A 72,089-nucleotide genomic window follows, 5' to 3' on the forward strand; every position below is an offset into this window, starting at 1 on the left:
GAGAGAGAAAGTAATAAAAGTATATGCAAAAACAAAATTTATATAGAAAATTTAAATTTGTACAAATATTGTTGCAAATTGGAGGGAATTTTGGTAAAAAAATTAATATTAATGGTTGTTGGAAAAAACAAATGGGGTGAACATTTTGGGACTAAAATTTGCCCGTAAGGGACCATCAAAAGGGAACGGAGGGAGTATAATTTATTAATATGTAATTATCATAATCTTTTCCCTACAAATTAAAACAACTTTAGCAATAAAAACGCACATAAACGATAAAACTTATAATTATTATTTTATGTACTACAAATAGAAACAACAAAAGAAAAATATTAAAATTGAAACTCATTAGAAAAAAAACAAATAAAAAACAGTCGTATGATTTTAGAAACATTGGCAATCAATCTCATAATCGTAGTTGAGTTCTTACATTACCAAATAATATTCGCGATCCAAAAATTTTAGAAAACAAGGGTGCTAAAAATAACAAATTGGCAATCAATCCATAATCATGGTTGAGTTCTTACATATAGGAATAGTGAAAACTGAAGAGAAATTGAGATATTGAAAAACAATGGAAGGAGATTAAATTATTTATAGGCAAAACCAAACTTGAAAAATAAATTTTGAAGGCTGAAAAGTTGTTTATGTAGCAATTGGTGGTATTTGAAGAAGGAGAACAAAAAGTATATGGAAAATGAAAATTTTATGAGCGGCCAACCACACAAAAAACGCGCTAAAAAAAATTTGGAAATATTAATTCCATAGTTGCATTAAGCACTTAAGCAGAAATTAGATCATGGCAAATGAACGCAACATTCATATACATCATAGTCTAGGACTACACACAAAATCCTAGAAAATCATTTGAAAAAACCAATTAAGAAACTAAACACTGTCATTACCGTAAAGCTAGCTCATTTTCCCCAACTCAATCAAACAAGTTGATACCAGCTTTAAATTAACACTATAATAAACAAAATTAACCATCAATTTTACAAATTTTAAGAGAAAAAAAAAAAAAAAAAAACAAAAACAAAAAAAAACCCCTTGAATTCTACCAACAAACAGTAATTAAAAGCAACACCAAATTATAAAATCACAAGAATCTCTTATCTTTCACTAGAAGAACAAAAGTTATAAATTAATATCAATAGTAGCTGTAAATGTGAGAGAACTTCTTAATAAAGTAAATCATCGTCACATGCATTAAGTTGGATAAAAAGGAAAAATAAACAATCACTCAAAATAAATAACCTAGAATAAAAATTAGTTCAATCTCCCATTAAAGCAATTGAAAGGGAAATTAAAAGTTTATGTCATACCCAGAGAAGTAGTGCTTGAAATCGGCAAAATCGAGCATGAGAGAGATGGAAATCGGTTGATAAACTTGTAGCAAATTAATAACGAGGTACAACCGACGAAATTAGCAACCAAGGCGAAGACAGAGAAGCACCAAATAAACTTCACCAAGACATTACTTGTTTGAGTAATGAATAATAAAGTGGGGGAGACTTGCTAGAACTTAGAAATGTAAATTGTGGAATGCACCTTTTATAGACTGAGTGAAAGAATTACGGAGTACAACGTTTATAAATACTTTTTTTAAAATAAAATTCGGGTGTATAATAATAATCGTGCATTTAAAAATCTATATCTATACTTAGTATTTAAAAACACAAACCATCATCCTCATGATGCCACATGTAAATTATATTTTTCCACCAGTGCCACATGTCATCTCATTTAATCTTTCTCATATTAAAAAAAAATACACTAGCTTTAATTCAATACATGAATGAATGTTTGATTCACTTTCCCCCAACTTAATATTTTCTACAATTACATTCAATTTTCACCCCTTATTCTTCTTTATAACTATTAATTTTCCAATAAAAAATATACGAGTATTATAAAATTAAAAATTATATTACATACCTATAAACAATCCGTGCATTATTGCACGGGCCAGAAGGCTAGTTGCTTTAAAATACTTTCTCCGTTCCTTATTGGTAATCCCTTATTGTCAATTATTAGTCCTAAAATGATGATCTCATTTGCTTTTTTCAAGTACCATTAATATTATTTATTATCAAAATTTCTTCCAATTTACAACAATATTTGTGCAAATTTAATTTTGTCATGTAAATTTTGTTTTTCCATGTATATTTATTGCTTGTTTTTTCTACTTTTTTTCGTACTCAATGTAAATTTATATTTCCAATGTACTTATAATACTGCTTATTAATGTTTATTAATTCCCTTGAAAATTGTTCATAAGGGACTGTTATTGAGGGATAGAGGGAGTAATTTAAAAGTTACTCTTTTCGTGTTTTCATAAGTGTACACTAATCAAATGCGCTCGTATTTTTAATATTTTATAACCAAAATTGGCCTCAACACCTTGAACTATGGTTTGGGTGCAACAAACACTCTGAACTTTGACTAACAGTTGAAACATCACCAACTATTAATTTGGGTGTAATGCGTGACATTAGTGCATGGTTTTTTTTTTTTTGGCACTATATAAACTGAGATAATTTAAATAAATAAAGTGTGATTGATGGCACACATTGCGCTCAAATCTATAGTTAGTGGTGTTCTGGCTACTAGTTAAAGTTCAAGATATTGGTTGCACCCAAACTATAGTTTAGGGTGTTGATTCCAAATTTTCCATTTTTTTATATCATATATTTCTCCTTTTATAGTCACACCCAAACTCATTACTACTTTTTTTTTATTATTTATTTTCTCTTAAATTTCTTACTTTTTAATAAATTATTAATTAATTCTGTTACCTTTTTATTATTATAATTTTTTAATACACCCACTACTCCATTTACCTCTTATTTTATTTAAGTCAATTAAATTGTATAAATGTGTCAATTAATAAAGTGTAACCCTTTTTAAAATACAAAGGGAGTTTATTAAATTCTTTTCCATATCACTTAATTTTTCTCACTCTAGGGGAGGGGGGGGGGGGGGCGCTTGGGTTGAGAATATTAAATCAAGGGGTAATAAAAGTCAAACCAAGTAAAATTAAAGTAAACATAGGAGAAGGAGAACTAGTGCCGATGTGATTGTAAGAAGATTTATATAGTGATGGTGTAGTGATGGGTGAAAAAAGGGAATTATTACCTTTATTTTGGGTGTAATAGGTTACATTAGGGGGGTGGAGTGGATAACCTATTATCCTCATTTTGAAGGTAATTATTCCTCCACTTCTCTCTTCTCCTTATGACACTACAACCTTAACTCACTCATAAACACCTTGTCTCCTTACAATAATACCGCTAATCAACTACTCTGTATAATTTACCTACTTTAACTTTTATTACTCCTTTAAGGGCCTATTCTCTTACGTTGAAATTTAGCTCAGTTCAGTCCACTTCAGTTCATCTCGGCTCAGTTCAGTTCAGCTTAGCTCAGTTCACTTCAGTTCAGCTCCTAATTTCCTTCTCTTATAAAATATTCATTTCAGTTCAACTCAGTTCAATTCAGTTCAGTTCATTTCAGTTCAGCTGAGTTCAGTTAATGAGAACATGCCTAATTTATTACCCACATTTTAAGAGAGGTTATCGGAAGCAAGAAGTGAATTTGTTAGAATAGATAGAGTTATTTCTTGCACGTTCCCAAGAACGCTCAGAGCTTCCGCTACATGCATTGATCATTCTCTCTTTTCAGTAGTAGGGAGGGGCTCAATACTCCTACGTTACATTTCTATTCTGACCAACCAAAGGGCTGGATTTGTCTCTGTTATCAAAGAGATTTTTTGCTTGTTTGATTAAATTTCAAAAAAGAAAGTTGAAACTCCGAGTTTGCTTGCTTTCACCTTCTTAATTGCATTATTCCTTCACATTCCACGTTCTTGTCTTTTAGTTTCTTCTTTAAAAGCCTTAAAGTCCTTAAAGTCTTTATCCTTTATTTTCTTTATTCCCTTCAATATGTCTTTTTGTATGGGAATTGTGCTGAACGCCTCTAACTATCAAACCCAAGAGCACCTAATTAATTGGCAGTTACGAATTCAGAAAAAATATTTAACGGGGTCAAAATATATTTGATTAATTTTAATGGGGTCAAAGTAGGTAATTTTTATGGAAAAAAACTCAATTTTAGAGTCATTACCTCATTGGACATTTTGTTGGCGACTATCCACCAAACCTTATCCTCATTCGAGGGTTGGTAAACACTCAATGGGTCACTAGAGGGGAAATTAAAAGCACTTAACTGATCATAACCAAGAGCGCTATGCTTGTTACACGTTATAAAAATGACCAATTTTACTCCAGCAAAATAGGAATACACTACTCCCTCCATCCCTAAATTACATTCCTACTTCTCTCTATTATGTGAGGAATAAATGCTAGAAGTACATATGAATGTAATTTAAGGACGGATGGAGTATTAACTTTTACACAAGTATTATGTAGGCTATGTAGGGATTGAACCTACACCATGTACATACACTATAATACTATATATAGTACATTGTTCTACCATTGAGCTGATAGTGTTGAAGTAAGACATACGTTTTTCATTTCTATCATAACAAATGGCCATACAATCACATATTTAAGGCAATTGACCTAGTATTCTCATAGGGAGAAGGGGAGAGATACCGTTCCTTGACTGTGTTCCCATCAAGGCATCAATATGCTTGGTAGTAGTTTTAATAGTCATTTCCTTACCTCTTCTACTAGCACAAAGATATTAACAATATAATAATAGCTCAATACACTTTACATGCAAAATATTATATTAATGAGTAATTCTAACATGTTTAATTTAATTATTTTAAACATGAATTGCTTTTGTTCTTATTTACAAAAATTACCCTTCAAGTGCTTAATGTCAGCCCTAAAAAGGTCATTCTAGATACATGCTATCAAATTATGCAAGACAAATCATAATGTTGAAGCTTAAGTTTTGATGATGATGAACACAAAGAGCAAACTTCAACTAATAAGATTTCTCTAAATGTTGTAAATAGAACATGCGAAGTAGACTTTGGAAGTGGAAGTGTAACCTGCCTATGAAGACTCAAGGAGACTTCAAGGAAAGTTAAACAAATAGAAGAAGAGTTTCTCAGTGGAACTAACTGAGTTCCCTAACAGGAACATTAAGACAGCAAGTTCAGAAGCATAACTTGGCCTGCGTTGAAGACAACAAGCAAGTTCCACCTGCGAAGTTCCAGTAAGGTACTTGAGAAGTGAAGACAGCAGGAACTTAATCCTGGACTGCGTGAAGCCCAAGTATCCTAACCTACAGCTTTTGACGAAACAATATAAGTTATTTTAAGTTTATAATTTTAAGGATTGTTGTAAATATGTTAGGTTAGTTTATGCATGGAATTTATTAGAAGCTTGGCAAGCTTATAAAAGGAAAGTATATAAAAGATAAAGTTTCAGTTTATGAAAAGATTTTCTAAAAGATTTTATTTTATAAAATCCGGTTTTTAAAACATATTATTCTTTTCATAAATCTATCTTTAATAAGTTTTTCAAATTTTTTTTTTCACAAAAGATTTACAAAAAAACATGTTTTATGAAATTGGAGGTTTTGATAAAGTCTATCTTTTGAAAAACCTACTTAATTAATAAACGAGATCATCTTGTATATAAGGAAGAATTCATGATGAACACAAGTGGTGAGTTGATGTATGAAGAATCTGAAGAGAACTCAATGGTGTAAATTTGTCGAGCTTAACTTTATCATATTAGTTTCGGATTCCATGTGTAGCTTTCCTATCACATATTAAAAGTCAAGTGTTTGTATTGTTTTGGTTTGGGTGAGTGAACTGTTTATTGTATACAATATTGTAGGCTTCTATAGTGAAGTTGAGTGAGCAAGTACTTAGGGAGTACGAGAGAATCTAAGTACGGGATTTAGGAAATATTGTACGAGAGAATCTATACTTAGTATTTAAAAACACAAACCATCATCCTCATGATGCCACATGTAAATTATATTTTTCCACCAGTGCCACATGTCATCTCATTTAATCTTTCTCATATTAAAAAAAAATACACTAGCTTTAATTCAATACATGAATGAATGTTTGATTCACTTTCCCCCAACTTAATATTTTCTACAATTACATTCAATTTTCACCCCTTATTCTTCTTTATAACTATTAATTTTCCAATAAAAAATATACGAGTATTATAAAATTAAAAATTATATTACATACCTATAAACAATCCGTGCATTATTGCACGGGCCAGAAGGCTAGTTGCTTTAAAATACTTTCTCCGTTCCTTATTGGTAATCCCTTATTGTCAATTATTAGTCCTAAAATGATGATCTCATTTGCTTTTTTCAAGTACCATTAATATTATTTATTATCAAAATTTCTTCCAATTTACAACAATATTTGTGCAAATTTAATTTTGTCATGTAAATTTTGTTTTTCCATGTATATTTATTGCTTGTTTTTTCTACTTTTTTTCGTACTCAATGTAAATTTATATTTCCAATGTACTTATAATACTGCTTATTAATGTTTATTAATTCCCTTGAAAATTGTTCATAAGGGACTGTTATTGAGGGATAGAGGGAGTAATTTAAAAGTTACTCTTTTCGTGTTTTCATAAGTGTACACTAATCAAATGCGCTCGTATTTTTAATATTTTATAACCAAAATTGGCCTCAACACCTTGAACTATGGTTTGGGTGCAACAAACACTCTGAACTTTGACTAACAGTTGAAACATCACCAACTATTAATTTGGGTGTAATGCGTGACATTAGTGCATGGTTTTTTTTTTTTTGGCACTATATAAACTGAGATAATTTAAATAAATAAAGTGTGATTGATGGCACACATTGCGCTCAAATCTATAGTTAGTGGTGTTCTGGCTACTAGTTAAAGTTCAAGATATTGGTTGCACCCAAACTATAGTTTAGGGTGTTGATTCCAAATTTTCCATTTTTTTATATCATATATTTCTCCTTTTATAGTCACACCCAAACTCATTACTACTTTTTTTTTATTATTTATTTTCTCTTAAATTTCTTACTTTTTAATAAATTATTAATTAATTCTGTTACCTTTTTATTATTATAATTTTTTAATACACCCACTACTCCATTTACCTCTTATTTTATTTAAGTCAATTAAATTGTATAAATGTGTCAATTAATAAAGTGTAACCCTTTTTAAAATACAAAGGGAGTTTATTAAATTCTTTTCCATATCACTTAATTTTTCTCACTCTAGGGGAGGGGGGGGGGGGCGCTTGGGTTGAGAATATTAAATCAAGGGGTAATAAAAGTCAAACCAAGTAAAATTAAAGTAAACATAGGAGAAGGAGAACTAGTGCCGATGTGATTGTAAGAAGATTTATATAGTGATGGTGTAGTGATGGGTGAAAAAAGGGAATTATTACCTTTATTTTGGGTGTAATAGGTTACATTAGGGGGGTGGAGTGGATAACCTATTATCCTCATTTTGAAGGTAATTATTCCTCCACTTCTCTCTTCTCCTTATGACACTACAACCTTAACTCACTCATAAACACCTTGTCTCCTTACAATAATACCGCTAATCAACTACTCTGTATAATTTACCTACTTTAACTTTTATTACTCCTTTAAGGGCCTATTCTCTTACGTTGAAATTTAGCTCAGTTCAGTCCACTTCAGTTCATCTCGGCTCAGTTCAGTTCAGCTTAGCTCAGTTCACTTCAGTTCAGCTCCTAATTTCCTTCTCTTATAAAATATTCATTTCAGTTCAACTCAGTTCAATTCAGTTCAGTTCATTTCAGTTCAGCTGAGTTCAGTTAATGAGAACATGCCTAATTTATTACCCACATTTTAAGAGAGGTTATCGGAAGCAAGAAGTGAATTTGTTAGAATAGATAGAGTTATTTCTTGCACGTTCCCAAGAACGCTCAGAGCTTCCGCTACATGCATTGATCATTCTCTCTTTTCAGTAGTAGGGAGGGGCTCAATACTCCTACGTTACATTTCTATTCTGACCAACCAAAGGGCTGGATTTGTCTCTGTTATCAAAGAGATTTTTTGCTTGTTTGATTAAATTTCAAAAAAGAAAGTTGAAACTCCGAGTTTGCTTGCTTTCACCTTCTTAATTGCATTATTCCTTCACATTCCACGTTCTTGTCTTTTAGTTTCTTCTTTAAAAGCCTTAAAGTCCTTAAAGTCTTTATCCTTTATTTTCTTTATTCCCTTCAATATGTCTTTTTGTATGGGAATTGTGCTGAACGCCTCTAACTATCAAACCCAAGAGCACCTAATTAATTGGCAGTTACGAATTCAGAAAAAATATTTAACGGGGTCAAAATATATTTGATTAATTTTAATGGGGTCAAAGTAGGTAATTTTTATGGAAAAAAACTCAATTTTAGAGTCATTACCTCATTGGACATTTTGTTGGCGACTATCCACCAAACCTTATCCTCATTCGAGGGTTGGTAAACACTCAATGGGTCACTAGAGGGGAAATTAAAAGCACTTAACTGATCATAACCAAGAGCGCTATGCTTGTTACACGTTATAAAAATGACCAATTTTACTCCAGCAAAATAGGAATACACTACTCCCTCCATCCCTAAATTACATTCCTACTTCTCTCTATTATGTGAGGAATAAATGCTAGAAGTACATATGAATGTAATTTAAGGACGGATGGAGTATTAACTTTTACACAAGTATTATGTAGGCTATGTAGGGATTGAACCTACACCATGTACATACACTATAATACTATATATAGTACATTGTTCTACCATTGAGCTGATAGTGTTGAAGTAAGACATACGTTTTTCATTTCTATCATAACAAATGGCCATACAATCACATATTTAAGGCAATTGACCTAGTATTCTCATAGGGAGAAGGGGAGAGATACCGTTCCTTGACTGTGTTCCCATCAAGGCATCAATATGCTTGGTAGTAGTTTTAATAGTCATTTCCTTACCTCTTCTACTAGCACAAAGATATTAACAATATAATAATAGCTCAATACACTTTACATGCAAAATATTATATTAATGAGTAATTCTAACATGTTTAATTTAATTATTTTAAACATGAATTGCTTTTGTTCTTATTTACAAAAATTACCCTTCAAGTGCTTAATGTCAGCCCTAAAAAGGTCATTCTAGATACATGCTATCAAATTATGCAAGACAAATCATAATGTTGAAGCTTAAGTTTTGATGATGATGAACACAAAGAGCAAACTTCAACTAATAAGATTTCTCTAAATGTTGTAAATAGAACATGCGAAGTAGACTTTGGAAGTGGAAGTGTAACCTGCCTATGAAGACTCAAGGAGACTTCAAGGAAAGTTAAACAAATAGAAGAAGAGTTTCTCAGTGGAACTAACTGAGTTCCCTAACAGGAACATTAAGACAGCAAGTTCAGAAGCATAACTTGGCCTGCGTTGAAGACAACAAGCAAGTTCCACCTGCGAAGTTCCAGTAAGGTACTTGAGAAGTGAAGACAGCAGGAACTTAATCCTGGACTGCGTGAAGCCCAAGTATCCTAACCTACAGCTTTTGACGAAACAATATAAGTTATTTTAAGTTTATAATTTTAAGGATTGTTGTAAATATGTTAGGTTAGTTTATGCATGGAATTTATTAGAAGCTTGGCAAGCTTATAAAAGGAAAGTATATAAAAGATAAAGTTTCAGTTTATGAAAAGATTTTCTAAAAGATTTTATTTTATAAAATCCGGTTTTTAAAACATATTATTCTTTTCATAAATCTATCTTTAATAAGTTTTTCAAATTTTTTTTTTCACAAAAGATTTACAAAAAAACATGTTTTATGAAATTGGAGGTTTTGATAAAGTCTATCTTTTGAAAAACCTACTTAATTAATAAACGAGATCATCTTGTATATAAGGAAGAATTCATGATGAACACAAGTGGTGAGTTGATGTATGAAGAATCTGAAGAGAACTCAATGGTGTAAATTTGTCGAGCTTAACTTTATCATATTAGTTTCGGATTCCATGTGTAGCTTTCCTATCACATATTAAAAGTCAAGTGTTTGTATTGTTTTGGTTTGGGTGAGTGAACTGTTTATTGTATACAATATTGTAGGCTTCTATAGTGAAGTTGAGTGAGCAAGTACTTAGGGAGTACGAGAGAATCTAAGTACGGGATTTAGGTTAGGTAGAATAGGGTTCTATTTTGTAGCAAATTCATTTTGGAACTTGTGAGTTTAGGTCTGATTATAATAGGTTGTAACTGGAGAGTTTGCCCTATTATAGTGAAGTATTTTGGTGTGTAAAATCTGTTAGAAGGATCGTGGTTTTACTTCTAGTTGGGCCCATCTAGAAGGTTTCTTCGTAAATTGTATGTTGTGCAAGTTCCTTTTACATTTTTAATTTGTTTTATATTCCGCAAAAAGTAGCTGATAGGAACTCATTAAAAATTCGCCCCCTCTTGTAGTATTCTTCTCAACTAACAATACAAGTTTGGAATTAGATGCATCACTTTCTATAAATAGTTTTTTAAATTTCAGATGCAACACTACATGACCTTATTTATTTGTTTTTCTCGCTCTATCTCTCTTCACTGTACTCCAAAAATAATTGTGTAAAAGTTTATAATTACAAAAATGATGTATATATAATTTTTACATCCGATGGGTGACTTAGGATCACTTTTACAATTTTTAGAGTCACTTTATAATTTTTAGGGTAACTTTTATTCATATTAGAGTAACTTTTATTCATATTAGAGTAACTTTTATTCATTATAGAATGACTTTATAACGTATCTATTTATTTTAAAAGTTTGTGATATAACGCTACTCCGTAGTAAAATATTCTTGGACGGGTTCTGTGTTCGGTTCATCTATAAAATACACTACTACTGTAAAAAGTTTGATGGTTCTCTGTTCGTCAGTTCTTTCTTGGCTTGCTTACTTCGATTCTATCTCGTCCTCGGTCGATTCCGTCAATTACAAGCATTAATCTAGGTATGATCACACAAAATAACACTTTCCCTTTAAATTACTTTAATAGTTGAGCTAATTTCAATTTCTAGGGTTTCTATTTCGATTAATTGCTTTTTTGATATCATACTAGATAACGACAAGCTGATTTGTATCATTATGAAATCTCTCGGCTTTTCTTATTGTCAACTGTTTAGTTTACTTGGGACTTTTAGTTTGTTAAAAGATATGAATTCTTGTAATATCATAATCTGATGTTGCTAGTACAATTCAAGGGGTTTGTCAAAATTTGTCAAATTGATTGTTATTTTTGTTTATAATGTTGTTTATTCAAGGGTTTTGTCAAATTGAGTGGTTGTTTTCTATCTAATTTTATGGTACATTATACTTCATATTTCACAAAGTGGATAAACATAGAAATTGTGGAAATTGCAGCAAGGCGAGGCATCGTTGGGGTGGTCTAAGAGGGGCATGGCCCCTGTGGTGCTTCACCCTACTCGCTGGTCTAAAGTCTAGTCGTCGTTTTCCAATGTTGGCCCTATATGTTTATTAGACCGGCCTCCCTCACTCAAAAATGGCCTGATAGAATTTTTGTTTTTCCTTTTTATTTCAAATCATGTTATAATCTCTGTTTAGTGGGAGTATAATTCAGTCTAATCAAAAAGAAAAGAAACTTATACTGGTTACTAGGTTAGATGTTGTCTCAGTTATTCGAGTAGTATTATCCAGATTACTAGCATCAATAAAGATTGAGAAAATCTGGACAATTTGAAAGTATTGTAACTCAAAATGCAGTACTTTATAAGAAGTGAGTGTGAAGTGAAGGCCTCTTGCTAAGATGTAGCGACTGAAATGTAAGAATTTCTTATAGTTTGGCTTTTAGCGAACTGGTTGTCGATTCATTGAACTTGTTTAGAGCTGATTAGAAATATATACGTATCTAGAATTTTAATCAGGGTGGTTTTGAGCATATGTCAGCCGAGGTTTACTCAATTAGTTACAGGGAGTTATTACATGTTAAAGTTATAACGGTTACTTTGTTAGTATAGAGGTTATTCTATCAATGTTGTAGGAATTACTTTGTTATTTAAGGGTTAGCAGTCATTGACAACATGATATTCGATAGTTCAGATTATTATACATGTAAATTCAATTGCTTTACACTACTATTATTCTCTTATTTATTTTAAAAACTAACTAAATTAGGACATCCAATACTGTTTTTTATATACAGCTACCGGAAGAAAAAAGAATGTTACCCTAGGTATATGGCTGGTGAAAAATTTGCCGACTATTTAGCGTAATCAAGTCATTTCTCAATGGCATGTGCTCAGACATCTGAAGGTAATTTTAAAATTATAACATCTATTATTATTTGAGAAATTGAGATTTGAGATGGAGCTCTAGAAGAGATATACTTTTTCTGTCCTTTTATAATCTGAGAGATTTTACATACACCAATGCGTGTCTAATGTAGCTATTGTTCTTTATCTTTCAGAAATCTATCCACAAAATCGTATCAGTAAGCTTCCAAAAAGTATAATACATAGGATCATGGAATGCTTGCCCTTGGAAGGTGCTGCAAGGATGAGTATACTGTCCGCCGAGTGGAGAGAATATTGGCGAACAATACCTGCTCTTGTGTTTGATGATCCAAGATTATTATGTCGGTCATTACATAGTGATGACATATGTAACACTCTCCTGCAACACAATGGTCCCATTGTCAAATTCGTTCTTATAATACCGTATATTCATTTGATGAGTGCTGCACCTTTGATACTATTCATTTCGACGAATGACCTAAAGGAATTCACTGTGATAAAAAAGATGGGTGATCTTCTTGAATTGCCTTCTTACATTTTCTCTTGTGCCAATCTGACTAAGTTGACGCTTGGTAGATGCAAGTTTAACCTTCCTCGTTCTTTCAGTGGTTTTCAGCATTTAGTCAGCATAGATTTTGAGAACGTTGTATATCTCGACCTTGGAAGCTTTGTTGCCAAATGCCCGCTTCTTGAAATGTTAAGTTTAAGAGACATCGAATTAGGTCCAAATACATCTTTTAAGCTAGATTTTAATATGTCTAAGCTCAAGTACTTGACTATCTCTGGCATGTTATTCGATTCCATTAGTCTTGATGGATGTCAAAGTATCTTGTCGATCTCTGTCAGTTTACAAAAAATTCTAATTGATGGTGATCCTAACAATGGAACAAAAGAACTACTCGAATTTCTAAAGCGTTACAGTAGAGTGGAAAGCCTTTGTTTCAACAATTATTTTATTAAGGTCAGTCTTATTAACTATTCCGTCCACAATCTTTTTTTAAGGTTTTCTAGTCTGAATATTTATTAATTTACTTCAATCTCATTCTTGAATACACTGTGGATCAAAGTTTCTGTTTAAAGGTGGTGCATTAAGAAAGGTTCCTGCCTCCTTTATTCATGTGAAAGATCTGCGGCTTACAAGTATTGATTCCTACGTCGAACTTTGCTTTGCTCTTGGTATAATTCAAAGTTGTCCTAATGTTGAAAGGCTTAGGCTTCATCTTTCGGTATGTTTCGAGTACCATGCATGACTAGGGTAGTATATATGGTTCTTATGTTGTCATATCATACAAGTATATGATTATTAGCTAGTCACATTGTTAACGGAAGTATGAAAATAACGATAATTGAAATAATTGGAGGCCCATAGAGTACATTTAAGCTCGTGTTTAATAATTGTGACTATGATTAAAAATTGAGATATTTTACGTTCAAATTACAAATATGATCCATTTTATGTCATCTTGAAAATTACAGTAATTAACCTTTGCATTTTACACTTGATTTCAGGTAACAGATGATGAGATGACAATAGATGCTACACTAAGCTTCTGTCCTTATTTATACATTTCCTACAAATTTCTCCAACTCCGTACCATTTATGTCAGACTTTACACTAGATCAATTGCACAACTCAGGGTAATTTGGCATCTAGTTGCCTGGGCTCCTATGTTGGAGGTGATCAACCTTGAGGTTTATGGAATATTCACTGCATATGACAAGTTGATGTGGTCAAGAAAATTGAGGCAGCTCAAAGAGGTGTCTTCTTACATTGTAATTATAACCTCTGTGGCAAGGAAAGATGACGATAATGAAGATGACAGCTCTGGTTATTCAGATTCTGATGAAGGTACTGGTTCGGATTCAGACTTTTCGGATTTTTGATTTCAAAGGACGAGGAAGGGCATCAATGATTTTTTATATTGCTTAAATAATTAGAGTTCAGCATGCAAATAGTGATAGTCTTTTGCCATTTTTACCTTTTGGTGATTGTATTTTACTGTATTTTATTTTTCACTTTTGATGATTGTTTTTTTTTTTTTTTTTAATCAATTTAAGTCACCCAAATTTCCAAAACCAATCTAACCCACCATTAACACATGTCAAAATATACCTTTGAGAATTTTTATACGAAGACAATCTGATCCAACCCTTTTACCATCAAAATTATTATGATTTTTTTTTTTTTTTTTTACAAAATAAACCTCTTTATAAAACACTGTTTTTTTTTTTTGTCAAAACCACCTTAAAATTTTTTTCCCCTGTAAAAAACCTCTTTTATTATTATTAAATTTATTTATTTATTTTGGTGAAAATCACATCTTATATATGTTTTGCGCTTTTTTTTTTTATTCCCTAACCAACCACCACCTTTATTTTATTTCACGATCTTCAAAAGACATTTTGAAATATTATATATGGCATTGTTTACATACGTGTTAAAATTACAAATACTACCTCCGTTTCATTTTAGTTGACACGTATTCCTTTTTAAGAAGTGTTTTTTATTTGACACATTTTTTTTTGTGGTAAGTTTTTTACCTTGCATTTACAAGCTACCCCACTTGTTTTATCATTCTATCTCACTCTCTCTCCTCTCCTTAATATATGTGCCTAAATCAAACGCGTTAACTAAATAGAAACGGAGAAAGTACTTGATAATAATAAAGTAGTCCATCCACCCCTATTTATAGTTCCCATTTGGATTGTGCACGTTTGCAATGTAACATTTTGACCGTAAATATCGTTAGTTGCTTATTAGTACAAAATATAACAATTGAATCTTAATAATTTATTCATCGATACGAATCAAATAAGACCCAACATGACTATGTTATATGTTATATATTAAGAATAATTTAGAAAATTTTCTCACATTATGAATAGTGTTAATTAAAAATGAGAACTATAAAAAGGAGCGATTTCCATAGATAATGTTGGAAGAGATTAAAATTTCCTAAATACCCTACAATTTATTAAAATTCCAGATGTACCGTCCACGTCATCAACTGCACATATTAATTTATTTTTTTGCCCGGTTTTAAAGGAAACCGCTAATTTAATTAGCGATTTCTTATAATATAAAACCGCTAATTCAATTAGCGATTTCTTATAATATAAAACCGCTAATTCAATTAGCGGCTTAATATTATACAAAACCGCTAATTCAATTAAGGGTTTGCAGTAAACAAGTAAACCAAAAAAAAAAGAGCGAATCAATACTAATCATGAAATTTAACAAAGTCACACAAACCTAAACTAATATCAATTTTGAATCCAATTAGCATTTACAACATCAATTATACATTTATTTAATAAAAAAAAATCAAATTAGGGCAAACTAACCTCTTTAATTGCGGAAACTAATTTGATTTACAAAGAGGTTAAATATATATACACTAGGTTAAAATCCCGTGCAATGCGCGTTTGTTAAATATTTTTGACAATAATATTACAAAATATAAAGTATATAAAATATATTCAGAAATATTTCATTTGAGTATATATATGGAATATGATTGTCAAACTGAAAATAAAATATCATAAGGTATAAATACTTGAAGATTTTGAAAGAAAAAGAGGCGGAAAACTTTTTTACAAGGTAATGACAAGTGTCATGGAAGGATTTGTTTTTAGTATAGGTTAATAGATATATAAAGCAAGCATTTGTATGATTTATTCAGACTTCTTTTCAAACTTCATCTAAAAATGATTTCTCCTTCAAAGATGATACCTAAGAATATCAAAAGCAGAAACGATCGAATCAGCAATTTGTCCGAGGTACTTATTGATAAGATACTCCAACTGTTGCCACTTAAAGAAGCAGCCAAGATGAGTGTTCTGTCCAAACAATGGAGGACTAATTGGTGCTGTTTGACGAGACTTGTTTTCGACAAGGATTTCTGCAATCGGCTGGAGAACGTCGATGGAGAAGTAAATGGGGAAACATACATCAGCATCGTCGACAATATCTTCCTCCACCACCAAGGACCTATTCATGAGTTCTACCTCGATGCCACCGACATTGAAGGAGATGAATACTATGGTAGTATAAAACCTCTAAATCTTAAACCTTGGCTAAGTTTTCTTTCAAGAAATTGTGTCAAAAATATTACCCTTACAATTAGTAGTGATACGGAGTTACCTACTTATGTACCTTTGCCCTCTCATATTTATTCCTGCATCGAGTTGGAGGAATTGAAACTGGACGGTGCATATTTTATTTTGAAAGGTCCACCCACTGAATTTCAAGGCTTTAAACATATTCGCAAACTTGTGTTCAATAACAGGAAAATTTGTTGAAAATCATCTTATAAAAACCAAATTTTGTTGAAAACATCTTATAAATTTTTTTTTGTCAAAACACACCTGTTTTAAAAAAATTTTTGTCAAGGCACACCTGTTTTAATTATTTTTTTTGTTAAGTCCTACCATTTCCCCGGGTTCCGACTAATTACTTACATTTCCGACGTTGACTAACATGTGCATCTCACGTGACCCATTTAACTCTACTTTTCTTTTATTTCCCCCCCCCTTTCCCTCCATTCATTTCCCTCTTCGTCACTCCTCTTCATCATAATTTGGTTTTTATAGCCTTTTATAAAATTACACGGAAATGTAAGTGACAAAGGGGGAATGAATGAAGGAAAAAGGGGGGGAAAATAATAGAAAAGTGTGGGTTAAGTAAGTCACGTGAGGTGCATATGCTAATTGTTAGTGGACCAACTCAACCAAAAGCTTAAGCTGATGGTTGAGGCTCAGGAATATGTTTTATACTCTATCACTAATCAACGCTGAAAATGTCAATCAATAGTCGAAATTCGGAAAGTGGTGGGATTCAACAAAAAATTTTAAAACAGGTGTGCTTTGACAAAAAAAATTTTATAAGATGGTTTTCAACAAAATTTGGTTTTTATAAGATAGTTTTCAACAAATTTTCCTCAATAATATTACATTTGAGGGTGATATACTTAGCAGTTTGATTGCGAATTGCCCCAAACTTACTATACTAAAACTGGGGGATTTGGACGATGACCAGATTAATCTTGTTATAGATGCACCAAAACTTGAAAGCATGACTTTAACCACTTCTTCTATTGGACTGTTAAAGTTCAAAAATGTTCCCAACCTTCCTAAATTTGCACTATATTGGTTCAATGCATCAACTACTACTGATCGTGAAACTGCTGAAATAGCTGATGCGATGAAATATCTTTCAGCTTCTTGTGAGCTCCAATCGCTTCACCTATGGGTCGATTCGTCAGAGGTAAATTTTATGGCTTTAGGACTTCTACTATTGATTAGAATCTATTATGTTTTTAAAATGTTATTAATACAATTTGATGCCTTTTTTTTTCTTCTTATTTTTTATGCAAGATGTTTTTTGCAATTGAAAAAATGAAATCGTTTACGTGGGCACTTACCCACCTGTATAAACTGTCTCTCGGAGCACTACATAAATTGGAACACTTTGCTATATTTTCTTCCACTTTTGGTTTTCTTCGGAGATGCCCATCAATTAAGAAGGTCGCTATCAATGTAAGTATATATATAATTATATATGTAGTACTCCCTCCGTCCCTAAATTACATTCCTGTTTGGAAATTTACACGGGAATTAAGGAGGAAAGAATAAGACAAATAACAATAATTAGATAATGCAATGGAAAGTACAAAACATTAAATTTTTGAATAAAACAAAGATAGATTAGTGATTACTCATGACATGTCATCAATCCTTTGCAAAAAAAAAGGACCAATCACATGCTCCTAATTGAAAATTTTTAACCAATCATATTCATTGTAATTTGGCACAAGGATTCTGAAAAATTAAAGGTTGAAAAAGTACATTAGCCAACCAAACATTAAAAGTGGAATGTAAATACATTAATTATACATTAAAAGTACAACTGAAAAAGAGAGTGTATTTGGGATATTTAGAAAAAAAAAAAACTTACTAAAAATAGAAAGGTAGAATGTAATTTTGAAATACCCAAAATAGAAAGGAGGAATGTAATTTAGGGACGGAGGGAGTATGATTTATCCAATAATATTCGGTCAACTTCAAGTTTTAACCATTTTCACATTTTGAAAAGGAAACTTTGTTTTCCTCTTAAGATATCGACAAGACCTTGGGAGAGAGCGCAAAATAGCCTTGTGGGGAAGAGAGAAAGAGAGGTGGTACCAATGCTTGAAACTCGGACCTAGACTTAAGAGGTTTCATTCTCTTACCACTAGTCCACAAGGGAAGCTGGTAAATATTTAATTTGTTTCCCTCTTAAGTATAAATACATTTGCGCGTGATTTTGTTATCTTAAGAGCATTTATAGACTACGAGTTATTGAGTACGAAATAAGTAAATATATTTAATAAATATATGTAGCCCTAAGATCTACACATTATTTGATATATAACATTACCATAATTTAGAGCTAAAAATTGAAAAAATTAATCTCAACTTTTACGTATTCCTGTAAATAATTTCAACTTTAAATTACTTTTTTAATAATTTGAATTTTAGAACATATTCACTTTTATATATTGGTTATTCATTGTAAAATCTTCATTACGTGAACAATAAATAGGATATAAGAGTTACTCCTTCTATTGATAATTATTACAGTAAAACAAAATAAAATGAAAATATCGATAAGGCCTTGGGAGAGAGAGAATTATTACAGAGTAATTTATTTTGTTATTTTGGGGTTGGGAAGGAAAGTTACATAGAGAAAGAGGGTTGTCTGTTTGCATAACTAAAGGGGGTGAGAATAAATGAAAATGTGAACTACTGTCTTTAATTTTGATGTACGTTTCAATGTGTAGGTTGGTCGTCGACCTCCAGGACACAGAATTGTGGAAGTTGAGCACAATATTGATTATGACAATAACTATAAATTGGTTAATCTGGTTAAGGTGAATATTAAGGGCGTTACAGGTTCAAATGCTGAGCTCAAATTCATCGAATATGTGCTCTCTGCTTCAATTGTTCTTCAAAAATTGACTATCAAAAAAGTCGGATTCATCGGTTCCAGAAAAACTCGTCGTGTTGCAAAAAGAGTTGAATGCATTTCCTAGAGCTTCTCCGAAAGCACAAATTGTTGTTTCTTAAGAAACGCTGGTTCTTAAAAACTTGATCATCATGACTTCATATTGTTATTTTTGTGTGAGACAGTAACCTTGCTTTGATAGTTTGATACTATTCCTAATTTTATTATTATTAAATAGCTTCATTTAAAAAAAAAAATAAATAAATAAACCTTAACAATTGACATTAATTTGGATATGTTGGGTATAATGCATAGCATAGCAATCTAACTTGACAATTAGTTAGCCATGAATGAGATGCTTTAATTTAGAATGTCAAAGTGATGAAAACAAAAATATTCATATACTAGCGTAGTGTTGAGTCAAGAACTGTCGAGTCGGTGTTGGGTTTGGGCTGGGTATGTAACTTTAGATTAGTTAATACTAGATTAAACACGGTTTTTACAAAATCTTGTAACGAATTATAATGTTTATTCAAAATCTACCAAAATATAATCCTCGTACTTTTAAATGAAATTGAAAAAGCTTGAATTTTAATTTATATCCAGAATTGAGTTCCGAATATAAAAGTAAAAAATATAAAATAATATTTTATAAAATAAAAAATTTGGAAAATATATGAATATTTTTTTAGGAAGTGAATATTACAATTATATGATTTAGTGAATATTTTTTTTAGGAAGTAAATCACAATTATTTAAAAAATGAATTTTTTTTAAAGGAATTGAATAAAAAAAAAACAGTTTTGGAGGGAAAAAATAGCACCAAGAAGTGACGCGTGTCATTCTTTGTGTCTGTTTTAGTATTATGTTGTTGATTCAGTTCAGATAAATTCGTATTGGGGTTTTTAACAGGTTTAACTAGGTTAGTGCAGGTCAGATGTTTTTGGTTCCGATTGATTCCAATTCGTTTGATTTCGGCTTGATTAATCAGTTATGTTCTCCTTATTTTCACTTATTTCAGGTATAATAAGTTCAGTTAAGTTTAGATCAGGTTTAATCAGTTCTGATAAGGGTTACCCAAATACAAATTACAACTAAAATAAGTTTTAATAAGTTCTGATAAGTTCAGATAAGTTCAGGTAAGTTAAGATAATTTCAGATAAGTTAAGATAAGTTCAGATAAGTGAAAATCAGGTGAATAGAACGCACCCTAACTTTAGTTCGTTTTGATTATGGTAAGGTTGATTCAATATTGGGTTAATTTAAATTCAGATTCTTTCCGGGTTTGCCTGAATTTGGGTCGGGTTTTCCAAAATTCATACAATGTCATTTTAAAACTATACTTCATATTAATTATTGATTATTATCTTATTATATTGGGTGGTCATTCTTTTGTCATTTTTATATTGTGTCACTTACGGAGTATTAGTTTTCTTATTAAATCAGTTTGATCTTGTGTCATACTTATACTTAAATCAAATTAAACTCAAATAATCGATGCTTTATCATAAATTCATACCTACATAAGTGAGACGATAAGTGGTGTCAGATTGATAGATGATGGTAGCATATTGATTGTTACATTGACCTTGAGTATAGTAAAAACAACAAATTGATTAAATAAAATGAAGAACAGTGTGTCTTGTGTGCGGCCGGCCACACCATGTGGCTGATATATGAAGTAGTTTGTATATATTACCCTACTGCATTACAAATTAAATGTGGCTGATGCAAAAAAATAAAAATAAATAGATAAATAAATTTGGTTATGCTCTTGATTCACCCTTTCAAAAGAAAGTTTTTAACCATTAACAAAACAAATCATTCCATGAATCGAATTAATTATATGTAATTAAGTAAAAATAGGAAGGTCGTCATACTTGTCAATTATGTTTGGTTTTGAAATCATCTAAGATTAAAATTAGATCAGCTTTAAATCAAGTCGGTTTAGTTAATATTCGTTCGGGTAGAAAACAAATTAAATCAGACTGAATCGAGTATTTGTTGGGTCAATTTCAGTTTGAGTTGCGTTCAGGTTGGGTCAAACTACGAGTAGTTCGGTTTGAGTTCAAGTCAGGTAAAATCGGCTTTGTGTTGAGTTTATATTTAGGTCGGGTCAAATAATCAATGTTGGGATAAGTAATTATTAGGTCAAATTCGGATTTGAGTTGAATTCAGGTCAGTTACTGATCGAGTTTGAATCCTAAGTAGCTTAATTTCTCAGTTTAAGGGTGTAATCTATTCATCTGATTCTTACTTGTCTGGACTTATTAGAACTTATTTTAGTTATATATTGAATTTGGGTAATCCTGATTAACCCTTATCACAATTTATTTGAACTTATTTTTCCTGAACTTATCTTATCTGAAATTATCTAAATTTATCAACAAATAAGGTGGATTATAATTTGAAAGGGATGGTTTAATTCTAGTCTATGGACTTGTTCTCTTCACTTGAAATAAGAAAATCTGGTCTGATTTAAATAAGGTCTAATCTGAATTTTATTATCTGATCTGATTTAATAATTTGACTAAACTTTGATTGCATTTTAATACTAATCTATAAAGAAAAACATTATCAAAATGGATCTTGTTAGGTTCGTCTCATTATGAAATTTTCAAATATGTAATTTTCATAATTTTTTTGTAATATGCAATTAACGATATTTAGAAATAAGTAAATGATAATAAAAATTCCTAATCTGGTCTGATCTAAATGTTTCTTGTCTGATGCAATCTGATCTGAATTTATTAAGGGTCTGTTCACATTTACCGAACCGAGCTGAACTGAACTGAACTGATTGGAGCTGAACTAAACTGAACTAATTGGAGCTGAACTAAACTAAACAGAACTGAACTGAAGTGAATAGAGCTAACATGAATATTTTATGAGAGAAGGGAAATTAGGAGTTGAACTAAACTGATTGGAGCTGAAATGAACTAAACTGAATTGAAATTAAGCTGAATTGAGCAAACCCTAAGTAATAAGTAAGTAATAAGTAGTTGATAAGTTAAGAGAGCATGTCCTATACGACTATACCTACCCCTCTAATAATGCAAGATTTCATTGAAATTGCGAAAAACACAAAGGGACATGGGCCATGGGGCAATTTTAAAATTTCGAATCTAGTGTTGTTCAAAAGATTAGAGGTACGGTCATACGGAGCTAAAGTGAAGTACATCACCGATTCACCATTCCATTGCAGCAAGTTTTCTGATTCATTTCTCTCTCCTTCTCGCCATCACTGCATTTTTTCAGGTTTTTTCTTCTTCCAATTACATCTAATTTTCTGATCTTATTCTATAAAATCATGCATCGTTCCTATGTTTAGTAATTTGTCTATTAACTTTGTTCAATTTGCCTATTATATCATTTAGATTTTTATTATTTTCAGTTCAATAAAGTTATTATCCTGTTAATTTCGAAGCAAAATGGGTGGGGTGAATTACGAAGGAAATGTGAACTTCTTTCGATATTATTCATTGATTTTGCTGATTAGGGTTTTGAATTATTGATTTCTGGTAAACAAAATCTTTGTTGATGAATATAAGCAATATCCCGTTGGGATTTTTGGGCAGTTCTAATTATGCTTAATCAATACTATATGATCGATAATTTCTGTCAATTTAGCTCTAAAATGCTGCTGTAAGCTTAATTATTAAGTTTGAATTATAATGAAATAGAGAGCGGTAGTATAGAGTAATATATGTTGTAGTAGGTAGAATTTTTGTTTGTCTATTAGTGTTGATATAGGCTAGCAGTGTTTTGTTTCTTTTGCTATGAGCTGTAAACTTCCTAGTGGTGCTATAAGCCAAATCCCTAGGTTAGTATTTGGTGTTGTCATATATAAGGCAGTAAGGAATATTGCAGAAGTCATTCAGAAAATCAATCACAGAAATGAGAAATGACAAAGATCCTATCTTAGATCATTTTACTGCTGCATAAAATAGGTTGATCAAAAAGATCGTGCCTTTATGTTTCTCATAATGGTATCAGAGCTGAGGTCAGTATATTAGATGCATTTATGTAGCAAATGTTAAAGTTCAGTTCTTTATAAATATTGTTTGTGTGATCTACAAGAAAAATCGCATAAAGATATTATCTTGGCTAGTAAAATTTATTGTATTCTATTTCTATTGTTGCACTGAGTATGTCAAATGTAATAGAAACCACTAGTCCCCTATATTTGCACCTTTCTGATGGAAGTAACTCCATTAATATAGAGAAACTAGAAGGTTTGAGTAATTTCACATCCTGGAAAAGGTCTATGGAAATCAGTCTGGGATCCAAAAGAAAATATGGATTTGTGACTAGAACTGTGAAAAGAGACTTGAGTGATCGTGTAAAGCAGGAAGCTTGGGATATATGCAATAATATGATAATAGCATGGATCCTAGGAAATGTTTCAGACTCAATTAAAAGATCTATTATGTTCATTAGCAATTGTTCTCAGATGTGGAATCAGCTTGAGCAGAGATATGTCATTGCAAATGGTTCTAGAAAATATCAGCTTAACAAAGAGATTTATGAAACAAAACAATCAGGGAAAACTGTAACAGACTATTACACAGAACTAAAAATTATGTGGGAAGAACTTGAGAGTATGACAATTCTGCCACCTATCACTACCACCAATGAAGAAATATCTGCATTCCTAGCTGCCTTGAATCGACATCATGATGAGCAGAAGCTGTTTCAATTCTTGAATGAATTGGATGATAGCTATAGTCAACAAAGAAGTCACCTGCTTATGCAAACTCCTCTTCCCAGTGTAGACTCAGCTTGCAATACTCTGCAACAGGAGGAAAATCAGAGAAGTGTGCTCAAGACTGTAAAAGAAGAGAGTGAGCCACTGCAATGTTCAGCAAGGGTAGTGAATCGACTTCAAGAGAAATGTCATGTACTTATTGTGGAAAACTTGGTCATCTTAGAAAAGAATGCTGGTATTTGAAAAGGTTTCCAAGTGGTCATCCTAAGGCTCAGAAAGATAAAGATGCTAAGGTGAGCTATACTAGAGGAGATTATAATGGTGGATTCAGAGGTGGCAGAGGTAACAAAGGAGGTGGTAGAGCAGGAAGAGGAGGGAGAACTTTGGCTAATGTGAAGACAAAAGCTGGAAATTCCTCCAATAGTGCCTTACCATTCAACGCAAGCCAATTAGAGCAACTAGTAAAAATGTTGCCTAGTGTTAGGAAATCAACTGCATCAACACAAGAAGAAGAAGATGATCATGAATTTTCATATGCTGGCATGGTAAGTTGCCATTTTGCAAATGCTGCAAACACTGCTTGGATCATGGATTCAGGTGCTTCTGATCATATGACAGGTAATCTTGAGATACTTGAAAATGCAATGAGATGCAAAAATGAAGCAAAGATAAATTTGCCAACAGGTCACACTTCAGGAATTACTCATAAAGGAAGTGTGAATCTGAAAAAATGGTATAAAACTCAAAGAAGTTTTATATGTACCAGTGTTTAAGCATAATTTGCTCTCAGTGCAGAAGCTGGTGGAAAGTGATATGTGTACAGTGGACTTTCACACTCATTACTGTGTCATTCAAGATAAGAAGATTGGAGAAATAAGAGGAATAGAAAAAGCAGAAAATTATGGGTTGTACTATCTGGTAAATGAAAGCATGAACGGTGTGGTGAAGAAGCTTGCTGAGATGAAGAACAAGCAGATAAAGGTGCCTTGAATGCAGCATCAACAGTCACTATTCCAGGAACTGTGAAAAATGTGAAAAAATTGAACATTCCCACTCTGTGGCACCAAAGGCTAAGCCATGCTCCCATGACAAAAATCAAGAAGATAGAAGGGTTGAAAGGAATTGAAAGTAGATGTGAAGATATATGTCTTACCTATCCTACAGCCAAGTTCACAAAGCTTTCATATAATCTGAGTAGCTCAAGAGCACAAGAGGCATTTGAGATGATCCATATTGACATTTGGGGAGCATTCAGAGTTGCAACAAGATACAACCAGAAGTACTTCCTGATAATAGTAGATGACTACTCAAGAGTCACATGGGTGAAGCTATTGAAAGTGAAAGCTCATGCATTTAGTGCAATAGAAGAATTTGTTCACATGGGAAAGACACAATATGGAAAGCAAGTAAAAATCATAAGATCTGATAATGCACTAGAATTTGATGACTTCAAGTGCAAAGATCTTTTCTTCAAGATGGGAATTGTTCACCAGACAAGTTATGTTGACAAACCACAACAGAATGGAAGAGTGGAGAGAAAACATAGAAACATCTTGGAGATGGCAAGGGAAATGAGAATCCAAGCTGGAATTTCTCTTCAGTACTGGGGAGACAGTGTGCAGGTGTCAGTATACATAACCAACAGACTCCCTACACCACTCGATCTTGAACAACAAGAGTCCATATGAGGTACTCACTAACTCTAAACCTGACTATGAGCATATGAGAATTTTTGGGTGTTTAGCTATGGCAAGCTATCCAAGTAAGAATACTGATAAGTTTAGTCTTAGAGGAGTGCCTTGCATATTCTTGGGATATCCATTGAATCAGAAAGGATACAGGTTGTTATATCTAATTGAGAATAAAATTTTTGTAAGTAGAGATGTAAGGGGTTCTATGAAGCTATTTGTCCCTATAAATTATTTCAACAAAATAGCAAAACTCAGTCTGAGGTTATAGATTATACTAGAATACACGTAGAAAGTAGAGAAGTAGAAGATGTTGAAGGAGATATAATAGAACCCAATGAAGAAACAGAACATGATGAAGGAGAGAGTGAAGAAAATCAAGAAGAATCTGAAAATGAACAAACTGTTCACTCAGATCAGGAAGATAATGGAAGTGATAATAATGTAAGAAGGAACACTAGACCTCATGTGTCACCTAACTGGCACAAAGACTATATAATTGGAAATGTCTCATCTAATATGTGTGTGAAATCTATCCCAGAAAAAATAGAACCCATTGCCTCCATTCCTATCAGCAATTCTTTTTCTGTTCTGATGTCAGAAGTTAATTAAGTTCCTAAACCTAAATCTTATAAACAAGCTATGAGGAAGAAGGAATGGGTAGATGCCATGAATGATGAACTTGAAGCCTTAGAAAGTAATGACACTTGGGAGATAACTCACCTTCCCTAAGGAAAGAAAGCAATAGGCTGTAAATGGTTATATAAGACCAAATACAAGCCAAATGGAGAAAAAGAGAGATAAATCAAGACTTGTTATCCTAGAAAATAAACAAGTGTATGGAGTTGACTATGAGCAAACATTTGCTCCTGTAGCAAAAATGACCACTGTCAGGTCATTACTTGCTATAGCTGCCTTAGAAAACTGGATTGTTCATCAAATGGATGTTAAAAATGCCTTCTTGCATGGTGAATTGCAGGAAGATGTGTACATGAAGCTACCACAGGGCTACATTGGACTTGGAAGCAGAATCAAAGTACAAGAAGAAGGGGAGCAAATTAAGACAATACCAGACAAAGTGTGTAAACTGAAAAAATGTTTGTATGGTTTGAAGCAAGCTCCAAGACAGTGGTTTGCAAAGTTGAGTGGAACATTGAGAAGCAACATGTTCACTCAGTCTAAATCAGATTACTCATTTGTGAAGAAGAAGGGAAAGAGCCTTACAATCATCTTAGTCTATGTGGATGACTTGATTGTTGTTGGGAATGACATGGAAGCTGTGAATGAAGAAAAATTGTTTCTAGCTTCTCAATTTCACATGAAAGATATGGGTGAGCTTAGATATTTTCTTGGGATTGAAGTTGATAGAAGTGATCAGGGAATGTTCCTGTCACAAAGAAAATATGTAACTGACATCTTGGAAGAATATGGCATGACTAATGCAAGACCACTGAAGCTCCTTATGGATCCTCATTTAAAACTGAGAAATGATAGTGGAAGTGTGCTTAATGATGTTGAGCCATACCAGAAACTGGTAGGAAAACTTATTTACCTGATAATTACAAGACCTGACATCTCATTTACAGTCCATGTATTGAGTAAATTCATGCATAAACCAACTGATGTGCACTATCAGTGTGCTAAGAGAGTGCTCAGGTACTTATCAGGTTCTATTCCCCAAGGAATTCTCTTTGCCTCAAAGGGTAGTGCAGAACTAAAGGCCTACTGTTATAGTGATTGGGCAGGATGCTAGAATACCAGGAGATCATCATTTGGGTTCTGTATTCTATTTGGAAAATCTCCTATCTCTTGGAAATCAAAGAGACAATTTGTTGTTGCTTGAAGCACTGCTGAAGCAGAGTATAGATCTATGGCTTTGACTGTATGTGAAGTAATGTGGCTGAAAAATCTCTTGAAAGATCTGGGAATGACCAAGTTAGGACCAACTTCTGTCTATTGTGATAATCAAGCAGCCTTAGCTATTGCAGCTAATCCAGTCCATCATGAAAAGATAAAGCATGTTGATATTGATTGTCATTTCATTCGAGACAAGTCAAATGAAGGTGTAATTGCTCTTACCTATGTACACAACACTCAATAACTTGCAGATGTGTTCACCAATATTCTATCTGTAGAACAAATGAATCGGCTCATGGACAAGCTTGGAGTTTAGTCTCGTTCCTCACTCTAAGCTTGAGGGGGAGTGATGAAATAGAAAGCAATAGTATAGAGTAATATATGTTGTAGTAGGTAGAATTTTTGTTTGTCTGTTACTGCTGATATAGGCTAGCAGTATTTTGTTTGTTTTGCTATGAGCTGTAAACTTCCTAGTGGTGCTATAAGCTAAGCCAAATCCCTAGGTTAGTATTTGGTGCTGTCATATATAAGGTAGCAAAGAATATTGTAACAGTCATTTAGAAAATCAATCACAGAAATGAGAAATGACAAAGATCCTATCTTGGATCATTTTACTGCTGCATAAAATAGGTTGAACAAAAAGATCGTGCCTTTATGTTTCTCATCATATTAAGCAACCATCATATTTTTGTTTTAGATATGATGAGTTATCTGTATATTCTATTTGATCTTGGTGTGGGTAGGTGTTTATTGAATAGTCTTGATTGCGTCTTGTGACCTGAGGCGACCACAAATTCGATATAGCTTTAAGAATCATTTGGGACTTTGGGTGTATGTTCTGTTCAAAATTACATTATTTGAATTTCCTGTAGAATATGGTAAAACTTGTAAATTAGTCTTATGTTTTTCTGATAAAGTCCTTTAGTTGATTTTGAATGTTTTAATCCAGCAGATAATGAATCATACCAGAATTAAGTCAAAAGAAGCAATGACACTAAACCTGATATTATTAGTGATTTGCCGAGGGATGTGATACATGAAATTTGGGAGCAATTTCCCCTCCGTAATGCTGCACAAATGTGTGTTCTTTTGCATAAGTAGCTAGATATTTGGACTTCTTAGGTGATCTGGCTAAAGTTCTTGCAAATTCAAGTAAACTCAAAAGGCTATGCTTTAGAGGTCACTTTTGTAGGGTGAGTGATGTTTGGATAGTTTATATTTGTGGTTAACTTTATCCTGACTTATATTATTCGAGCATCTTATGGCACCACTCGTAATACCTTTGAGAAGCTGAAAAATCTGAAGTTGCTATCTGTTCATTTAGATTATCTGGATGACTTTAGCTGCACTCAAAGCTTTCCTAACATTGAAACACTAAAAATCACTGTAAGTAACTCATATCTATGGTGGGATCTCTGTCTCAACCTATATAATTCACTCTGTAACTCTTAAATTGGGTAACAATATGTGTTTAAGTGTCCAACTTGGGTATTAATTAGATGTATTCATGTTTTTGGCTGAAAGTGTTGTCACATGTCTATTTCCCTTATTAGAGTGTCAAGGTTCAGAGAATTAGAGAATCCGAGATGGATATATACTTGAGATAAGTGAAGATTACTAGTACCATAGAATTGATTCACTGTTATGAATTTATCAACAAATAACTAAATAAGGTTAGTAAGTGATGTTCTAGTGCTTTTTACCATTCGCAATTGTATCTTAAAATTATGATATCTATTTTTGTACTAAATATTTATTACAGAGTATAGTTATAACATGTGAATTCCACTAAATATTTTTCCATAATTTCAAGCACAAATCTTGTTGGACGTTCCATGGACTCCAATTTTTGATTTTAGATTACACCACCTCAGTTGTGCCAAAGTTGGAATTTTGAGTGCTTTTACTACAGAGCCTCTTGATTGAGTTTTTACTTGATTGGTCTCCTGTGCTCGAGCGATTTCAGGACTTGATTGAGTTTTTACTACAGAGCCTCAAGAAGACTTCTTATTCAAGGATACAAATGGTGGAAGTCATTTGTCCAAAGAACATATTGCGAAATAGATCTGTTCATGTTGCCGCCTCACCTTCTACTTCAGATTTGTCTTCTGATCCCGCTTAAGAGACTAGTGACTGGTATTACTTTTTTGTTTCGTAAGTAGCCCACAAGGGATTAAATGAATCAATGAATGATCCTTTGGTTGTTATACATAATACTTACAATTATAGTTTATGGTTTGTGTCTCAGTGTTGTTTTATTTTGCTTCTAGTTTAAATTGCAGAAGGAAAATGTTCCTGTGTGTAAATTGAGGTTTTGGATGAATTGTTTTTCGGGGAAGTGGAGCTTTTCGTAATTAATTGTTACACCAAGGAAACTGGCTTTAGCTAGTACAGTACAAGTGCTATTACTTTAAAATTTCATAACAGGTTTTTGTGGTTTTTTGTATAACAAGTCAGGGATTGTTGAAAAGCAAGACTCTGAAATTGCTTCTTTGCCAGTGTTTTGGAGTCCCATAGACATGGGGCTACGCATTCAAAAGAGGCTAACAGGTGGAGGAGGTCTTGGAAAAATTTCAATGAGTGAAGAGCTCGTTACAGTCACTGGCGGAGCCAGCGTGGGACAAGGGGGGACAACTGTCCCCCCACTTCCCAAAAAACAAATTAGTTTAAGTACAATATTTTGCGTAATATGCGTTGTAGCATGGGAGTTGGCGGGGTGGTCAAAGTGATATTCATGAGCTTGTGTTCCAGAGATCAGAGATCGATGCTTTCTTCAGCCATTTTACTTCCTTTTTTCTTCCTTTTTTTTAAGCCATTTCAAGAAATCTTTATTACAGTAGATAGTATTACTTTGATTTATTTTTTTAAAAATTACTCCATTTACTTATTTGAATAATTGTAATTGTAGTTTCCCATTTTTTTTTAAAAAAAAAAAACTTTATAAAATAGTATTACTTCAATTTATTTCTTAACAATTAATCCATTTACTTTTTTTTTTAAACAACTCCGTTTACTTATTTCAATGATTGTAACTGTAGTTTTAATGTATAAAATAGTATTACTTCAATTTATTTTTTAACAATTACGCCATATACGTATTTGAATCATTGTAATTGTAGTTTTGCATGAATATTACCCCAAATTACGATTGTAATAAGTAATTATGACAAATACTACATTTAAATAGTTATATTATTTATTGTTCGAAATTTTAAAAAAAATTATGAACCCCTAATCAAATACGTTTATGGAGGAAAATTTGGTATATGATATTGGTTTTTTGATAAGTACTTCGTATATATTTTATATTTTTGAATAATTGTAAAACTTTAAATATTTTTTTAAAAAAAAATTGCTCCAATATTTTTGTCAAACTAAGCGATGTTCATTTGTCCCCCCGATTTAAAATTCCTAGCTCCGCCCCTGGTTACAGTATGTTATTGTTGCAATGCTTGAAACGTCACAACACTTGTTGCCGGGTAACAATCTATAAATATAACTAAAGTAATTACCGCTGATGTCATTACTTTCTACATGTCAACTCTTATAAAAAAATTTCCTGCCAAAACTAATAATGACATCATTTTTTTTTTCAACATAAATAAAAATTTAAAAATGATAAATTAATTATACATTTTCCTAACAGATTTTATATTTAAATTGACTAATTATGCAATTTCGATTGGAAAAATTAAAGGAAGGTCAAACTATTTCATTTTCTTATAAACATTATCTTTTTCTCCTACTCCGTAAATTTTATACAAATTATATGAATTAGGGCTTCCACTCTTTATTAATTTCTCAATTTATTAGATGTTGATTAAATTATTTGTACTACGTACATATTACACACAAATAAGCTAAATAATATTGTTAAAATCGTAAAATAATATTTAAATCATGCATCGCACGTGCCTAATCTAGTTTTATAAATACAAGTATGCGCGATAATATTTAATTTCTTCACATAAATTTTATTTATATTATTTGCCTTCAACTTATCTTATTTGAACTTGTATTTATCTTCTATGAACTTTTTCATTCTTATCTTATATTCTTACCCATCTTGTTGGACCTTGTATTAGGTATTATATAGTCTCCTTACTAGATCTTATTATTAACCCTATTTTATCTTGTTTGAACTTATTTGCTCTTATTTAAATTTATTAGCTTTTATAATTTTATCTTAGCTGAACTTAGAGTATACATCTATCTATAAACTTCACAAACATTCATCAGTATATTGTTAAGCGTTTGTTAGGGCTGTAATATTATCATGCATAAGTTCATGTACTCTTTATAATATAAAAGTTGGAGAAAATTAAATTAGATTGGTTTAGAATACTTTAGCATTGCAATAAGAGAATTTAGGAGTATACTAATGGTTTCTCCATCTGAGTTTTCTAGCAATACCAGTATTATGGAAGATAAACAAGATTTAATCAGCAATTTGCCAAATAATGTCATTGACAAGATCATAGAAATCTTGCCAATATATATCCGATGTAGCCAAGATGGGTGTGTTGTCTAGAAATTGGAGGAACTATTGGTTGAATCTTGGTAGCCTTGTTTTTGATAATGATTTTTCGAAATCACAGCACGATGACAAAGGAAAACTAGATTGGTCAAAGTACCACTTCATCATCAGCATTATACTCTTTCGACACCATGGTCACATTCATACGTTCCGTCTTTACATCCCGGAAGACGAAACTATTTGTGAAGAATCACTTAATTTTATTCCTTGGTTATCTTTTCTTTCCCGGAATGGTGTCAAAAACTTAGTATTTCTGAATCTGCTTGATTCTACATTACCTTTGCCATCTTATATATTTTCTTTTGTCGAGTTAGAAGAGATGACTCTAGGTTATTTCACTTTGAATCCTCCACCCGCTGACTTTAAGTGGTTTGAACGTCTATGGAGACTTGTACTTTGCGAAATGAAATTCAACATTGACATCAGGAGTTGGATTGCGAATTGCCCCAATCTTGCTAGGTTAAAGCTAATGCACTGCACCAGTTTAAACCATCTTGCTATAGACGCGCCAAAACTCAAAAACTTATCTATCAAAGGCGAACTTGAATCCTTGGATTTTAAAAATGTTCCTAGCCTTGTCAGATTAGAATTAGCCGTGGAAGGCGAATGGGATAACCGTTCATGTACACAATTAGCTGATGCCTTCAAGAATATTGCAACTTAACTCACGTCTCTTCAAATTGGGCTTAGTTTGTCTAAGGTAAATTATATGGGAAAAAAAAAGATATATATTTCCTTTGTCTCTATATTTTTTTTAACAAATTGCTCATTAATTTGATGGATGGTTTTGTTGTGGAAGTTCTTGGTTGCAGGTGGTATAATGAGATCCCTTCCAAATGCACTCACACATGTTAACAAGCTATACTTCGTCAAGACTTGGAAAACTATGGTGTATTTTCTTGCACATTTGGCTTAATTCAAAGCTTCCCATCAATAAAAAAGCTTGGAATTTCTGTAAAGTAGCTAGCTTAAACATATATACTATATATATTTATGGCATAATTTGAGATTGATAATGATTATTATGCGCATTGTCCCCTAATAAAATCTCGTGCACAGGTTACTCCAAGCAAAAATTTAGATGTTCAGCATAAATATTCTTACGATAACAAGTTCAAGTTGGATCATCTACTTGAGGTGGAATTTGAGGGCATTACAGGGTCATGCGCAGAGGTCAAATTGATTGAATATGTGCTTTCTATCTCGAATGTTCTTGAAAATTTGTTTATCGTACTTGGAAAGCTTGATTACAATTCAGCTTTTGCGTTGCGAAAAGAATTGAATGGTTTGGAAAGAGCTTCTCCAAAGGTACAAATTTTATATCTAGAGAAATCGAAGACGTGGCCATGTGAGTATTTTAAGTCTTCTAATTGTAGTTCTCTTACTCCACAGGCTTTAGAGCAATTGAGACTGATATGAAATCAGTTAGTGATTTGGATACACTATATTTACTTCAACGTTTAAACAAGTGGGAACTTTTATTTTTATTAATTTTAGATGGATGTCAGCCTTTTTTTCTTAAGAAATTTCAATTGTGGAGACATTATTATGTTTCCAGTATAGTTTAATTCCACCATTGCCATAAGGCCCACAACAAATGTATAAGGCTCGTCGTTTCTTTTAGTTTATGCCCTGTTCTTTTCACGTTAAAAAATTTAAATAAAATTAAGTTTAGTTTAGTAAAATGTATAAAGCTCATCGTTTCTTATTTTTTAGGCCATGTGTCACGGTCCGAATGTTTTGACACCGGATCGTGCGGCGCGCACTTGTCTATTGACGACAAGGATGCAAGCCTAGAGCGGGAAAGGTTCGTGAGCACACAGCAACACGGACCAAGGGTATCTCAAGGAGGCACTCGTCAACCACGGGTGCGAAGTCGAGGCTTGTGACGGCCGATGCTTCAAAGCGGGCACAAGCGGAACCGACGAGATGAAGGCGTCTATTGGAGGTTTCTTAGTTTGGTGGGGGATGCTTTAAAACAAGGTAAGCACAATATCTATAAAGGCTTAAAACAACACACAAGTCTTAAAGCAAAGGCAATGGGGTAAGGAGCTATGATTCTATAACCAATCACTCCTTAAAGAGCTTTATATAGATTGCATAGAGAAATACAAGTGAACACTGAAACTACAGTAACACAATAATACTCCCTAGAGTCTAGAAAATAAAAAGGAAAGACTTAGAAGGACAAACATAAGGAAAATACAAGGAGAAGGAAAGGGATACGTAGAGAAAGAGGCAGATTCTAACATCCTCCCCCACTTAAGATGTCGACGACCTCGTCGACTTACAAAGAAAAACATAAAAGATTAATCTTCTGTTGCTGGTGTTGTCCTCATCCTTGTTCTGATGTTGGCGCGGTTGCTGGTGTTGCAGTTGTTGTCTTCTTGATATGGATGATAGGGCTTGAGACGACTGACGTGGAAGACAGGGTACGTGTATCTTCATCCACGTTGGGGTTCAACCTTGTATGCATTCTTCCCAATCCATTTAGTAATGCAGATGGGGCCTTTATCTTTCCTGATCAGTCTGCGATCTCTCCCTCTGAGGAACTTCAGCTACTCCGGTAGGACCTTCACCATTACCATGTCCCCAACATCAAACTCTTGCGGCCTTCTGTTCTGATTGGCCCTTTTCTTCATTCTCTTTGCTGCCGCTCCAAGTAAGCGCGAGCAACTTCCATGTTTTGTTGCCACTCTTTCTTGAATTCCCGGGCTTCGCGGCTTCTCCCTTCTTCTGAAGTTGTTATGGTGTGAGGTAAAAGAGGTTGTTGGCTCATCACCAACTCAAACGGACTTCTGTTAGAAGCAGAGCTCTTTTGGGCGTTGAAGCAGAGTTCAGCGACGTCAAGGAGTTTCACCCAGTCTTTCTGATTAGCGCTGACAAAATGTCTCAAGTATTCCTCTAAGAGCCCTTTGAATCTCTCTGTTTGCCCGTCGGATTGGGGTTGGTGACTTGAAGACATGTTTAAGTTCGACCCCATTAGTTTGAACAACTCTGTCCAAAATATGCTCGTGAATCTAGTATCTCTGTCGCTAACGATGGTTTGAGGCAACCCCCAATACTTCACAATGTGTTCGAAAAACAGCGCCGGTATCTCCTCAGCACCGCAAGCCTTCTGTACGGGGACGAAGGTAGCATACTTCGAAAACCTGTCGATCACCACCATTACAACTGAATATTGATCCACCTTAGGTAGACCACTAATAAAATCCATAGATACGCTCTCCCACGGACGTGCCGGAACGAGCAGAGGGTCTAAAAGGCCTCCAGGCTTCTGACGATCAACCTTGTCTTGTTGACAAACTAGGCAAGTTCGGGTGTAGTTGATGATGTCTTCCTTCATTGCTGGCCAGTAATAACCCATAGACAGCAAGTTTAAGGTCCTCTGCCATCCAGGGTGACCAGCCCATAGGGTATCGTGGCATTCTTTCAGAAGCATCCTCTGCAGGCCTCCTGCCTTTAGAATAAAAAGTTTGTTGCCTTTGGTGTAGATGAGATCACCGTCCATCTAAAAGCGTCTTGTCTTCCCTTTTTCGATCAATCCCTTGAGGGTGCTCGTCATGGGGTCTTCGGGAAGGTGTTGCTTGATCTGCTCTTTTACTGAGGTAGAAACATTGTTGGCGGCTAGAGGGGACAACATCTGCACTGCAGCCAAGTCAGCTTGTCGACTCAATGCATCCGCTACCCGATTACTGGCTCCTGTTCTATAGGTGAACTTCACATCAAAATCAGCGAGCACTTCCTGCCATCGTGCTTGCTTCCTTGTTAGCTTCGGTTGGGTAAGGAAATGGCTTGCTGCGGTGTTGTTAGTGCGAACAAGGAACTTGGATCCCAGCAGATAGTGCCTCCACCCTCTCAAGTAGTGGACGATAGCCAATAGTTCCTTTTCTTGAGCAGCATATCTTTTCTCGGCTCCATTTAGCTTCCGGCTCTTATAAGCCACTAGGTGGCCTTCCTGTAGAAGGACCCCACCTAGCGCAAAGTTTGATGCATCAGTCTCAACTTCAAATGGTTTGTTGGTGTTTGGAAGGGTTAGGACAGGCTCTTTCGTCACCGCTTCCTTAAGCTTTAGAAAAGCTCCCTGCTGCTCATCTGCCCAACTCCATTTTCGATCCTTCTTCAACAAGTCCGTGAGGGGGCTTGCAATTGCCGAATATCCCTGAATGAAACAGCGATAGTAGTTAGCTAGCCTCAAGAACGATCTTAATTCTGAAACATTCTTCAGAGCTTGCCAATCGCTGATGGCTTTGATTTTCTTTGAATCCATTCTGATGCGACCTCCGCCAACAAAGTGTCCAAGGAAGCCCACTTCTTTCTGAGCGAAAGCGCATTCCTCTCGCTTTACGAACAAATGATGTTCTCTTAACTTTAAGAATACTTTCCTCAAGTGCTCCAGGTGGTCTTCAAAGGTGCGGCTAAAGATCACGATGTCGTCCAAGTATACCACTACAAACTTATCAAGGTACTCGTGAAAGACTTGGTTCATCAACGTACATAATGTTGCTGGAGCGTTTGTCAGCCCAAACGGCATAACCAACCTCTCGAAAGCTCTATATCTGGTGACGCAGGCCGTCTTCTGTTCGTCTTCTTGGGCAATTCAGACTTGATGATATCTCGATCGAAGGTCAAGTTTGGTGAAGTAAACAGCATCACCCAATTGGTCGAATAAGTCGGCCACCAAGGGTATAGGGTAATGGTTCCTCACCGTCAGCTTATTTAAGGCCCGGTAATCGATGCATAATCTCATACTCCCATCTTGTTTCTTTTGGACGAGAACTGGTGCCCCATACGGCGCCTTAGAGGGTCGGATGAACCCGGATTGGAGTAACTCATCGACCTGTCTGCGCAGTTCCGCTAACTCAGGAGGTGTCATTTGATATGGGCTCCGCGCGGGAGGTCTAGCTCCTGGCACCAACTCTATGGTATGATCGATTGCTCTCCGCGGAGGAAGTGTTTTCGGCAGCTCCTTAGGAAGAAGGTCAACAAACTCTTCGAGCAATCCCTTCATGGCAGGAGGGAGGTCAGTCTCTATCTCATCTTCCTTCAGCGAGAGGGTAGCAAGGAATGTTGGCTCATTTCTCTTCATTCCCTTATTGAGTTGCATTGCGGATAAGAAAGATCCCTTCTTACCTTCCCTTGCTTTGCTCGGCGAGCACGTTCGCAAGAAACAAGGATGGTTACCGGCAACAAGTAAGGAACCCAGGTGGGGCATTGGGACAGCTTTACTAACACGAAGGAAATCCATTCCCAATACCATCCTGAAATCATCTATCGGTGCCACCGTGAAATCGAGTGTGCCACTCCAGTCCCCAATCTTAGCTTTAACGTTCTTGGTGATACCATGGATAGGTTGAGCTTCTGCGTTGATAGATTTGATGCGGCCCCCGCCTCGTATCACTTCCAACCCCAACTGGCTAGCGATCTCCCTGGTGACAAAGTTGTGGGTGGCTCCAGTATCAACTATAGCTTTGACCCTTTTCCCATTAATCAATACTTCCATGTACAACAGATCCGACGCATCTGCTCCCATGGAGTACATGAAACGTATTGAACTTAGTCTCGAGGTTTCCTCTTCGTCATTCTCCGCCTCTTCCTTGCTTTCTACTTTCTCATGCTCGAACGACATCGAGGAGAGTTTCTTCTAAAGGTTGTCAATTTCTCCTTTGTGGCGACACTCGAACCATTTGTGAGGCCTGCGACAAAGGATACAAGTGAGGGGCTTATTCCATGAGATAGAGCTTGAGGCCGCACTTTTGTTATTCGACGCGGATGTTCCATTCCTTCGGGGATCGTCTCCCCGACTCTTGTACCTACTCCCCATGCTGTTCGAACTGACTTGGGATTTCCCAGTGTTGCTCTTTGGAGTACTGGATGCTGACCCACTAGCTCCTTTCTTTTGATTCAATCCCTTATCCGACGAGTAGTCCATCAACCTTTCAGCTGCGGCTATGGCCTCCGACAAGGTGTCTGTCTTCTGGCGCCAAATCTCCCTTTGGGCCCAATCCTTTAAGCCTCGTATGAAATTGAACAGGCGGTCCTTCTCGGACATGTCATGGATCTCTAGCATGCATGCAGAATATTCTTTTACATACTCCCGAATAGAGGTCTTGTGTTGTAAGGTAGCCAACTTTGTACGAGCCATGAACTCTGTGTTCTCTAGGTAAAATGGAGCTATCAACTCCTTCTTTAAATCCTCCCAAGTATCTACCGACGTCCTCTTTGCTTGTATGTCGGCGTACTTAGTTCGCCACCAGAGTTTCGCATCGTCCACTAAGTACATTGTGGCAGTGTCGACCTTAAGATCATCTTCCAATATGCATATGCGGAAGTATTGTTCCATATCGAAGATGAAGTTGTCGACTTCCTTTGAGTCTCTCGTGCCATTAAAGGTCCGAGGCTTGGGAGGTTTTATCTTACTTCCACTTCCCTCGAGTCCCCTTTGGGCACGCATCAGGGTAGCACATTTGTCTTGAGCTTCGTCCGCTACTCCTTGAACGAAATTGAGCTGCTCCGTCAACCCATCAACCGTTGACTCCAGTTTTTCTATTTGCTCAGCTTGTTTTATTACTATATCTTCGAGCTTGAGTACTCTTTCTTCGATTATAGCCCAAAATTCCGATTTGCCTTCTAGCCAGGCAATTCTCTCTTCCCACGTATCAGCAAGTTCAAGCATCCCCATGCTGGGCGACTTTAGAATGAGCCTTGGCTCTGATACCAACTGTCACGGTCCGAATGTTTTGACACCGGATCGTGCGGCGCGCACTTGTCTATTGACGACAAGGATACAAGCCTAGAGAGGGAAAGGTTCGTGAGCACACAGCAACACGGACCAAGGGTATCTCAAGGAGGCACTCATCAACCACGGGTGCGGAGTCGGGGCTTGTGACGGCCGATGCTTCAAAGCGGGCACAAGCGGAACCGACGAGATGAAGGCGTCTATTGGAGGTTTCTTAGTTTGGTGGGGGATGCTTTAAAACAAGGTAAGCACAATATTTATAAAGGCTTAAAACAACACACAAGTCTTAAAGCAAAGACAATGGGGTAAGGAGCTATGATTCAATAACCAATCACTCCTTAAAGAGCTTTATATTGATTGCATAGAGAAGTACAAGTGAACACTGAAACTACAGTAACACGATAATACTCCCTAGAGTCTAGAAATTAAAAAGGAAAGACTTAAAAGGACAAACATAAGGAAAAAACAAGGAGAAGGAAAGGGATACATAGAGAAAGATGCGGATTCTAACACCATGACTCTTCAACTGTCCACTGTTCGTGAGCTTTTGGGTGAGCTTTGATTGTGTCGTTATGTTTTTTTGGCCTAGAGGAATGACTTTTTTTTGTATCTAATTGATTCTTTGAGAATAGTGGATGCTAAAAAGCAATGTAGAGGTGCTATCGTGATGTGTTGATTATGGAATAGGAGAAATGAAATGATTTCCAACGAGAGTAATTATCCGTATGTATGACTTATTGACCGTCAAGGTTTGGGAACCAACAATTCATATTCATGAATCATGATAGATACATAGCACCTTGTATTTCCACAAATAAATGTGACGCCTCGTAGAACAAATTACAAGTACAACGTATTTTCTTTCTAAATTTTCCCATCTAGCTAATTCAAATTATATTCACTTTGGAAAACAACGTTTATTAATTGGTATGTGAACAGAATAGACATACGTACTTATAATTACTCTACTCCGTACTAAATATGTATCCAAAGCAAGCATTTTATGATTCATTCCCCAAACTTACTTTACTATCGCTCAAGTATTTGAGTAACCTGAATAATCTTGTTGTAAATGCACCAAAACTGGAACACTTAACTCTATCCATTCTTTATTCATCATTTACTACTGTCAGTACTGATCGTAAAGCTACTGCCATACTAAAACTTGCATCTTCTTGTGATCTCAAATCGCTTCACCTAAGGGCCTGTCAGTCTAAGGTTAGTTTTATGGCTAAACCACTTCTCGATTTACAAATCTATATTGTTTTTAATATACTATAAAAATTGATGTCTATTTTATTGTGCTAGCTCTTTGTTGCAATCGAAAAAAATGAAATCGTTTCCGTTCCCACTTACCCACCTCTATGAACTGTCTCTGGGAGTACTTAATGTGGATGACTTTGGTGTATTTTCTTGCACTTTCGGTTTTATTCAAAGCTGCCCATCCATTAAGAAGCTCGCTATCAATGTAAGTATCCTATTTTGTCCGAACTACTTCAAGTTTTTTGAAACAAAACTACTTCAAGTTTTAACATTTTGGAAAAAAACAAATTTTATTAAACTTATGTCCAATAATCTACTTCAAGTTTTTACCTTCTAATAAGTTTCTTCTTTTGCAAATTATTGAGTGATATGGCAGAAAATCTTGCGTGGACCTGGTTCACAATAATATTATTATGTACCTTACGTTTGTTCATACGTAACTGGCATTATATTCAATATAATGACCTTTATTTTTAACATAGTAACCTTATTTTTAACATAGTAACATTTTTTAAAAATTTGAGTGACCTTTAATGTTATTATAAACTTAGAGAGTACGACATTATGTTGAATAGTGATCTAATTTTAACATAGTGATCTTTATTATTCATATTGACCATTATATTGAAAATTTCATTAAAAAAATTAACCTTTTATAGCTTTTATAATGTCACACTAACTTTTATTTTAACATAATAACCTTTATTTTAATATAGTGACCTATTTTTTTTATTAATAAAATAATCATATTGTCTCTAATGTTAATGGTCTACAAGAAATTAGTGTGATCCAGGTCCATTTAAGAATTTGTAATGATATGGCGATGATTAAATAGACTTACCTTGACGGATAAGAGTTTATCGTAATGAGAAATTGGGGTTAGTTTTATAAACAAGTGGATCTAATCTTTTAATGGTTAAAATAAAATAAGAGGGATTGCTTGAATTAGCAAATGAGTTATTTATATTTTCAATTAATGTTACTTATATTTAATGGTTAAATTAAAGTTATTTACATAAATAATTGTATAATGAATTAATGAGTGTTTTTATAAACAATTGTGGCCACTGTGGCTAACCAAACACAAGATTTATTGTTTTGTGGGATAGAGAGAAAGAATTAGTCGGCTTTTTTGGGGGGGGGGGGTGTTTGGGAAGGAAAATTACATAGAGGATTAGAGGTTAGGGTTGTCTTGGATGTGAAGAAGGGTTAGATTGATAAAAAAAAAAAAAAAAAAAAAAATGAGAATGTGAAGTTTTGCCTTCTGATGTGTGTAGGTTGCTTCAAGCGAAGATGTGGAAGTTGAGCATAATTATGGTTATGACAATAACTATAAATTAGGGCAATTGGTCGAGGTGGATATTCATGGTGTTACAGGTTCAAAACCTGAGCTCAAATTGATTGAATATGTACTTTCCGCTTCAATTGTTCTTCAAAAATTGACTATCAAATTCGGAACAGTAGATAATGTTACAGAGTTGAAGCTGCAAAGAAAGTTGAATGGGTTCCAAAGAGCTTCTCCAAAGGCACAAATAGTTTTTAAGTAAAAATTTCAATGTCTTGGTCTATTATGTGAGACAATAGCCTATGATGCTACAATGCAACCTAATTTTGTTTTATAATTATAATTAATATTTTTCTTTGAAGAACATTTTATTTAATTATGGAGTATTATTAATGTACTTTTAATTTTTTTTTGTTTATTGACTTAAGCAATTGAAAATTTCAAATTGGGTTGGATATTGTTTGGGGAAATTTCATATTATATACCTCTTGTTCTTTATTATATTGGCAGGGTTAATAAAATCTTAATAATGATTGATCAGATTATGGAAGACGTAGTAATATAGGTTCAATTTTAACACAGTGATATTCATCTGACTTTAACTTGATGCAAACCTAAGAATGATCCAATTTAAAGATTAGACTTGATAATTATTTGATCCAAACTTACCCCAAACTCGAATGTAATAGCTATTAACCCGCCTAAACTCGACTTGACACAACCCGAACCTAAAATTGAACTCATTCCGAATTTGACTTGAATCAAACCTGACCTACACCTAAGAGAATGAATGACCCGAGAATCTCGAGATAACCTGAACCGAGATTGACCCGATTTGCACCTGAACCATATGATTTGGAGGCTAGATTGACCCGACATAATTTGAAATCTGAGTTGACCCAACTCGAACCCAACTTGAATACCTGAATTGACAGCTTCACTATGAAGTACAATACTGATGAAAGAAATAAAAAGAAAACCCAACATGACTAATTGATACTTTCTCCATCCTTTTATTTATGCTCCGCCCTTTTTATTTTTGCTCCGTAATAGTAAAGTTATTTCTTTGATTTCTAATTGGGAAAAAAATGATGTGAGAGAAAAGTGATAAGGTTAATAAAGTGCTAGTTAAAGTAAAGATATGGTCCCTTATACTCAAAAATAGAACAATGAAGCAAATAAAAGGACCGAACTAAAAATGAAATTAGGTAGAAAAAAAAAATTTGTAACCTAAAAATGAAATGAAAAAGTTGTAAACAGAGGTGTTAAAACTGGACCAGGTTGATTCAAAAAAAATAAAAAAAATCCGTTTAAAATTTTGACTCGCATAAACAGAATAATTTAGTACTCTGTATGACTTAAATTTGAAATTAGACCTTGCTAAATCCGACCTGGACACCCTAATTGACACCTTTAATTGAAAATTTATAGTGCTATGATTTCATTACAAGAAAAAAAAAAAAAAAAATTTAAAAAAAAAAAAAAAAAAAAAAATGGTAACTTGGTAAGAGTATAAACTTCCTAAAATTTTTACAGTATCTTCCCCCTCAAATCCTTATTCCCGCATACCAATATCTCTGGCAGGGTTTTCTCCCGTCAGACTCAGACCTTCTCTCTACATACTGACCGCCGGTATCGTTACCTTACAAATGGCAGTCGTGTTCTTCCTGGGTTGCAGAGTTTGAAATCGGTACATTACTCTCTTTCTTCCTTCCGCTTTTATGTTTCCTCCTCTGAAATCTGGGATGTGTTCGATCGCTTGAATACATCTTGATTGCTTTTATTATGTGAAATTCAAACTATTATTAGTATAACCAAACAATATCTCACTTAATTTTTAATTCTTTCACTCCCTGTATCCCGATTTGTCACATTAGTAGTTCAAATTACACTGTCTAATAGTTTATTACGGATGATTAGTTTAACATAAATTTGTCTAGTTGATTAATTTGGAAGTTTACCATCTAAAATGTGTGAATTGGTTTAGTTTAATAAAATTAGGTTGTGAATTTCGTTCTTGTTCTTGTTCTGGTTCCATTAGGTAAATTGGACTTAGTATAGAACCTCTTCACATCAATTGAGAGGAAACATGGTTGATCCGAAAACAATTTGCAGATTCATGTTTGAGAGGGAACTTGGTAGCATCAAGACATCTTGGCCGCTATTCTGATCAATTAGGAGTCTTGTGCAGTTGCCAGATTACAAGTTAATTGGAAATCGAAGGTGATTGCTTTCCTAAACCCAATGTCTAATTGTTGGAATGCATTGATATTTATTAGTACTGTGTAGATGAAATTTCATGTTCGTTGCAAGTTTGGAGTCATCTCTTGAAGTTTAATCTTCAAGTCTTTCTAATACGAGTACCTAATATAAAAGAAAAGTGGTGCAACATCACAGTAATATACTTCTCCATCATAATAGTCCTACATTCAATCTTTGGCTTGGGGAGTCCGAATATCAGCCAGTGGTTGTCTTTCCTTTCAAATAATGGGGTAAAAAAGATCACGCTTGTAAACTGTGTTGGCGGGGAAGATGGGGATGAACATCGACCCACTGCCTTCTCATATATGAGTATTCTTTTGTCGGGATTTGGTGAAGTTTCAACTTAATTTTTTCTATCTAAAATCTTCAACCACCGACTTTAAAGGCTTTACAAATCTGCAAAGCCTTGAGCTGTTCAACATAGATCTTACAGCTGAGATTTTTACCAGTACAACCACGAAATGCCCCCATCTTGCTTTCATAAAGCTCTTTTGTTGGGTTGTCATGAGGCATTTAGTTATATATGTACCCAGTCTTAAAAGCTTAGTTATCGAAGCTCTATTTGAATCGCTAGAAATCAGTAATGGCCAGCATCTTGTTAACATTTCAATAATTTTAGAAGAAGCAGGGTTTGAATTCTTCATGCACCGGGACTGTTGACACCTTCAAAACTCTTGCAGATTCATATGAACTTCGGTGCCTTCACTTTGGGGAGGGTTTGTGCAGGGTATAATTTATATCCACTGTCAAATACATTTTGTCTTTCATATATATCAGAAATGCAGCATATTATACACTTATATGTTTTTTTCTTTGAATTCTTAAATTAGTTTGGCCCCTAAATATGATCTTTGTTCTGTTTTTTCTATTGCAAGTTCTTGGCTGCAAGCGGTTTCCTGAATACGCTGCCTATACGCTGCCAATGGCATTTAATCACCTGGATAGGCTTTGTTTGACTGCTCTTGATGTGCTGACTTCGATATATTTCATGTTACTATTGGTATGTTTCAAAGTTGTCCCTGCATCAAGGAGCTTGATATTGAGATGAGCTAATTATGATTGCTTTTTAAGTTTTTAATGACTTAACTAGTTGATCTGATTAGCAAGTAACAACAAACTTGTTATAATTATATAGCATGTCGCTAATATAAAGGCTTACAGGTTTCAGCAAAACATTTATATGCCATAAACCTTTGCTGTTGCAACCTTCAAATTCCTTTTTCACGTCTTTCTTTTGTTGACTGTTGTATAGAATAGTGATTAAAATCTCACAAGAAGTTAGTATCATGCTGTTTCTAACAAGATTTTGCCATTTTAAAGTTTAATGTCAAGTTTAAAGTTGCTAGAATTTGGCAGCTCGATCTGCTTATAAATTAATATCTGTATGAAACTAGTATTCAGTCGTCATTTTTGTGCAGTTTACGTGTTGTTGGATTGTGACGAGTACGTATGTATTATTAATTATTATTGAGAATATATTTTTAAAAAGATAATAATTGGGAATTTTTGGTCGTTATTTGGAGTTATGTTTTATATTGTTTCTTAATCTCTAATCTTACCAAAGATGTGGTATGTATCTCTAGGGTTAACATTGTATATATATCGTTATTTGTTTCTTGAATGAGAATTAAGCAATCTTACCAAAGATATGGTATGTATCTCTAGTGTTAACATTGTAAATATATTGTTATTTGTTTCTTGAATGAGAATTAAGCCGTATGTTCACACAAAATTAACAATTGTTTATTTCCATCCATTACAACTTTGTTCTTCAAACTCTAATATCAAATGGTTTTTCCAATACCTACAAATGTCGAAGATCGCATCAGCAATCTGCCCATGGTACTTATTGATAAGATACTCGAACTGTTGCCACTTAGAGATGCAGTCAAAACGAGCGTGTTGTCCAAACAATGGAGGAACTATTGGTGCTTTCTTAAGAGACTTGTTTTCGATGATGATTTCTGGAAGCGGCAGTTCCGCTTCAAGAAAGTAGATCAAAAATCGAAGTGCGACACATACAACACCATCATCAACAACAGCTTTCTCCAACACCATGGACCTATACACGAATTCTACCTCTACATCCCCGACAATGGACAAGACAACGGTTCTTATCAGAAAACTCTGAATCTTAATGCGTGGCTACATTTTCTTTCGAACAATGGTGTCAAAAAGATCACCCTTATAAATTATCTGTGCTTATTCGCTGCTATACCTTTGCCATCTCATATATATTCCTGCATTGAGTTGGAGGAGTTGACACTTTCCCAAGGTTTTATTTTGAAACGTCCATCCACTGAATTTAAGTGCTTTAAACATATTCGCAAACTTGAGCTCTTCAATAACATTGGACGGTGACATATTTAGCAATTTGATTGCGAATTGTCCCAAACTTATTATATTAAAGCTCGAGTACTGCCTCTACCATCATAGTGTTGTTATAGATGCACCAAAACTGGAAAACTTAGCTCTAAAGGTCTCTTCATCAATTGGATTGTTAAATTTCAAAAATATTCCCAACCTTGCTAAATTAGAGCTATCTTGGTGTGATTCATCAATTACTGATCGCCAAACTGCTGAAGCAGCTGATGCCATTAAAAAACTTGCAGCTTCCTGTAATCTCAAATCGCTTTTCCTAATAAACTATCAGTCTAATAAGGTAACGACTTCTCGAATTAGAATCTATAGTGTTTTTAATATGCTATACAAATTGATGCCTTTTATTTTGTTGTGCAAGATCTTCGCTGCAATTGGAAAAAAGAAAGCGTTTCCGTTGGTACTTACACATCTCTATGAACTGTCTCTCGGAGTACTTAATTTGAATGACTTTGGTGTATTTTCTTGCACTTTTGGTTTTCTTCAAAGCTGCCCATCCATTAAGAAGCTCGCTATCTCAGTAAGTACCTTATAACGTCCAATCTACTTCAATTTTTTAGTACTATTTTGGAATTGAAAATACCTTTTAAGTTTCTTATTTTGCAAATTATATAGTAATACCTTAATTTAAAGAGTACTTGTTTTTCTTATTAAGAAGAATGAATCTTATTGATTCTTTCAAAAAAAAAAGAATCTTATTGAGAGAAATAATTAAAATAATAATATGACAATTGAAATGAAAGTATGATGATTTAAGGGGGCGTTTGGTTCACAAAGTGGTATAGGTTTGGTACCAGGAATGAAAGGTGGTATGAGGTCGTTAGGAACTTGATTCTTAATATATTGTGTTTTGTTGTTAAAGGAATGTTATTTTATTTTTATTTGATACCATGAGTCATACACTTGGGTTTCTAAACACCATACCATGTGAGTTTGAAGTATGGGTTTAAAAATTGAAAATTTTTTAAATTACCAACCAAAAATGACACCTATTTCAAAAAAACCTCCGGTTTATTTATTTATTTATTTTTAATTTTACCACCCCTTCAATTAAAAAACTACTCAGATTCCCACTTTTTTCAAAATTTCAGTGATTTTTGACTGATTATCCGTCTGTGGGCCCTAACTCCATTTTCATTTTTCACTGCATCAACTGCAAAACCTCTTTCCTGCTTCACTTTCTCCATTTTCTCTCTTACCTGAAACCACCATGGGAGGCCCCACCTCCATTTCCCTCTTCCGGTGGTTTTTTCTTCTTTTCTCCATTTTCCTACTCCACTTCCTCTTTCCTCCTTCTTACCTGAAACCACCATAGGAGGCAGAGGAAGGAGCCATACTCAACCGAAACACTTCAAGCAAAGCAGAGATAACATGTGGAAAAATGGCTCCAAATCCGACGCCGCTGTCGATGGTGAGTACTAACTACGGCGATGCTGAAAGAAAAAGCAGGGGAACTGGGAGCCATTGAAGACGCCCAATTGTTGAAAAGCCCAATTGAATTGTCCTAAAAACCCTAATTCCCAAAAATGCGAATTAAAGTTGGGAGAGCTGTTTTAAAGGTAAAAATAGCGGTTAGTAGTTGTTAGATGGGGGCCCACAGACGGAAAACCCACCGAAATTTTAAAAAAGGTGGGAATCTGAGTAATTTTATAATTTCAGGGGTGGTAAAAGAAATAAAAAATTAAATGGGTGGTTATTTTGAAAATGGAGTCATTTTTGGGTGGAAATTTTTTCCTTAACAATTAGATTTTTCTTAAACAAACATTAGGTAAGGATTTTACTCATTTCAACCCCATAATTTAAGGGGTGGTAAAATAAAAATAAATAAATAAAAATTAAACGGGTGGTTATTTTGAAAAAAAATGCATTTTTAGATAGTAATTTAAAAAAGTTCCTAACAATTAGAATTTTCTTAAACAAACATTAGGTAAGGATTTTACTCATTTCAACCCCATACCTCATACCTAAATCTTACAAACCAAATGCCACCTAAAATTGTTTAAAAAGTAGTATTAAAAAGAAAAAAAAAAAGTGATAAATTAAATGCATTTGAAGTATCTTCTGATGTGCGTTTCAATGTGTAGGTTGCTTGTCCAAACATAAATGTGGAAGTTGAGCACGATTATGATTATGAAAATAATTATAAATTGGGTAATCTGGTTGAGGTGGATATTGAGGGTGTAACTGCTTCAAAAGCTGAGCTTAAATTGATTGAATATGCGCTGTCTGCTTCAATTGTTCTTCAAAGGTTTACTATCAAATTCGGAGGAATTGGTGATGTTGCAGAGTTGAAGGTGCAAAGAAAGTTAAATGTGTTTCAAAGAGCTTCTCCTAAGACACAAATTGTTTTTTAAGAAAACATTTCAAAGACTTGGTTAATTATTTACTCTGGTAGTAAATTTTTTCTGTGAGACAGCATCCTTGATGTTACAAAACAATCATTGCTTGACGTTATTTTTTGTTTTCAGTTTTCAATTTTATTTTAAAACAAAAATCATAGATAGGAAATAAGAAAAAAGGGGTGAACACTTTTTTATTGTCAGTTTTTAAAATTATCAAGATTTTAATAAATTTGACTAATTTTTTATTTATTATGCGACATATATCATATGATGTTGTAAAATAAAAAAACCAAAAAATAGAAAATCACAGGGATACCATACGAAGGTTAGATAAAAGTTTCTATTATGAAGTTAAGTCATATAATCGTATTAATTACATTTATTGATGCGAGAATTTCAGTTCATGCTTATTCCAATTGAGATTATTATGAACGTACAAAATCTGCAAATTATGCCAACTTTCATTTCTTTTGTCTTCATTCTTTTGCCACTCTTATTCCCTTCTCCGCTCTTGTTTTAGAATTTCTTTGTTTGGACTTACATGGATTGGAAAACCTTTCTGCTTTTGGATTAAAGACAGGTTAGACATGGTAGAAAGTAAGTTATGCCATCAATTCACCATCATTTACTTGGCTAGATAATCCATGATATGACTTACTCGTGGTATTATCTTAATATTCCCTCTGTCCTTAAAAGATTGCCCCAATCCCTTGGTTGCATTCACTTTTTTAAGAAACACAAATGACTTTTAGGGATGGAGGTAGTTTAAAATAAGTCAAGTAATTTTTTTTTTTTTTTTTTTTTTGCATAATGTTTAGGCAGCCAACTAGAGATTGACTTGGTCATGGTTGACCTGAAATCTTGTTAAGTTCAACATGGTTTGTAGATTCAGTGTTAAGACTTTAAGAAGGAACTTGGTCCAAGGTTTATTTGAAAACTGGTAACATCGATATCTTGACATCTTAGCCGCTCTTCTGATCAATTTGTTAGTTTGTGCATTTGCAGGTTTAAGAGTTAATTGAAAATCAAAGGTGATTTCTTCCCAAACCCGTCGTCTAATTGTTGGAATGCACCAATATCTAATATATATGCTGATAACTAGATGAAATATATTGCAAGTTTGGACTCATCTCATGAAGTTTGATTTTGAACTCTATCTACTGTGAAGAATTTAACTTTTGTTTCGCTCTCTGCTGAGTACTATACAATGACAATATGTTTCAAACCTTCTAAAAAACACGACATTGTTTGTTAAACTGGGCCAGATTTGATCAGCAATCTGCCAGATATAGTAACTGATAAGATTCTTGAACGATTGCCGTTTCACATGGTGGTTCAGACTCTGTAGCAAGATTTATATGAACTTCGGCGCCTTCACTTTGGGGATGGTTTGTTTATGGTATAATTTATATCCACTGTGAAATACAAATTGTCTTATATATATGTTGAGGATTGCAGCAAATTATATACTTTGTATATGTTTTTTCCTATGAAATTAGTTTGGTTGGCCCCTGAATATGATCATTCTTCTATTTTTCCTATTGAAGCTCTTGGCTGTCAGCGGCATCCTAAGTACACTGACTATGGCATTTAATCGCCTGGATAGGCTTTGCTTGACGGCTATTGATTTACGTGATGTTGATGTATTTCGTGTTACTATTGGTATGGTTCAAAGCTGTCCCTACATCAAGGAACTTGATATTGAGGTGAGTAAGATACTAAGATCGATATAATTGATTTGATTGGTAACACCCAATTTTTCATTTGTAATACCCAATGCTACCAAAGATGATAAGAATTTTTACAATTTACCAAAGAGGAAAATGAAAAATTGGGTGTTGCCAAAGAGAATTTCTCTTTAACTAATTGATCTGACTAACAAGTAACAACAAATTCGCTACAATAATACAAAATCCAATAATACTTTTGTTTGATGGAATAGGCATTACAATTTCGCAAAAGACCCAATAAGTTAATATCAGGGTGTCTCTCTCTAACAGGATCGCTTTTTCCATTTTTTCAGTTTTTATATGATAAATAATTGCAAGAAATTGGCAGAGCTATATGTAGTATGCAACTTCAACCATTTTAATTGTGCAGTGTAAGCGTACTTGGTGTGAGAGTTCACAGCAAAATGTTGTTATTCCCAGCAGAAACAATAGCCAGCACAAAATTGATTTTGTTGGAATTTGTTTAATTGGGCTTAATTGGGGCTAAAATTGCAATACACAAATGGGTTTTTCGTTCCTAGGAAGGGCCTAGAAAGTCCACATTTAACATATACTGAAAGTTTACTACATTAATTAAAGTTATATTTTTATTATTCACAACAATTTCATTGGAGGGATTTTAAAGGGAGGAATGTTAGTCATGTAGAAATGCATAACAATGGGTATTCATGTAATTATACATATGTACAGACGAATGCATATCCTGGTATCGTTGGATAATCAAATGGTAACATTGAATATACAGTGATATTATATCTGCACATAATGGTATTATATATGCATTCAGTTGTACTAAATTTATGTATAAATAGTACCACTAAGGATTCAATGATACTATATAAACTTTCAGTGGAACAATCAGCATATGGTCCCTATCACATGATACAATCAGATCAAAAATAGGTGGGGTCCACCTACAGGCTTCTCTCTTCCTATCTCTCTCCTCTTTTCTCTTTCTACCATATGTTTTTACAATATTTTAATCAATATTTTGTATTAACAAATACATAACATTCCTCCATTTTCACTTCCTCATTTTATTGCCTGATTGGTACTTTACGGAGTATTTGTTTTATAGAGTTTTTGTAAGATTTTCTCATATACTGTTCATGTGGTTGAAATTAAACATGATAATTTAAATTCATTCTCACTTCTAAGATGTTGCAATATTTGTTTCTTTTTAATATTTTTTTTTTTTATGAAGTTTTGCAAATATTGTTAATGTCTCTGTCTACATTCTAATACACAATGCACTTTAATTTTTTATCGGCATTTCCTTGTAAGTTAATTCCTCGTATTGGTTTAAGGCTAAATCATATCGTGTTTCTAGTCTCTTACCTTGAGAAAATCAAAGTTATTAAGTCTAGAATATTACTTCAGATTAGATAAATTGAACATAGCTTAAGTCCATCAGTCCATGTCATATAAATTATGTCTTTCACAACAACTATCAAGAGCCCAGGCAATACATCACTGATTTGGGCTGCCCAACGGTCAAAAAAATCTACAATATTCTGTCGTTTCATTAAAGAAATCCTGTTACATTTATGATTTACTGAATTTGGAGTAGACTACTAGACTTTTTTTTTTTCTTTTTTTTTTTTTTTTTGGAAAAGGTACTAGACTATTATTATTATTAATGGCACATTGCAACGTTCGAATGCATAAAATTCCAGAGTAGAATATTGTAATAATTTGTAAATGCTAATCGTATCTAAATCTTCCTTGTATAAGGCATTGTCTGCCAGCCAGTCTGCGACAATCTAACGCTATTGTAAGGAGATATAGTAATTAAGTTCGAATTGCAAAATACAAAGCACTAGATACAAATTTGATATTTTGGTTGACAATTCTTTATAGGAGTCATGAACGTCGCAATAAAGGGAAAACTCTACTATTATGAGTACAACGGCAACTCAAATATTAGGTTATTTTGTGTTTATTGGGCGCATATTATATCATTAGTTTATTTTATATTTTATCTGTTGTACACATAAGTTATTTTATACATATATGTATTTTTAGGTGACCAATTTATAAGACTAACTTGGTTAATAAAAACACCAACTTTAACAACAAATGGATAACTAATTGAAAATAGGGCTTGGACTATATATAGGTGCCATATCTTTTTAGGAGAAACTGTAGGATCGGAAAAATGTCTAGATTTGCCTTTTTGAGAGTTATGCTTGTAAATTTTTACTATGTCAATTTTTTGCTCTTATCATTTATGTGGTAATATTTAAAAAAGCTTTGATCATCTATTGCTATTTTTTTTTTTTTTTTTTTTGGGAACGGCTATTGCTAATTACATATGAAACAAACAATAAAAATTATCACGTATTCAATGTGTGGTATATATCAAATCTCTAATTTGTAATTTAAATAGTTAGTACAATTTTTTTTTTGAAACAAATCAATTTATTAATAAAAAGTCATCCATCATCTACAAACGAAATCTAAATTAACAAATACATAAAATTGAATCAAATTAGGGTTTCCTTTATCAAAGCTACGATCGTTGAATAAAAGATCTTGCACTGTGGTACATCTCTCGCACACATCGTTGGAATATACAGCCTTTTCGGAAAAGACGGTCTAACGATTTGTTGTAGTCGTAAGGATGATTCTCATCTGATTCGCCTAAACGCATTTGAAAACTTGACAACCGTTGCGATCCCGAACAAATTTTTACCAAAGAACTGATAATAGGGCCAAAGATGATTACCTTTTTTATGAACCCTAACACATAAACTAACAAACCCTAAACATAAACAAACAATTAAACTAACAAAAACTAACGACTCCACTATAGGGAGACACTCCACCATAGGGAGACAGACAAATATCTACATTACTTGTGTAGATTTATTGAAACCTAAAATGCAAAATTAAATAAAATTAAGGGAAAATGGTCGGAAATAGTCTAATTTCCGAAGAAATTTTCCGAAGAAATTAGACTATTTTCGGTCTAAACGGCCAACATTTTGGAGAAACCCTAGAAGAGAGGAGGAGAGAAGAGGAAAGCCGAGAGATTTTTTCTTTTCTTTGAGATTGGGTAAATAATTAGTACATAAGTAAAGCTATAATTGATTAAATATGTGCATTAAAAATGGCTTTAAATAATAATAGTAAGTATAACAAAATCAAAAAGAGGAAGTTTTTTGGTACTCCATATTTATATCTTTGACGAATAACATAATTCACATGAGACATGTCACAACTATCTTATAACAACTCCTTACACACTTTCTTGTATCACTCTCTCTCCCTCTCAAGTCTCAATTGATCTCTCACCACAAACTTAATCTCATGATATATGTTTGTGGACTTGCTACATTGAAACTTAATTAATTATTCAAGTGCTAACTAGGGAGAAAAAACCTAGCTAGCTTGTTTTTTTTCAGTGTTTAGAGAACTACAAAGATGAGGTGAGAATCGATCCCAACATATCCTGAAATTGGGAGGAGAACTGTAACCACTTGAACTATCTCTTACTCTCACCTAGCTAGTGTATGAGTAACATTACAAGTATTTAACAAGTACGGTAAAAGAAGATAAACTACTAACCGCAGAGTATTGGATATAACTCCACTAATCATTTTATTCATCCAAATGAGCATCAAGGAGCATGTGATCTAATATATGCAAACCTTCAGTCTTAACTACTAAACAAAGACCTCATTGATCAAATTTAATGTTCGACAAAGAAATAGCAGTTAAATTCTTAAACATAATTTAAGTCATTTAAATTATATTTTTTAAAAAAATTAACATTTGACACACTGTACCTTAGAAATGCTAGTACTGTTGGAGAGAAACACTAGCCATAGATGCACACTACTTGGTCTACTTCAACTATTAAACACCACCTAAGCGAGCTCTTTGACAGATAGATACTCTTATTTTTCTTTCTACTAATGTTTTACCAATCCAAAAACGCTAACTGCTACTTACAAGACTACAATGTACCACTAAACAAGGCCATGAATAATTTATGATAAATTTATCTTAACAATAAGCACTTTGCATAAAAAAAATTAAATATTAATTAATGAAGCGACAAAAGCTAACCGATAAACTTAGCAAACATTGACCAATTCTTGCGTGTAAAATGGAACGTAATATCCTTAGAAAATTTCCTACTGTTATCTTACTCCAATCTTCAAAAATATATGTATATCATAATATCAAATAATCATCAATCATTATTCAATTTAATTGCTTGGTAGATTACTAAAATTAATAAAGAACCAAATACCATCAAACCTAGAGGTGTCAATTTAAATATCTGAGTTAGGTTTAGGTAGTTCGGATCGAAGGTATTTCAAAATTGAGTTATATGCTAAATTATTGTGTCATATGAATTGAAATCTGCATTGAGTTTTTTCAAATCAATTCAGATAAGTCGGATTAAATTTTGACAACTTATTCAACCCCATATGACTAGGACCTTTTTTCATAATAATATAAAATCAAAATAATTAAAATAAATAAAGTCAGGCTTATTTGGGGCACTTAATCACATGATTAAAATAATATGAAATACATACTTAAAAAATTCATAATCTACTGTAAAATTCTAGGGGTATGTGCTTTGCCTTGTTTATTGCTTCCGTTACCCACTTGCACAACGTACCAAATCCCATGTTCTAATTTAATTTTTTTTATAAGCTTCTTAGTTCTATAAATAGATGCCAAATCACATAAATTACACCAAATTCATTACTTTAAACTTTCATTTTTCAACAATTCAATCATGATAAACTTTAAAAATCTTGTTTCTCTAATTTATGTCATACTATTGGTAAACACGTATTATTTCCAAGTAGAGTCATGCCATGCTATAGACAAAGCAGCATTACTTGATTTCAAACACAAAATCACTGACGACCCGTCGCAGCTCCTCGGCACTTGGGTGTCCAAAACCGACTGCTGCACCGCGTGGGAGGGTGTCGATTGCAACCCCGCCAACGGACGGGTAGTAAACGTGTCTCGGTCGGGCCTCCAATCCGGTGACGACTTTATATTGGACACTTCCATGTCAGGTACACTCTCCCCTTTACTTGGTAACCTTGCCTACCTTCAACTCCTTGACCTTAGTAACCTTAAAGAGTTGACCGGTCCTATACCACCTCAACTAGGTAAATTGTCTCATTTGACCCATCTTTATCTCAACCTTAACAAGCTTAATGGTTCACTACCCTCTTCTTTAGGTGGTTTACATAAGTTAAAGGCGCTATATTTAGGCCAAAATAGTCTCTCTGGTGCCATTCCAAGCTCGATTTTTCGATCATTGACAACGATTGTGGAATTGAGTTTTGGAGAAAACTTCCTATCTGGTCCAATACCATCTTCAATTGTTAATATGGTTAAACTTACAAGGCTAGATCTTCATAAAAACGAACTCTTGGGTAGGATCCCTTCTGATATTGGCAAACTAAAGAGATTAACAAATTTGGATTTGTCCATGAATCGAATTGGAGGTAACATACCTTACTCTATAGGTAAACTGGCCCAATTACGCGATTTGTCCTTGGACTATAACAAACTCACCGGACCAATCCCTTCTTCAATAGGCCAGCTTGTCTCTTTACGCGTATTAGGCCTTGCTAACAATAAATTATCCGGTGTTTTACCAAAAACCATTGGTAATCTTCCAAATATCCAACATATAACCTTAGAGAGCAACACGATCACAGGCCGTCTACCACCAAGTCTAGGACATCTTACTACATTAATCAACATGTTATTTTCAAACAACCAGTTTGTCGGTCCAATACCGAGAAGTTTTTGCAATCTCAAGAGCCTAATGGCCTTAGATTTGTCGAAAAATCAACTTGTTAGCCCCCTACCTCATCAACTTACTAAAGTTAAGGATTTGCAAATACTTGATTTGTCGTACAATCCACTTAGCCTAGTAAATATACCAACTTGGTTGTCCAAAATTAATCTGTTTCGGCTAATGTTAGCCAAGACGGGGCTCAAAGGCGAGCTACCCTCGTGGTTGTCGTCCTCCTCGATAGGTTACCTCGATTTATCGAGCAACAAGCTCTCCGGGAAGTTGCCAACATGGATAGGAAACATGACACAGTTATGGTTCCTTAACATATCTTATAACGGATTTTACTCTACCATCCCAAAAGAATTCAAGAATCTTTTATTACTCTCAGATGTTGACCTTCACTCAAACAAGTTCTCAGGTCCCTTAGATTTTACTTTCGATAAAAATGTGGATGAGCCACGAGGGCATTACAACTCTATCGACGTGTCTAATAACATGTTCACGGGTCCAATTGATAAAAATGTTGGTAACAAGCTCGCTATGGACTCGATCACTTCCTTGATCTTGTCAAATAATCAATTGGGAGGATCGATACCAAACTCGATTGGGAACTTGACACAATTGCAAGTATTGGAATTGGTACGCGTTGGGTTATCAGGACCAATCCCAGAAGAAATTGGAAATGCTAAGGAATTGAAGACAATCAAATTATCTAGGAATTACTTGAATGGGAGCATTCCAGGAAAAGTAATAAATTTGGAAAATTTATCAATATTTGAAGTGTTGAGAAATAAATTAAGTGGCGAAATTCCAGCACATAAGGCTAATTTTCCTGCTTCGGCATTTTTTGGTAATCCTGGTCTTTGTGGTGTGCCACTTCCTCCTTGTAACCTTTCATAGACGTTATTATACTTTTAAATTGATTTAAATTTTATTTTTGATTCATTTTGTAATTTAATCTATAACTATATCTGCAATTGTAATTGTAATATTGGTTATTTAATCAGCAAAATTAATAAATGATTATTTATTTTGTATTATTTTAGAACTTTGTGTCTTGATAACGTAGTGCGATCGATTAAAGATTAAAATAACAAAGTTTAAATAAAGTGGTATATTTCCAAAGGTAAAACTGTCGATTAAATAAGCAAATAATGGAATGATCCGAGCAAAACAAATAAGCTTAATCCTTCCAACATACCAATCAACGCACTCACCCCGTCACACAACATTAAAATTCTACTATCCCTCCCGAAGTATTGCTCTATTAAATAAATAAATAAAATAATCTATTCAAATACTGTTACGTATTAAACTTGTTGAGTTGAATTCCACTACATATCTATACTTAGTATTTAAAAAACCAAACCAAAAAAAACATGTGTCATCATGCTATTACACTTCCTTATCTTCTTCTTCAACTCAATGTGCCACATGTCGTTTTACATTTTTTATTTTTGATTATACAATTTTTCTTAACTCTTTCATTAAACATTTTATCTTCATCTCCCCTCTTTAATTCAACCTTTTTAATTTCTCTCTTTGATTTTAGTCCCTCCATCTTCTTTCTATTAAGTCTCATTTCAATTAAAGTCCCACAATTTTTATTTCTTTAATTATGTTTTCATTTACATATTACACTCATAATTATTTATTGGTATTTTCTCACTCATCTCTCAGTGCAATTTTCTATGAACAAGTCGTGCATTGCACGGGCCAGAAGACTAGTTCTACTTAAGATAGAATAATATACTCCCTACCTCTCATAGTTAGATACTTGTTTCATTTAACACGGTATTCAATGCAACTTTTTTTTTTAATTTTTTTTAACACAAAAGCACAATTTTGACAATCAACATTTTTTATTAGAAATTAAGCAAAATTTTTAAAAAATAAAATAAATAAATAAAAAATTAAAAAAAAAAATTTTAAAAAATTTTTTATTATTAAACTGCACATTGAAACCTATATATCCAACAATATCTTGCATGACCATGTGTATTTTTTTTTTTTATTCTTTTTTTTTTATTTTTTGGTATACATATTAATGAAAATATGCGGTCATAAGTTCGACCATGAAAATAGAAAGCCACTTCATTTTAGAACAAAGGAAGTAAAAAAATGTAAGATGGTGAGTCAATGCCAATGTACTAATGTTTATAATTAATTATAAATATCTAGTGTATAAGTTAAATTATGAACATTGTAAGTTAGTCAAAGATTGCTTGTGTGTAGACATAGATAAAATATTTGATTACCTTAGGTTTCTTAAAGAAGTTAAGTCAAAGTTACACATTTCAGTGTAAATGCTCAACACATGAGGATGGAGACACACATTAGTACATTACAGTGCAATTAAGCTACGTACTTTATTGGATGTATTTTCCCCTAAATTAGGATATAACATTAAATTAATCTTATTCACTTGATAAGAACAAAATAAAACTGATCTTTTTCGTATGGGCTGACGTAACTACTCTTCACCCACTTGGTAGTTACTTCCACATCAGCCAAATCCATTAGATTAAAAAAAATGTTCACATTTCATTTAAAAAAAAAAATTAAAAAGGTTCACATTAACAAATCATCTCATACAAGTAGGTTAACACACGTTTTTTGATATAACATTAAATGGACACTAAGTAAACAAAAAGGCACCAGTGGTCTAGTGGTAGAATAGTACCCTGCCACGGTACAGACCCGGGTTCGATTCCCGGCTGGTGCATTAATATCATTTTTTAATATTTTATTATCCTTTTATTTTCACATTATAAAGTTTGTATCGAACCCAATTAGTTTACATCAACAGCTTCTTCGATCGACCATCAGAAAATCTGTTCGTCTTTCAAAATATAAATATCAAGGTACTATCATAATTCATACAAGTACACTATTAGTTTCTTGTAAAAAGATTAAATTATATACGTAGTAAATTTTTTTCTATCTTAGCTTGTTACTGCCATATGCGCCGTGTTTGTTGTCACATATTCTTGAACGGCGCCTTTTTGGTACAGCAGGCCACACCGTGTGGCCTGCTTCCAAGTCAGCAAAATAACGGAGAACGACGCGCGTATAACGGGATTAGGAAACAACGCTGAACAAAATGGCTCAACAAAACACGCGCAAATTTCTAAACCTTAAAACCCATAACAACTCATTTACGAGGAACAAATGCGAAAATTGAGCGAAACCTCACACAATTTTTCTTCCAGAAATTCAAGAATAACAATGGTAGAAGAATTCGAAAAATTACCTGATTCACAAGAATCATTAAAGATCGAACAAATTGAAGATTCTTTGATGAATCTCGAAATCCAAACCAGTAATCAGGTATTGGATCTGGAAGATGAAAATAGATACAATGAAATTGAAGAAATTAACATGTAACCCCTGTAAAACTAATAACTAACCCCTGTAAAATTAACAAGTAACCCCTGTTAAACTAACAAGTAACCCCTAAAATAAACAAGTAACCCTAACAAAAATTAACAAATAACTCCTATAAAATTAACAAGTAACCCCTAAAGTAAACAAGTAACCCTAACAAAAATTAACAAGTAACCCCTAAAATAAACAAGTAACCCTAACAAAAATTAACAAGTAACCCCTGTTAAACTAACAAGTAACCCCTAAAATAAACAAGTAACCTTAACAAAAATTAACAAGTAACCCCTAAAATAAACAAGTAACCCTAACAATAGTTAACAAGTAACCCTAACAAAAATTAACAAGTAAGCCCTGTTAAACTAACAAGTAACCCCTAAAATAAACAAATAACCCTAACAATAATAAACAAGTAACCCTAACAAAAATTAACAAGTAACCCATGTATAATTAACAAGTAACCCCTAAAATAAACAAGTAACCCTTACAAAAAATTAACAAGTAACCCCGAAAATAAACAAGTAATCCTAACAAAAATTAACAAGTAACCCCTGTTAAACTAACAAGTAACCACTAAAATAAACAAGTAGCCCTAACAAAAATTAACAAGTAACCCCTAAAAATAACAAGTAACTCCTATAAAACTAACAAGTAACTAACACCTGAAACTTAACAAAAATTAACAAGTAACCCCTCTAACTTAACAACAAATTCTATAAAATTAAACTAACAAGTAACTCCTAATAAACTATGAGTAACAAGTAACCCCCTAAAACTTTACAAACAACCCTTGTAAAATCAACAAGTAACCCCTCCCTATAAAACCAACGAGTAACCCCTAAAATAAGTACACTGTAATTTTAAAAAGTAATCCCTACATGATAAAAAAAGTAACTATTGTTGTATCTTCTACATTAGCATGCTCCTCCAGCATCTTCTTAGCAGCCTCCATTTCATCTGCCTTTTTTTTTCTTTTCATTCTCTAGAAATTCTTCATAAATTGCTTGATTTCTACTCACGAATTCTTTCACACCACCAAAAACAATCTCTCGATGCTTGTTCAAATTGCAGAGCATAAATGACAGGAAAATCGAAAAATTACTAAAATTAGGGTTTGATTTATATTAGAAGTAGGAGAGTTCAGCGTATATGTCGATCCTTTCTTTCCCTTAGGGAAGATTATCTTGATTTTAGTCATTATCAGTGAAAAGAACACTAGTAGAATAAACAAAATGGCAAGCGGTTCAAACCCCCCAATGGCAAGCGGTTTTGAACCGCTCGCTCTTGGGGGGCTTGCCATTGTCCATTTAAATGGCAAGCGGTTCAGAACCGCTTGCCATTTGAAGAGAAAGGGCAGCGGTTTTGGCGCCAAACCGCTGCCCATTTAGGCTATTAAAAATTAAAAAAAAAATTTGTTTTTTTTTTTCACTGAAATTAATAAACAAACAAAATATATATATAAACAATAATATTTTTATTAATTAATTGATGTAAGTATTCTAAGTAATACATTTTCATAAAAAAATTAAAAAAATTGATACAAGTAATAAAAATTAATACAAGTTGTCAAAAAAAAAATTAATACAAGACAACTCTTGTTCCACCACGTGCACCACCATCGTTCACGTGCACCACCATCACCACCACCATCCACGCGCACCACGCACCAGACCACGCTCCAGCACCACCACCACCCACCAGATCCCATCCCTTTTCGCCCACCACGACCCCTACCAACACCAAATCGACCTAAACAAACCAATTCAACCACACATCACCGTTAAATTAAAAAAAAAAAGGGAACATACCATGAATTCCACCAAAACCTCGAAATTGGCTTGAAATTTGGGTTTTAAGGGTCAAATTCGACCATAAAACTCTAAATCTAGAGTTTTTATGGTCGAATTTGACCTAAAAAACTCGAAAACTCCACTAAATTAAAATCGAAACCCACAAAAAAAAGAAATTGAAACCCACAAAATTGAAATCGAAACCCACAAATCAGAACCCACAATTCGAAATTTGCTCGAAATTTTACTCAAAATTTGCTCGAATTTTTTGGGGGGTTTTGGTTCGAATTTTTTGGGGGTTTTGGTTAGAAATTGTACTCAAATTTTCCAGAATTTTTTGGGGGTTTTGGTCGAGGAGAGTACGAGTGAGAAAGAGATCAAGGAGAGTGATATTGAAGGGAGTAAGAAACTAAGAAATGGAGGGAGGAGTGAGAAAGGATGAAGGGAGGAGTGAGAAAGAGATCAGAGAAAAGAGGTGAGGGGTGCGAGAAACTGAGAAAAGAGGAGAGGAGAGAGAATGGGTGAGATAGAGTGGGTTATAACAAAATGGGTAGGGTTTTTTTTTTAAAGGCAAGCGGTTCATGGTACGAACCGCTTGCCATTTGGGGCTTTTGCAAGCGGTTCACACAAAACCGCTTGCCATTTACAATTTGGCAAGCGGTTCACCCTAAACCGCTTGCCATTCACAATTTTGGAAGCGGAATTCCAAAACCCCTTGCCATTTGGGGCTTCCCATTTACTATTTTCTACTAGTGGAACAATTTAGAGGAGAAAGAATTTGAGGAGAGAGAAAATGGAAGAAGAACAATTTGAGGAGAGAGAAAATGGAACAGAGAAAATGAGAAAACTTTGGGAAAGAAGAACCTTTTGATGTAATAAAATGAAAAAAAAGAAAGACATGTTTTTTTTTTTTAATTTAAAATAACGGACCCGTTTGGTATAACGGGGTCCGTTATATGAAACGGACTGGCCACACCATGTGGCCAGCCACATATAAAAATTAGTGATTCTCGAATTAGGGCTATAGGAGATGATCTTAATACGAAGTAATAACATCCTTTAGCCAATTGATAATGGCTGGTTTGATAAATTAGCCAAGGGTGTCAAGAACTAAGCGAAAACTTTGATTCACATCACTTTAATCGTAGTTTGTAAGTACGGGCTACTAAATTATCACCCTTTGCGTGACATCGATCTCAAAACCTAGGTCTTATTTTGAGAATTGAGATCTTTCTATGAAGTTCAAAACACCGATTTCATAATATATATATTACTTAAGAGTTCGATCTCAAATTCAATTATTTGTTTTGTTCGATTAGGCTCTTATTTAAAAGGATATGAATGTATATATATTTTTTTATTTTAACAGAGTGATGTAATTAAATTTCTTTGAGGGCAGAGCATAATTGTTTAACACGTTTATTAGATTACTTGGGAAACCGGCTTAGCATCCTATCAATATTGCCATGAATACATTTATATGCTAAAAAACCGCGTTTTGTAGGATTGTTTTGTAATTATATTAATTCATTGATTATCTATTGTGTTTCTGTGGTGTAATGTTGTTCGTATGTCTTTGGTGTTTATGTAGATGTAGATTAAATTTCAGCACGCAGTTGATCACTTCATTTGTTTAGCATTAATGTGTACTCATCGTTGTTTTGTAAATGCGTTTCAGACACCATGTTATCTGAAAAGGCGATGAAGTCAGTAGAGAATTCACACCATGACAAGTTAAGTAGTCTTCCTGACAATTTGATTGAAGTTATCTTAATGTATATGTCAATCAAAGAAGCAGTAAAGACTAGTATCTTATCTAGACAATGGTGGTATAAGTGGACTACGATTCCAGTTCTTAACTTCAATCTTGAAAGCCTAAATATTCTTGTTACAGCGGGCGTGTTAAACAATCTGCTGTCGATAAATGTAACCATATCATCAACACTGTTCTAAAACAACATTCTGGTAATGTTCAAAAGTTCAAAATGACCACAATCAACAAAAATCGTTGTATTGATGATTTACAAGTGCCTGATGAATTTACAAGATGGATACAGGAATTAATCTTGGAGGGTTACAATCTCAAAATTCCATATATTTTGCCACCTTACATATTTTCTTGCAAATCACTTGAAGTTTTACGCCTTCAATGTTGCATTTTTACATCTCCTCTATCTATGATCGCGTTACCTAAGCTTAAGACCCTTGACTTGAGAAATGCCATGGTTCGTACCAGTTGTTTGGAGTCGTATATATCTCAATGCCCTTTACTTGAAAATTTGCGTCTATTTGATGTTGATGGGATTGTAAATTTAACACTCGATGCTCCAATGCTCAAGTCATGCGTTTTGAAAGGAACATTCGAGTCTATTCACCTCAAGAATGCTACTTTACTGTCTTTCTTATACCTTTGTCCTTACGATACTCTAGGAAGATATTTGGATTATTTTCAATCACTGGATTATTTTCAATCATTTTTTCAATTGAAAGCGTTGAGAGAATTGGCGGTCCATGGCGAATTAATACAGGTATCTTAGGCTCTAACAAATATTCTAACCTTTGTATCATTAATCATTTTCGAGTTATGTATTTGATGATGCAGTATACTTTTTCAAGAATTTACTTGCAGGAAACTGCCCTGAAGCACGGGTCAAGAACTTACCTGATCTACAAGAGTTAACGGTGTATGAATTTTCTCCTGAAGATTTAGTTATGGTGTCCAGTCTGTTTAGCCTGATTAGAAGTTGCTCAAACCTTCAATATCTCGAAATTCATGTAAGTTGAAGGGTGCTTTTCGTCGTTACCAAGTCATTGAAAAGAAAGTTATTAGTTTCTCATGAACATTCATTTTTCTTAGGTGAAGGACTCTATTTACAGTATCTTGCCTTCTCTAGAAGAATTCTTGAAGGCTATGGGAGACACTCCGAAATGCTTCCAACACGTAAAATCGATACATCTTGTAGGGATCTCTAGAACAATGTACGAGATGGAATTATTAAAATTTCTACTCATCAACTCCTCTTCTTTAGGAAAGATGATTGTAAAGTCCATACATAAAGATACTTGCAAAGAACACACCACATTGTTGAAGGATTTGCTGAGTTTTGATCGAGCTTCATGCAAAGTACAAATTATACTTCTTAGCCAACAGGTAAATTGAATTGATTTTATTTTTTTTTTCTTATAATTTAGGCAGAATTGGTTTCAAAAGTATAAACTTTTAACTAGGTGCACAGAGCTTGACTAGTAGGTGTAGTAGCACCACAAACTTTTTATTTGGGTGCGATAAATGAAATCCGGCACTGGGAATCTGTAATTTAAAAAAAAAAACTTTTTGTGCCATTTTTTAGTTCAAATTTTGCCCTTAAGTCCTGATTGGCTCCAAAACCTTAACCAAATAAAGTGTTTTAGCACAACAAATCGATGCTTTTTGGTACATTATTTTTGATAAATTTGATCTTAAATTTGATTGAGATAAAAATGACACTTGGAACCTGAACATATCAATTTTCTCGCATGCCAATCGAGGCACGCCAAGGCGATTTTGATGTAGTAAAATGATATTAAAAATTCTCCATCTTCGACTAAGGGCTTGTTCTGATACGATTATTTTCAGTTCAGTTCAACTCTAATAAGTTCAGTTCACTTCAGCTCCTAACTTCCTTATCTTATAAAATATTCATTTCAGTTCAGTTCTAATAAGTTAAGTTCAGTTCAATTCAGCTCAATTCAGTCAAGTCAATCAGAAGAGGCCCTAAATCTCTAATAATATTGGGTTTCATTTATGATATTTTGTGCACTGATGGTGAAGAAGTTTTGCTTGCTGCAACTACTAGTTGAAATTCTTGTTTATTAAAAATTTGTGATGTTAAGGCCAAGTTTGCCTTTAATTGAAGGTTATCATATGTAATTAGGTGCAAAATTAGCAAATTTTGCATCCGAGTGTGCCATCTAATTGCATACTTTGATAGTGATAGAATATATATGTTATATGGTTACAATATATTACTCCGTATTAATTAAGTATGACCTTGATATATTATACAGGAGCTTCTACCTAAAGAAAAGGTGTCATGTGCCTTATATTCTTGGAAGCGGAGATGGGTATAAGTTAATCATATGGTGTTACCACAATGAGGTTTTTCAACAACACTCGAAGAATACTAGGTATATTGAAATTTTATTTAAAATTTTTGGGTGCACTAGGTGTACTGGAAAATTTATTTTTAAACCGTATGATTCAATTACTTGAAATATTCAAATTCGATCCAATTTTGTGAACATCTAATCCAAAATATTCAAATTATAAAAAAACAGATCGGATATTCTAAATTCCAGATCAATTTATTTGACTAGATAAAGACCCATTTTGCGGAGATAGAATTTCAATTTTTTTCCTTTGTCAAAAGCAGACAAAAATCAAATACTTTCAAATCCATCTAGAAGCAATTAAGCAATACATGAACACCCCCTTGTATAGTTGTATACAGTATATAAAAATAAAATCTGAGAATAGAAGCAACTTGATCACAAAATAGAATAATCATACTCAACTAGTAGTAATCTATTCCCTTTGTGTTACTTCCATTTGCCCAACTTAACAACCCACGTTCTAACCTTCACTATAAAATTTCTCCATAAAACGCATCAAATTCATTGCTAAAACTAAACTTCGTCAATTCTTTATACGTTGATCATGTTGAATTACATAAATTTTCTTCCAATAATATACATTGTACTCTTGGTTAACTCAATTTTTTACCAATTAGTAGAATCTTGTCATGCTATTGACAAAGAAGCATTGCTTGATTTCAAGCATAGAATCACTGATGACCCATCACAGCTCCTCGGCTCATGGCTCGCAACCACAGACTGCTGCACCGCGTGGGAGGGCATTGCTTGTGACCCCTCCAACGGACGAGTAATAAACGTTTCTCGCCCTAGCGCCATGTAAACCTTCATGTCAGGTACACTCTCCCCTTTCCTAGGCAACCTCGCCTACCTTCAAGTCCTCGACCTTAGCGAGTTAAGTGGTCCGATACCGCCTCAACTAGGTGAGTTGTCTCATTTAACCATTCTTTTCTTAAACAATAATGAGCTAAATGGCTCACTACCCTCTTCTTTTAGTAATCTTCATAAGTTAAAAAAGCTCTATTTAAGCCGAAATAGCCTCTCTGGCACCCTTTCTTACTCTGTCTTTCAATCATGGACTTCGATTTTGGAAATAGATCTTTCAGAGAACCAATTTTTTGGCCTAATACCATCTTCGATTTCAAACATGAATTCACTAACTAATCTTGCACTCCAATACAACAAACTCTCTGGTAGAATTCCCTACAAGATAAGCAAACTAAAGAGTCTAACAAAGCTATTGTTAACATCGAATCGTATCACTAGAAGTATACCTCATTCAATAGGTAAACTCTCCCAATTACAAGATTTATCCCTTAACCTAAACAGACTTATTGGATCGATCCCATCTTCTATAGGACAGCTTGCATCTTTGCTAATATTAGATCTTAGTGACAATAAATTGACCGGTGTTTTACCAGATTCCCTAGGCAATCTTTCGAAATGTTTTTATATGAACATACAGAACAATATGATCACAGGTCATCTACCACCAAGCCTAGGCAATCTAGTGAGCCTTGAGCAACTAGATTTGTCGAAAAATCAACTAGTAGGTCCAATTCCTCATGAACTTACTAAGATTAAAGATTATTTGTCAGTACTTAATTTGTCATACAATCCACTTTCTCTAGGAAAAATACCTAGCTGGATGTCGAAGCTTAATAATCTTAGTTATCTAATGTTAGCCAAGATGGGGCTCAAAGGCGAGCCAGCCTCGTGGTTATCATCCTCACAATTAGTCCATCTCGATTTGTCAAGTAATGAACTCACAGGGAGATTGCCTACATGGATAGGCAACATGAGTGACTTGTGGTACCTTAACATATGTTGTAACAAATTCTACTCCACCATTCCAAAAGAATTCAAGAATCTGTTATCACTCACAGATCTCGATCTTCACTCAAACAACTTCTCAGGTCCCCTGGATTTTATTTTTGACAAGAACGTCGATGGACCACTAGGACATTACAACTCCATCGATGTTTCTAGAAACAAATTCACAGGTCCTATCGACAAAAATGTTGGAAACAAGTTCGCCATGAACACGATAAGTTTATTAATCTTTTCAAATAATCCATTGGGAGGACGGATACCCAAGTCCATAGGGAACTTGACCCAATTGCGAATGCTGGAGATGGTGCGCGACAAGCTTTCAGGGATGATCCCAAAAGAGATTAGTAATGCTGATACTTTGAGGATTATTAAACTTTCGAGGAATTACTTAACCGGAAGGATTCCAAAGAAGGTGATTAATTTAGAGTGGTTAGAAGAGTTTAAAGTCATAAGAAATAAATTGAGTAGCGAAATTCCAGCACATAAGACTAATAATCCTGGTCTTTGTGGTGCGCCACTTCCTGCTTGTAAGCAAGTTTAGGTAGCTCAAACTAACGTTATTATGATTCATAGTTACAAGTTGATTACGTTTTGTATTTGATACTTCTTACTATGTGTTATTCTGAAATTGTAACTGTGTGATTGTAACAGACTAAATTGAACTTTAATGACATAATAAATTATTGTGAATTCGCCTAATACATGTTACACAACTACTATTTTTATCTTACATTATTTTTAGTCTAAAATTGTCGATGTCCCGCTATCAAATTCAGCTGGTCAAAACACTTAAGACCATCTCATGTTAAATACTTCCTCCGTTTTTTATTATTGCACCATACAAGTTCGGCACAATAATTTTGGTAGTGAGAAAAAGGAAGAGACAGAAAGGTAAAAATACAAAAATGTCTGTGTGATGTTAAGATAAAGTAAAGAATAAGTGTGAAAAAATAAGGGTATGTTGGGCTTTTGCAATGTGAACGGGGATATTTTTTGTCCTAAAATGAAAATAGTGCAATATTTGTTAAGTTTTCCTAAAAGACAAGTGTTGCAATATTAAAAAAACGGAGAAAGTATCTTTTATTTCGTTATTTAAAAATTATAAAAATTTAATAATTAGAAAGCGCATAATAATGTACATAAATCTAATAAGTAACCCATATAACAGTAACGAACTAGTCCTCATGATGGATGGCATGTGGCCAGCCACATATAAGACTTTATGAATAAGTAATAACATCTCTTTAATAGGTTCTTATCAATCTATTAACATATACTAAAAGCAAATTTTTCTATAACACTTGTCATTACCTTATGAAAAATTTTCCCTCCTTCTTCGCTTCTCTCTCTCTCTCTTTTTTTTTTTTTTTTTTTTTGCAAAATCTATAAGAAATTATTTAAACCTTATGATATTTTCTTTTCAGTTTGACAATTATATTCCATATATACCCAAATGAAATTATTCTGAATATCTTTTTTATACTTTATATTTTAATATTATTGTCAAAACTATTTAACAACCCGTGCATTGCAAGATTTTAACCTACTTTTACATAGTAATGTATATAATGTTAAAATTTGCTCAAATTTGAAAATCACATCATAAAATATAAAACCGGTTCAAATAAAATCATGTAAATTGAAAATAGCCAAAATCATTAGTGAATCAATAACATAATACTAAAACAGACACCAGGAATGACACATGTCACTTCCTGGTACTGTCATTTTCCCTTCAAAATCCTTTTTTCTCTTTTTTTTTTAATTAAAATATCTCATTCATTCCTTATATAAAATAATTCACTATAACTTTTTTAAAATTATATATATCAAGTATATAATTTGAATATATTTTGATAAAAATATTTTACACATATAAATATCACAATAAGAAACATTGTATAACAATGAATATATTTGATTCGAAATTATAATAAATTGATTCTTTATAATAATTTTATTATAATAATTTGATTCTTTAATATACATCGTGTATAGTTGTATAGAAGGCCATAGTTGTATACATAATCACACTTTCTACAACTTATTACAATATTATTACTCTTACAAGTAAATAAATATCACAATAGCATCTTTCAAAATAAATAAATAAAAATAATAATAATAATAATTCACAATAGCACTATTTTTTAAAGGTAAAAAATGAAATTGAATATTGATTTGATTGATGCAAGTAGCACAATTATCACATTAATAAGATTTTATCATTTTACCATTACATGCACGCACAATATCATTTAATTTCTATTAGATTTTTTAATGTTTTTATTTATTTTTTGTGAATAATTACTATTAGATGGGACACATACATTATCATAATATCATAATATCTTTACTATACATGCACGCACAATATCTTCACATAATAACAATTTTATATTATAAGTTTCATAAGTAAACTCTTCCAATAATTTTTCATACTACTAAATTTAATTAACCCAAACTTTATTTTTTGTTAAGTTTGAATGATTTATACTATATAGATAGATCTACACAAAGTTTAATATGCAGTTGGCCGCACCGTACGGCCAACCGCAATATTTTTTTTTCTTTCTCTTCTCTCTCTCGATAATGTTCCCAGTGCCTGCCTCACCCTTGGTCCAAATCATCGCAGCACCTTCTCGAATCCGGCGAAGAGCTTCACCCAGATTCCGACAACCACATCTGGAAATTATGCTTGTTGATGTGATTCTCATCATCAGCTAGGGTTAGAACCTTGGATTCATCGACATAATCGACGCCAATTGATTCGAGAATTTGGTTGAAGCACCTCAGATCGCCGTTGTCTTCGGTTCTATCATTTGTCGTCGTCGTGTTTAGGGGCTGGTTAGGGTTAGGGTGGTTTCGTCGTCGTGGGTTATGGGTTGATCTGGGTATGGCCGGTTGTTCTGGTTCGGTGAGGGTTCGGATGGGTTTTGGGTGTGTGTTGTTCGTGGGTGGGTTTGATGGTGGTTCGTTTCTGGTAGAAGTGGTTTCGTGGGTGGTGGTAAATTCGTGGGTGGGTAGTGGTGGTTTGGTGGTGGTTCATTTCTGGGTAGAAGTGGTTTCGTGGGTGGGTAGTGGTGGTTTTGAGTTCTAGATCTGTGGTAGTTTTTCATTGGTGGTGGGTCAGGGGTTACTAGATCCGATCAAGGGTTACTAGGGGTGTTACTTAAGTGGGGTTACTTGGAGGGATACTTAAGTGGGGTTACTTGGAGGGATACTTAAGGTGTTACTTTTGGGGTTACTTGGGGGTTACTAGAGGGGTTACTTAAGTGGAGTCACTTGAGGGGTTACTTTAGGGGTTACTAATAGGGCACCCTGCCGCACCAGAAACGCACCGATAAATCTATCAATCAATGTGTTTAGGTGCCACAACTATCTTTTTATCATGGCAACAAATTAAATCAGGGTTCGATTAACAATAATAGTCCTACTAATGAACATGTAATTATATAGGCTAGAGTAATTAGGTTATGGATTGTACCTTCAAAAGCTTATCCTTTTTTTTTGTTTTCAAAAGCTTATCCTAATGAAACAGCTTCTTTGGAAATTGTTATATTAGACGCAAAGGTAACTTTTATACATTACTATGTTTTTTTCTACCTAGAAAATAACAACCATAAGATGTTCTATGAATGTAATGGTGTATAAAAACCATAAGCTATATAATTAATGTATAATTTGTTTTGGACTTACCGTGCATGACACGGATGCTAAACTAGTATAAATAATATGGAACACCTATATATTTTATCGAAAAAGGCAGCACTCGTACGCGGTAATTAAACGAGCTAGATTGAATACTTTATTTATCACAATACTAGTAGCGACTAGTATTTATATACAAACTAATCAGTATAAAACTAGTTGCTAATCTAGGCAATTATTGACCAATATTTGTACTACTACGTAATAATTATTGTAATCCACCAATCCTTTCACGTGGAATGGGAGAGAAATCCGTAAATTGTACTGCTCTCAGACTTCTCAGTCTTATCACACTCCATCAAATATATAATGCAGAGATTAGTAAGTCAATTCAAAGGCAGATCAGATTAGTAAGCTTAATAATACTGACCATAATTCAATTCAAAGGCTTATTAATGAAAAATAAAATGTAATTATTAGTGGCACCTAGTTATCCACATACTTCGTACATTACAAGTTTCTCAGCTCTTTCAAGTCATGGGTTTGACCCAACATGATCCATTTATTCAGTAGGTTGAGTTGGGGTTGGACTTTCAAACCCGAATCTGATAATATAACCCTTTAATTTTATTTTTATTTTTTTTTTTTTTTTTTTTTTTTGCTAGCTAGGCTACAATGAATATTAAATAAATGGATCAAGTGACCCGTTTAATAAACAAGCTAGTTGACTTTCTATTAAGTATTGACAATTTGTTTACTAAACTATTCTGAAGATTGAGGTCATTCAAATTGTAAACAGTAATCTTACACGAACTACTATTACTTTTGAAATTTTTTTTTTTTAATTATAAGATTTACAATATTAATGTATTAATTATTGATTGGTATCCGATCGATGAATGATGGTGACCCAACACCCATAAAATCTTAAATCCGCCACTGCACGTGTCAACTCTAAAAGTAGTAACACGTACTATTCTATTCTACGGGCACGTGGTTTTCATTCTTATTGGTTACTTCAATCCCACCCTTCTCCTCTTGTAATAACCAATTTCCTAGTTTATAAATAGATGCCTAATCTCTCCCTAAAAACATCATATATTCAATGATAAAAACCTACATTATTTCTCAATAATGAAATTCTTCATAAACTTTCTTCCTCTCATTTACACCATACTCTTGATTAACACATACTATCCCCAATCAGTAGAATCCTGCCATGCCATAGACAAAGAAGCATTGCTTAATTTCAAGCACAAAATAACCCATGACCCATCACAACTCCTCCGTACATGGCTACCCAACACAGACTGTTGCACCGTGTGGGAGGGCGTCGATTGCAACCCCGTTAACGGCCGAGTAGTAAACGTGTCCCGCCCCGGAGTCCAATCAGGAGATGACTTCATATTAGACACCTCCATGTCAGGTACACTCTCCCCTTTCCTAGGTAACCTCACCTATCTTCAACTCCTTGACCTTAGCAA

General features: G+C 33.7%; 6 protein-coding genes and 1 non-coding gene across 7 annotated transcripts in view; all 7 read left to right on the top strand.

The window, feature by feature from the left end:
- Positions 1-12,250: 12,250 nt before the first annotated feature.
- LOC145564878 (F-box/FBD/LRR-repeat protein At1g13570-like) lies at positions 12,251-14,140 on the top strand. The gene is made up of 4 exons (XM_081625045.1): positions 12,251-12,275; positions 12,430-13,217; positions 13,324-13,482; positions 13,766-14,140. Exons 1-4 carry the CDS (start codon positions 12,251-12,253, stop codon positions 14,138-14,140), a joined length of 1,347 nt encoding a protein of 448 aa, XP_081481171.1.
- Positions 14,141-15,964: 1,824 nt separating this feature from the next.
- Positions 15,965-19,329, top strand: LOC145564879 (F-box/FBD/LRR-repeat protein At1g13570-like). The gene is made up of 4 exons (XM_081625046.1): positions 15,965-16,466; positions 17,176-17,522; positions 17,633-17,794; positions 19,078-19,329. The coding sequence occupies exons 1-4, from the start codon at positions 15,965-15,967 to the stop codon at positions 19,327-19,329; spliced, it is 1,263 nt and encodes a 420-aa protein (XP_081481172.1).
- A 4,062-nt stretch (positions 19,330-23,391) lies between these two features.
- LOC145564880 (uncharacterized) lies at positions 23,392-24,939 on the top strand. Its single transcript, XM_081625047.1, has 3 exons — positions 23,392-24,141; positions 24,219-24,633; positions 24,740-24,939. Exons 1-3 carry the CDS (start codon positions 23,392-23,394, stop codon positions 24,937-24,939), a joined length of 1,365 nt encoding a protein of 454 aa, XP_081481173.1.
- Positions 24,940-32,008: 7,069 nt separating this feature from the next.
- LOC145564881 (F-box/FBD/LRR-repeat protein At1g13570-like) lies at positions 32,009-34,601 on the top strand. The gene is made up of 5 exons (XM_081625048.1): positions 32,009-32,654; positions 32,844-32,920; positions 33,091-33,379; positions 33,424-33,489; positions 34,408-34,601. The coding sequence occupies exons 1-5, from the start codon at positions 32,009-32,011 to the stop codon at positions 34,599-34,601; spliced, it is 1,272 nt and encodes a 423-aa protein (XP_081481174.1).
- Positions 34,602-45,368: 10,767 nt separating this feature from the next.
- Positions 45,369-50,518, top strand: LOC145564883 (F-box/FBD/LRR-repeat protein At1g13570-like). Its single transcript, XM_081625049.1, has 7 exons — positions 45,369-45,937; positions 46,017-46,242; positions 46,321-46,479; positions 47,275-47,370; positions 48,044-48,253; positions 49,849-50,007; positions 50,402-50,518. The coding sequence occupies exons 1-7, from the start codon at positions 45,369-45,371 to the stop codon at positions 50,516-50,518; spliced, it is 1,536 nt and encodes a 511-aa protein (XP_081481175.1).
- A 7,952-nt stretch (positions 50,519-58,470) lies between these two features.
- On the top strand, positions 58,471-58,541 carry TRNAG-GCC (transfer RNA glycine (anticodon GCC)). Its single transcript has one exon. It is a non-coding gene; the product is annotated as a tRNA-Gly (tRNA).
- A 13,198-nt stretch (positions 58,542-71,739) lies between these two features.
- The window catches only part of LOC145564884 (uncharacterized), a 1,929-nt gene continuing 1,579 nt past the window's right edge, over positions 71,740-72,089 (top strand). Inside the window, exon 1 of the mRNA XM_081625050.1 lies at positions 71,740-72,089. This exon is cut by the window's right edge and continues 1,579 nt beyond it. Within this exon, the coding sequence (XP_081481176.1) occupies positions 71,740-72,089 (350 nt within the window).

The sequence above is a fragment of the Chenopodium album genome, chromosome 10 (genome assembly GCF_948465745.1).
Source record: "Chenopodium album chromosome 10, dcCheAlbu1.1, whole genome shotgun sequence".
NCBI classification, from domain to species: domain Eukaryota; kingdom Viridiplantae; phylum Streptophyta; class Magnoliopsida; order Caryophyllales; family Amaranthaceae; genus Chenopodium; species Chenopodium album.

What these genes read in the sequence shown, in the direction of transcription:
- LOC145564878 (XM_081625045.1), top strand. Translation starts at nt 12,251, where the DNA reads ATGGCATGTGCTCAGACATCTGAAG. An exon ending in ATGTGCTCAGACATCTGAAG is followed by an intron (nt 12,276 to 12,429) that starts GTAATTTTAAAA and finishes TTTATCTTTCAG; the next exon opens with AAATCTATCCACAAAATCGT. An exon ending in GGCTTAGGCTTCATCTTTCG is followed by an intron (nt 13,483 to 13,765) that starts GTATGTTTCGAG and finishes ACTTGATTTCAG; the next exon opens with GTAACAGATGATGAGATGAC.
- LOC145564880 (XM_081625047.1), top strand. Translation starts at nt 23,392, where the DNA reads ATGTCAAATGTAATAGAAACCACTAGTCCCCTATATTTGCACCTTTCT. An exon ending in GACTTCAAGAGAAATGTCAT is followed by an intron (nt 24,142 to 24,218) that starts GTACTTATTGTG and finishes GGTCATCCTAAG; the next exon opens with GCTCAGAAAGATAAAGATGC. An exon ending in AAAGATAAATTTGCCAACAG is followed by an intron (nt 24,634 to 24,739) that starts GTCACACTTCAG and finishes ATTTGCTCTCAG; the next exon opens with TGCAGAAGCTGGTGGAAAGT.
- LOC145564879 (XM_081625046.1), top strand. Translation starts at nt 15,965, where the DNA reads ATGATTTCTCCTTCAAAGATGATACCTAAGAATATCAAAAGCAGAAAC. An exon ending in GGAGGAATTGAAACTGGACG is followed by an intron (nt 16,467 to 17,175) that starts GTGCATATTTTA and finishes GGTTTTTATAAG; the next exon opens with ATAGTTTTCAACAAATTTTC. An exon ending in TATGGGTCGATTCGTCAGAG is followed by an intron (nt 17,523 to 17,632) that starts GTAAATTTTATG and finishes TTTTTATGCAAG; the next exon opens with ATGTTTTTTGCAATTGAAAA.
- LOC145564881 (XM_081625048.1), top strand. Translation starts at nt 32,009, where the DNA reads ATGGGTGTGTTGTCTAGAAATTGGAGGAACTATTGGTTGAATCTTGGT. An exon ending in CGAATGGGATAACCGTTCAT is followed by an intron (nt 32,655 to 32,843) that starts GTACACAATTAG and finishes TCTTGGTTGCAG; the next exon opens with GTGGTATAATGAGATCCCTT. An exon ending in TCAAGACTTGGAAAACTATG is followed by an intron (nt 32,921 to 33,090) that starts GTGTATTTTCTT and finishes TCTCGTGCACAG; the next exon opens with GTTACTCCAAGCAAAAATTT.
- LOC145564883 (XM_081625049.1), top strand. Translation starts at nt 45,369, where the DNA reads ATGGTTTTTCCAATACCTACAAATGTCGAAGATCGCATCAGCAATCTG. An exon ending in TAAACTATCAGTCTAATAAG is followed by an intron (nt 46,243 to 46,320) that starts GTAACGACTTCT and finishes TTGTTGTGCAAG; the next exon opens with ATCTTCGCTGCAATTGGAAA. An exon ending in TTAAGAAGCTCGCTATCTCA is followed by an intron (nt 46,480 to 47,274) that starts GTAAGTACCTTA and finishes AAACCACCATAG; the next exon opens with GAGGCAGAGGAAGGAGCCAT.